At 39.2% G+C, this 62,099-nt stretch overlaps 1 protein-coding gene and 1 long non-coding RNA gene across 2 annotated transcripts in view; one reads left to right on the forward strand and one right to left on the reverse strand.

Annotated features, from left to right (window-relative positions):
- The window catches only part of LOC144665444 (uncharacterized), a 14,724-nt gene extending 5,493 nt beyond the window's left edge, over positions 1–9,231 (reverse strand). Inside the window, exons 1-2 of the long non-coding RNA XR_013572937.1 lie at positions 8,586–9,231; positions 8,156–8,281 (exon numbers count right to left, since the gene is read on the reverse strand). This is a non-coding gene — a long non-coding RNA (uncharacterized LOC144665444). The remainder of the gene's footprint in view (positions 1–8,155; positions 8,282–8,585) is intronic.
- A 21,731-nt stretch (positions 9,232–30,962) lies between these two features.
- Positions 30,963–37,611, forward strand: LOC144665303 (uncharacterized). Its single transcript, XM_078526526.1, has 6 exons — positions 30,963–31,295; positions 32,396–32,545; positions 34,179–34,301; positions 34,975–35,309; positions 36,646–36,790; positions 36,952–37,611. Exons 1-6 carry the CDS (start codon positions 30,986–30,988, stop codon positions 36,954–36,956), a joined length of 1,068 nt encoding a protein of 355 aa, XP_078382652.1. The 5' UTR covers positions 30,963–30,985; the 3' UTR covers positions 36,957–37,611.
- Positions 37,612–62,099: the final 24,488 nt, after the last annotated feature.

A 62,099-nucleotide genomic window follows, 5' to 3' on the forward strand; every position in this document is an offset into this window, starting at 1 on the left:
CTTTCAGCCATTTGGCCAAGGGTGCGAACGAGGCCGAAAATATTATTCTTCTCACACGAATGGCCTGTTCGCTCGTAGATCCAACGCGCCAAGCCAAAAAGTCCGGCGTGACAGGCCCAGGCTTCTCTCCGTTTGCGCGATCGGAGCCATAGGCGCTCATCCGGGGATTGGGACTGGCAAGAAATCTTAGCCCAGGAGCGGCACTGTTCCAGGGAACTGGCGAAACGGCGCGAATTACAAACCAGCTGAGATTCTTTTCCGGTGATATAGAAATAATAGCGGCGTAGAAACGAATCGCATTCAATGATGTTAGTGATTCCTTGAAATGAACCCAGGCGCCGAATAACGCGTTGAATGGAACGAACTGAGCCAAGTAACTGGTCGTAGAAAAGCTTTTGTTGAGGTGAGCAGGAGTTATTCACTGTAGGGACAGGTCCTAGGCTCCACGGTTGAAGGTGGACGTGAACGCTGACAAGTGTAGTATCGTCGTAAAAGACAAGTGCTTGAGGGTTACTTGCCAACATCAGGGAATCGGGAAAGAAGGTAAGACCTTTGCCGGAAGCGTCCAATCTTGAGCACGACACATGTGAAGTCGCTAAAACTACTGTAAAGAGGACAGCAGCTAGAAATTTCCGGAAGTGGAAGGCAGTACGATGGTGATGAGTTGGTGAGACGGCAATATAGTTGTCAAGGATAGGACTGGTGGGCGGCCTGGAAGCGGGCTGTATAGCGGGTGCCCTGGTATAGGAGATGGTGAAGGCGGCAATTGTTGGTAGGTCAATGGCATTAACGGAGTCAGATTGGTTCTCACCATCAACGAGATTTCTTGCGCGGGGGTGATCTTGATAATAGCGCGTGATGAGAGTTCTGTCAAGAATATTCTCTAGTGGTTCCCATGAAGTTTCCTTATAACCTCTCCACTTTATTTCAAATTGTGGTGTTCCTTTGTAAAGGCGTTGCCGAAGGATCTTGTCTGCGGTAAACACGTCAGGATCATTAAGCAAGTTCGGCCCTTCGTTATCAGGGTGTTGCGTTGCTGTTGGGGTGGGAAGGTCACTTGGCGGCGGTTGAGTACTATCAGAAGAACCACTATCCGGGAGAGCAGAAGTGGGGGACTCCTCAAAACTATCGCTGGGTAAATCTGTTTCTTGTAAGTAGGGCTCATCTATCTCGACTGGAGGCTGACGGATGGGGCGTGTGTCTGGGTCGAAGTAAGGTTTCATGCGAGCAACGTGTATTGTGGTTGAAATGCGGCTGTTGTCAGCGGCTCGAATGACGTAGTTTACGGGTGACGTACGAGCGACAAGGGTATAAGGACCATGCCAGCTGTGAAGAAGTTTCTTACATAGACCTTTCTTGTTTTTTGGGGAATAGATCCAAACCTTTTGACCAATGTCGAAGGAAACAGGTGTAGCGTTTCGGTCATAATATTGTTTCATCTTTTGTTGGGCTCGTTGAATATTCTCCTTGGCTAAACGGTGGGCTTCCTCGATATGCTGGACAATGCGCGCTCTATGATCAGCTATTGAGGCGGACACCTCGCGGGGCGGAAGTAAGCTGACATCCATGGGAAGGCGCGGTTGTCTCCCGTAGAGTAAGAAAAAGGGTGATTCGCCAGTGACTTCTGACGGAGAAACACGATAAGCAAACAGGGCAGCTGGAATGTGCGTATCCCAGTCCCGTTGATCTGCGGAGACGTACATAGACAAAGTATGAGCCAAGCTTTGGTTCATGCGCTCCGTCAATCCATTACATTGCGGATGAAAAGCGGTTGTATTTCCTTTTTCTGTGTTAACCAGGTGGCACACTTCTGCGATGAGCTTGGAGAGGAAATTAGTGCCTCTGTCTGACAGTAAGACACGAGGTGCACCATGACGGCCCAAGATTTCATTGACAAATAAGTCAGCAATGACTGGGGCGTCAATGCTAGGAACAGCAAATGCTTCTGGCCAGCGAGTAAGGAATTCAGTGAAGACGATAATGTAGCGATTATTACGCTTTGTCGCTGGGAAAGGGCCGAGCGCATCCACTGAGACCATGTGCCAGGGCCCCTCAACTGGAATTGGTAAGAGGGGTGCAGTAGGTCTATTCTTTGGAGATTTTTTCATAGCGCAAGACACACACGTAGTACACCAATGTTGGACATCAGCAAAGAGCCCTCGCCAATAGTACCTTTCTCGGAGCTTTTCATAGGTCTTATGGACACCGAGATGGCCACCTGTCGGGTCATCATGGGCTGACAGCAAGATTTCGTGGCGTAGTGCTGTAGGTACCACAAGTTGGGAGCGTGGAGTACTGAGTCTGCCTTTTCCAGGTGTCCAGATATGGCAGAGGATGCCGTCGTGATCAAGGTAGAAGTCATCTATGGTATGCAAGATAGCTCTTGCACTTTGCTCGTCAGAGGGTAACTTGTTAATCTCTAGGTAGTCAATGATATCTGCTAGGGTTGGGTCTCGCCGTTGCAGCTCGTATATTCGTTCAGTCTGAACTCCTGGCTTGTCAAAGGCGGCAATTTCGTGGTCATAAGGTCTTCTGGATAAAGCATCTGCGTTACCATTAGATTTCCCTGCACGGTGCTTGATTTCAAAGTCAAACTGTTGTAATAAGAGACTCCATCGTGCAAGGCGGCCAGTAGGGTCACGGATCTGCATAAGCCACTTCAGGGCGTTGTGGTCGGTATGGACTGTAAATTTTCTGCCGTACAGATAAGATTGGAAGTACTTGATGCCTTCAACGACAGATAGGGCTTCTCGTTCTGTGACGCTGTAATTCCTCTCGGCCTGGTTGAGACTGCGCCCTGCGTATGCAATGACTACTTCCTTCCCATTCTGTATCTGTCCCAGTACCATGCCAATCCCGTCATTACTTGCGTCCACATATAGTTCAAAGTTGAGAGTAAAATCAGGATAAGCAAGGATGGGAGCGTCTGTAAGGGCTGATTTTAGCGTCTCAAAAGCTTGTTGGCAATGCTCATCCCAGTTGAAAACAATGTTCTTTCTGGTGAGTTTGTTTAAAGGGTCAGCAATCCTGGCAAAGTTTCGAACAAACTTGCGGTAATAGTTGCACAGTCCTAAGAACGAGCGCACTTGCTTGATGTTGCGTGGGACTGGGAAATTTTTCACCACCTCTATCTTCTGTGGGTCAGGTTGGACGCCTTCTGCGGATACGACATGGCCAAGGAAATTTACTTGGCTGCATCCAAAATGACACTTGCTTGGCTTGAGCTTGATATTGGCATCCCGAAAACGCTGAAATGTTTGTTCTAAACGTTTCAAGTGCTCGTCAAAAGTGCGCGAAAAGACGATGACGTCATCAAGATATATTAGACAAGTTTCGTACGTCAAACCGCGAAGAATGCACTCCATAATCCTTTGAAAAAACGATGGTCCATTGACTAGACCGAACGGGAGAACTTCAAATTCATATAGACCCCTGTGCGTAATAAAGGCAGTCTTCTCTTTGGCTGCCTCGTCGAGACTGCATTGCCAGTACCCGGACATAAGGTCCATGGTCGAAAAATATCTAGCATTGGTTAGCGCGTCCAAGGTGGAGTCAATCCTTGGGAGAGGGAAGGAGTCTTTTTTTGTGATTTGATTCAAGCGGCGATAGTCGAGGCAGAAACGGTCCCCACCATCCTTTTTACTGACCAATACGATAGGGGCAGACCATGGGCTTGTAGATTCTCGGATAATACCTCTTTTCAGCATATCATTAATGTGTGTTTCCACCGTGGCCTTCTTGGATTCTGGGAGGCGATACGGTCGTAGTCGTATTGGGCAAGAATCGCCTGTATCGATTGTATACTTGATGATGTCGGTGCGTCCTAGCTCTTCAGGAGATAAAGCGAACACATCTCGATATTTATGTAGCAGGGCCAATAATGCTTGCTGTTGGTCGGCGGTGAGCGTAGATTGTGATAGGTCAATATGAGACTGCAGGTCAGTTGGTGGCTGAGGCTCGGTTACTGGTGTGCTTTCATGACAAGGAGCCGTGACCACGTCATCGAGAGTGGTAAAAGCTCCCAGCGTAGTTCCTTGATGGATGGTGACAGGTTTGGCTGTGGGGTTAAGTATGCGGAAGGGTACATCGCCTTCAGGTGTAGGATTAACCAGAGAAGTAGCCCCTTGGATACAATACTTGTGAACCAACTGAGGGCTTGGTTCAATCAGGCCTGTGAGGTCTTGAAAGGAGTACTGGTCCAATTGTGCTGGGACAATCGTTTCTGATAGAGGTGGGATAACGTACGTGGCCACAGCTTTGACAGTCTGAACTACTGGCTCATGAATAATAGGATCTTCGTCTGTGAGTTGCACAGTGCCATTGCGGAAGTCAATAACGGCGCCCTTCTCCTCCAAAAAGTCGCGGCCAAGAACAGCTTCGAAACCCAAATCTTCAATAACGTACATCCGACAATGATAACATCGGCCTTCAATTTCCAACGGGAGGGTAACTTGTCCAAGAATAGGCAGTCGTTCGCCACTGACCGTGTTAATCGCCGGCACAGAGCTTGTGCTTGTTTTCAGTGGTTGAGAACTCGGTATCTCGCGGAAGAATGCAGCATTTAGAACAGTTATCGAGGCGCCTGTATCAACAAGAAGTTTAACAGGGCAGCCAGCAATGTTCCCATAAAGAGAAAGATCGCGTGGTTTTATGGTGATGTCCTGTTCTTGGGTAGCGGAACATGCTGTAGGTAATGAAGAAAATTCTTCTGACAGGTCGTCATTCGGGGATGGATCAGCAGGAGTAGGGTTAGGCAGCTGAGGGTCGGAGATGGTGGCCTGTGCACGTATGGAAGTATTCTTTGTGTCCTGATCCTTAGTTGGGGTGTTCTCTATGTTCTTTTCAGGCCCGTCACTGTGAGGAGTGATTAAAAGATTGCAGTCCGACGAAGATGCTTCTGGCGGAGTAGTGCACTGGTCAGCGGTTTGGGTGTGGTAGCTAGTTGAATCTTGATGATGAAATTGCGCCACTACCACGTTGTCAGGTGGGTCAGCTTCAATAACAGCAATACGTGGGCGTGACTGTTGGGTGTGCTGTTGTCCTGTTGGCTGATTCCGCTGTTCATTCCGCGAAAAACAATTTTGTCTGACGTGACCGATTCGTCCGCAAATATCGCAAATGGGGCGTCCATCTCTTGTTCGGACACGCGGTTGTTCTTGGCGATTTAGTTTAGAGGCGTAAGTCCGCATAAACCCATCCATGCGTGATTGCATTCTTCTAATTTCCTCTAATGCACGGGACAAGTCGGAGGTTCGTTCGTGGGGTGCTCTGCCTCTATCATAGCGGTCAGCTGCCGTAGCCTTTTGAGATTCTAATTCTTTCACTGCAGCCTTAAGTTGACGAATTTCTTCGCGGAGGCGAACGTTTTCATCTTCTTTATTATTGTGGTAATAATTTTCCCTTGTGGAAGGCTGGTAAGCTGCAATAGTTGATTCTTGGATATGATTACCATTAATAAGTGTCATTACTTGCTTCATGTCACGCTCAAGGCAAGCAAGCTTCTCATCAACGGAGGGCTGGGGCGAGGAATGGAGGGCGGAAATCGAAGCTTCCTTAGGCTTATCCTTATTAGCCATACTGGAGACAATGGCGGTTAATTGTTGTTGTATTTGAGCAAGAGCGTCATTTCCTTTAGCATCTTGAAGTGATTGCTGAACTGTTTGGGTGAGGCGGGCCGCATTTTCTGCTTCTCTGAAGGTTCTTGGCTGGCGCATCAGCACTTCACGTTGAGTATCAGAGCGTAAACCTTGAGTGAAGAACCAAACTTTCTCTTCTTCTGACAAGTCAAGGCAGTCGAACTTGTTTTGAAGATCTTCGATATATTTATCCAATGGTTCGCTCGGTCCTTGCTTTCTTGCTTGTAACATCTGGCGCATACGCCAAACTCGATCTTTAGAAGAGAACCGGTCGCGAAGGGCGTTACTGAGGGCATCGAAATTTTCTTTTTCGCTCCTTGAGAGTGACCGAAAAAATGATTCGGCAGGTCCAGCCAAGTGTAAAGCTAGTTCAGCAAGCGCGGCATCACTAGTTGTTCGAAGGCGTCGGCGCTCCAAATGCAGGAGAAATTTTTCTAACCAACGTTCAAAATTCTCGCTTTCATAACCATGAAATAAAGGTAATTTAATCGTGTCCGATAGGCTTGTTGTGGTGTAGGTCCGGTCTATTTCTTGAGCCACGTCAGTGCATCGGCCCACCTGGTGTTGGAGATCCAGGATATTTTTTTGTAGATCTGCAAGGGAGACAGCATCCATACTTTCAGGTCTCAAATCGTAGTCGCTCTTAGAATAAAATTCGGCAGCTTCTGTGATTTTTTCTTCGTGATCGTCCCGAAACAACGTTTTCGGACGCTTAGACACGGGGATTAGCGGTGTGGTTTCGTCAAAATCTTCGGAGGCGATATCCTCGGGATGACTTGCGAGAGATTCGTCGGATAAACTCGTTTTTTCGGCTTGTAAACTTGTCGAAGGCAGTGGAGAATTATGGATAACGCTTAATGCGTGGAGTATCGACGGTGACTGCGGACGGACGGAAGCGTTTTCGTCGCTTGAACTTGCCTTTTCTTCCTGGAGGCAAAGTTGGCAGGGCTCTTGAATACCCTGAGTATTTTGGGCGAGTTCTTCTTGACACTGAGGGCAGTGTGCGGGGTCGGCGTCGAATATCTGATTTGCTGCGGATTCCTTCTGGGTCGATCCAGAAATTGCTCGGAATCTTGAACGTAAATTATAAGAGCCTTTCGGGCTAGTCTTTTTCATCCGGTCGGCGAAAAGTTAAAGATATATTTTTGTTATTTCGCTATCGAGATAGCGAGTTTTCAATGTTTTTCCTTTAACTGAATAAATAGAATGTACTACTTGGCAAACACAGACAGGCAAATGAGTTCGTGGACAAACACAGTAAAGTCAATATACTGCGTGGATAAATAAAGGCTTCTGGTGAACGAACACCTGCCGCGAATACAATGATGAAACGAGACGGAAAGCAAATACTCGGAAAAAAAAATTTTTTTCGAGGGAATTACCTTGAGAAATGAAAGTTCTTTCCCTTGAGGGTTGGCCTTCTGCTTTCGCTGTCGCTCCACGGACTGAAGAAACTGCCCGGATTTCTGCAACAATGTAACGATAGGTTTTTGGCTCTAAAGTGCACTGAATACACGGAAACGGATAACCAGCTGGGGCGCTGTTTAATGGACGGCTTGTACGGTTTGACGGGGGGAAAAGCTAGGTAGAGCACAGGCTCGCTGCACGGCACTCGTTACTCAATGCCAGAGGTACAGGGTCGTTAGCTTCTAGATCAGTCGGACAGCATTTCAGCGGCAGTAAGACACTCAAGGTTTAGGAACTTCTTCTATCTTCTTTATTGCATCTGGACTAAACAACTCTTGACAGCTGTAGGTAACTCAAATGTTGTACAGTACAAGGCTACTTATATACGCTTACAGTGTGGCAATTAACGACAGGTGAACTACAAGTTCAAGGCTAAATGAACAACTACATTGAGTTTATCAATGTCGATCTCTAGGAAGGAAATTGCTTAACACTTAAATCTTCCGTTCAAAATAAGTTTCAGGATATTGCTTAAGATAAAGGCAAATAATAGTGTTACTTGTAATATGCTAACCTTGCATTTTACAGAAGTCTGAATATAATTAGATTACTGACATAAAGCGAAATACAACGAGAAACTGCATTAAAGATCAATAAGAAGTTCATTTTCATCTTAGATTGTATAATTCTATTGATGATTCTCTATTTACAATGACCTTGCAAGACTTTCCTTATAGTACGTGCTTGATTTATATTCGAGTGCTCTGTTGTGCAAACAACAGAGCTTATTGCTAAGGTTTTGCTTAGTTTGCAATTCCTAGTAGATTGCGGATGAGCGGAACTGATTTACGATAAGATCACTAATAGATCGGAAATTCCCATAAGGAAGGTAAATAAGTTATAAAGAATCTTGCTTATGGTCAAGGCTAAATCAACAGATGACATCGTAAGGTTAAATATATTTACAATTACCATTTTCCGAGTTTCGATGTGTTTTCTAATATTTGAATCACAAGGGGCGAGTTTTCACCGTGACAATATATTTGGGAACGAAAGAGCTGTGTAATGAAGCTGAAGTTTATTTACTCTGACTAAATGAACAGTAATTTTACCTCCATCATGAATATCAATAAACTGCATACACTGAATCGATCTATTTCACTCGGAGTTAACGAAATTCCAGGTGCTTCGTGCAAACTGACATCACTTTCATTCTCATCTCAGCTGCTCTTCCAGCACTGTAAAACAAAATAATCATATCACAAGCATTTAAAAATCGTAAGCTTTATTTTCTTCGAGATGTGTTGAAGTAATATTCTTTGTGAATTCGTTACTCGAAGGTCCAACAATTATTTGTTTACATAATCAAATCCTCCTATTTGATCAGAAAAACCTGGTAAAACTGAATTTTAACGAATAGTATTTTTCAACATTGTTCATGCACAAGCAAATGCTTAGTGGCGAAAGCAAGTAAAATGTGCCGTAAATATAAGCTTACAGCTTTGCGTATAAATGACGGAAACACTGCAGTTTTGTACTCACCTTCACCAGTTGGCCGCAGTAGGTACACTCGTCTGCTCGTTTTATCTCCGTTCCCTTGTTCTCCGCTATTTCTTTGCCTGTTTTCTCGGCACCTCTCTTGCTATTTTAGTCGCTTTTCTTCGCTACTTTGCTACCAGGTTCGACAGGCGCTTTGCTATACTTTTTCGCCTGCTTTCTGTCCGGGTTTTCTGGATCTCTCGCGATCTCTTTCCCGTCGCAAATCGCTTAAACCCTGTTTCCTCGAAGTTAAGTTTACCCTGCTCTCGTTTGTAGTCATCGGCATAACAAGGAGCCAAAATAAATATGTTTGTCTCAAGTTCTAACTTTCAGACTAGCTGAATAGGATTTAAAAATACGTAGTAATTTTGAAAATTTCTTTGCCAAGAGACCTCACACTGCAAAATTATTTCGCGCCAGTACTGCGCGAGTTGTCAAGACCTTTCAAGATCCCGGATGTGCGCAACACCGTACGTACGCCGTACGCGCCCGCGAGGCATGCCGCTAGCCATGATGACCATGAAAACTCGGATGCATAGGTTTCCTATTTTATTTCATGTGTTTTTTTTTTTTTTTTTTTTTTTTTTTTCATGTGTTTTTTTTTTTTATGGGTATGGTGCTCCGCTCTGCGGCCCTTACGGGCCGCTAAGGAGCTCCGCTATAAACAAGCTAGTTCGAGATTAATAGCCAGAAGGGAAGAAGTCCTGAGAACGCTTCGTTCTGCAAGACTTGATGGTGCTACGACTTGTGCCAGATCTTAAATCGTAGTTATGTAAAATCTCCTCACGTCGAGGCAAAAGAAAATGAAGAGGGCTATTTACATCCTGAAGTTTATAGACATACTGCCGGAAAAGATATTGACGCCGTTCTCTCAATGAAGTGAAGACGAGCAGCCGTAATGCCTCCTTGTAATCGAGGGAAGCAATACTATGTACATCCTTAGCCTCGTGTGGATGTTTTTAGACAAAGGATTTTTTACGTGAACGTGAGGCTTAGGATGTATATGTATTGTAATTTAAATGCAGACGCCATTTATGCAAAGGGTCTATGACGGCCATGTCTTGCAGTTTTGTGTGATGTGAGGCGACTGTATCAACAGGCTAGGGGATGGTGTCTAAAATAGTACAAACATTATCGAGAAACGAAGCACACAAATAATACTGTATTAATAGTGCGGCGAACCAGCTATGAGTAGCGGCGTAGAAATGAGAGTACGGACATTTCAATCGGCAGTTAACTTTTCAAACAACTGGCGTTAGGAAGGCGACGTTTAATTTGTTGTACAAAAAATGTTTTTTCTTTTAAAGTGCTTAGATCGTATAATGTTTTTTGCGGTACGTCTCGGGAATAACCTTGCAAAGTGTGTTAAAAACCTTTCTCGCTCAACGGGTTTAAGCAAATTTTGCGGCTGATGAATTGGTTGTTTCCGAAACGCCCACCAAAAATATATCTAAGTTGGAAGCTCGTTCAATTTGAAGAAACAACTGTTTATGATACTGCAGCATAAAGTGCTACACATCTGTCATGTATTATTTATTATCTACAAAACGTTAAATTTGTTTCCATTGATTAAAAATGGTTACTTCTTTCACTAAGGCACCGCCCACACTAATCCGGATAAATTTGAAAACCCATATTTTTTTCTACGGTCTTGCCAACCGTTCACAATTACTTGGATAAATTTGCCGCCGAAAACGGAACTTTTCGGAAACGACCTTCCAAATAGGCATCTGAAAACGCATTTTATTCGTCTTTGATTAAAGTAGATGCGTTTTCAATTTTATCCGGACTAGTGTGGACGAAAAACAAAACATGATTTTATACGGCGTCTACCAATATTAATTAAAATTTAAACTGCTTCAAACTCCTTCAACTAAAGAATTAGAAGCGTTATCTATCTTGCAGTAAAGTAAAGGGAAACATTCGTGCCAGATTTCGGTCATGTGCGACAGCGCGACCATCGATCTAAATTATTTTGCGCCCTTAATAAATTATTTTGAAAACTAGAACCAAAATTACTCTGGCTTAATTCTGTTTACTGTCGCAAAAGGGCTTTTACAGAGGAGGTCTCTTTAATTACTAGGAAAACAAGTTATCCTAGGATAACTTCTGCTTTTGTGAAAATACATTTGGCTTCTGCATGGACGTTTTTTAATCCTATCTTTGCAGTATTCGCGCCCCTTTCATAAATGTATATTTATTATGTATTTATTTAAATAGTAACAGAAGCATATGCTTCTACGAGTACTCATTAATATGTACTGGCTAGATATTTACATTTAAATTTACACCTAGTGCAACACCCACTGAAGGAGGCAGAAGTTTCTGTCGAAACGTGTTTGTTGAGTTCAAAACTGCCGTTTTGTATCTGAAACTCGTTGTGACATTGAGTTGTTTATAAACTTCAGTGGTCTATATATCTTAATAAAAAAGTACTCAATCTGAAGTGAAATTCGTTAGCAATATGCACTCGTGATCATGAATTTGAGCTTAAGTTCAATTAAAAAATGGAATCTGAACATATAAATGCAAATGGTTTCTAAACTGCGCTGTTTAATTTTTAATGTTATCCAAATATTGTATTGCATAAATATTTAATTTATAACAAATGTAACGTTATGCTATACCAAATGAAAGTATTCGGTACATTTTATTATCAAGTGATTTATATCCGACATCAGTATAATAACGAGAAACGCAAGCGCATGCCAATTTTCCATCCTTAAACATCTGCAAAAATAACGGTTGTTTGCTGACTTTCACACCTTAATGCATGCCATTAATAAATGGGTATTACAATTACTGTATTGAGGTCATTAACGTCACCTGCCGCAGTGAATAAAAGTGTCGTTAATGATTTGTAAAGGTAAAATCACGAATCTTCGCCGGCCTTCTGACAAGAACGCAGCCCTGCGTCTTTTCTGTTTTAAACTTTTCATAACAATCAAACGTGAAAATTCTTGGAAGATGATATGCTTTCCAGCTAGCGATAGATGATTCTTTGAGGATTGCGCATACACAGGGTAATGTTTTTTTTTTATTTATTTACCTGAGTCCACGAGGGTATAATTAACGTCTTTGGCTAATCGAGCTAGAAAAACGACAATATAACACGAAGCGCTGAAATCTTCTTTAAAAACTCTAAGACCTTTTTATTCCGAAGGGAATAGGCTAATTGCAACATATTTAATCTTTATCTTTTGTTTTTAATTATAAATAATCATTTTGCCCAACGTTTAACGTCGAAAACAGCATACGAGGGACACCATAGCTTTTCTTCAAATCCTTACCAGTATAGATGGCTTAACAGCGAGGCCCGGTAAATGTAAATTTCGACAAAAGACACGGCGTTTCAATAGCGACAAAGAACAGATAAAATGAAGAGGAACAACATGACCTTTGTTGAAATAGCCAAAGCTAAGCGAAGGGAAGAATTAAATGTGACCTCTCACGCGAAAACGTTCCTTACGGAATCCGTGTGTTTGGCGAATAAATAAATAATAATAAATAAAGACTTTATTTAAAATGAGGGTAACACTAAATAGCAAAGCTAACAAACCTGTGGCCCTCCCTAAAAATTACACTAGAATATTATAAAAACACTATATACATTGAAGATTGAAAACGAATATGCATAATAGTAAACGATATATGAAGCTAAAAAGTTAAAACTATACAATAAAATGATGTAAAAGCTGCTGCTCCGAAAACACCCGATCTCTGAGAGATTCTTTAAAGGGCTTCGGCTGTTCGATTCGCCTTTTTGAGATAGGGAGAGCATTCCAAAGGCGGGTGGCAGAAACAGAAAAAGTGCGCCCGCCTTCTGTCTCCCTTCTGCGAAACAAGCGGCAAGCGACAAGATGAGAAACGGCTCGATGAGCCGTTCTACACGGATACCGAGAACGGCTACACGAAGGTAAATGTTTGTTACATGGATGAAGTTGAACGGCTACACGGATGTAATTTTTTTTTGGGATGGATGAAGTTAAACGGCTACACGGATGTAATTTTTTTTCGCATGGATGGAGTCGAACGGTTACACGGATGTAAATTTTCTTCACACGGATGAAGTCGAACGGCTGCACGGATGTAAATTTTCTTCACACGGATGATGTCGAACGGCCGCGCGGATGAAAAAAGTTTAAACGGCTTCATTCATAACAAAATAGCAAAACTCCTCTTTCGAACGGCTCCGAATAGCCGAAGGGTGGTTGTTTTGAAAATTAAAATTATCTAGGAAGCCAATGTTCGATGTTTGTAAATTACACTATAATGATCAAATATGACCAAATTTTAATTTTTTACCCGCCACTTTGTCACAAAGGTTACCATAGCAGCCATTGACGTTTTCTTTTGTTCTCAAACAAGGTTGATTTTCTCGAAATCTAGATTGACTCTTGGTATTCATGAAGGGTCAGCTCTGAATATTGAGTACCGAATTTCTTCGGGTATTTTCTTTAGAAGAATGGGAATCAATAAGCTTCCATAAGTTTCTGTTTTTACTCCAAGTGCCTCTAAACCGCGAATGTTTGCCTCGCAGGTGTCGTAAAATGTTCTGAGATTTTTGGTGTCAGCTGATGGCGCGTCGATCTTGGATAAGGACTCCATGTAACCGTTCGTCAAAATTTGTGGTTTGCCGAAGCGCTCCTTTAATAGCTCAATTGCTTTTTTTATAATTTTCTTCAGTCAGTGGCAGTCCAGAGATAGCGCCCGCCGCTTCTCCCTTAAGCATTCCATTTAAGTAGTTCATTTTTTCAATATCGCTTAGTCCGTGATTTTTATCAATAGCTGCGCTAAAGCTGTCCCAGAATGTGAGCCATTGAAGAGTGTCTCCTCCGAATGATTTTATGTTTATTTTAGGTAAATTGATATGCATTCGTGGGGCGGGTTCTTGTTTTAAACTACTATAATGGAATTGGCTCACCGGCGTGTCTTGTTTGGTCCTAAGGAGTCGTCCGATTCTGAATTGCCAGTATGATATGTCGTCTTGGAACGACAACGCCGTTTCTGTGTCTAGTTGTATGTCCTCTTCTGTCTCCAAGGACATCACGATTTTGGCATCCATGCGTGCTATTTCTTCGGCTCTTCGCGTGAGCCTGTCCACCAGCGCCTCCAATTCTGCTTGATCTGGTGTCTCCGAAGTTATTAGTTTTTTCCGCTCTTTTGAAATCTTGGGTGCAGTGTCCCCTGTATGCTCCTCGGACGGATCTTCATTTCTTTATTTCTTCTTCGCTCATTATATCTTGTCCGCGCTGGTCCCGGCACCAATGTTATAACTGTTAATGTTGTAACGACAAAATAAGACGAGTAAACGTAACGTCTTCTTTCTTTATTGTTGTTGTATTTAATTACATGTCGCGCGCATTGTGACGTAGTTAAATTACATAATTTATGACACTCGTTTCCCGTTTGACGCTTTGCCCGCCATCTTTAATATCACTCGCAGTTTTGTGCGATGGGAGGTGACTGTATCCATAGGCTAGCGGGATGGCGTCTAAAATAGTACAAACATTATCGAGAAACGAAGCACACCAATAATACAGTATTAATAGTGCGGCGAACCAGCTATGAGTACCGGCGTAGAAATGGGACTACGGACATTTTAATCGGCAGTTAACTTTTCAAACAACTGGCGTTAGGATGGCACGTTTAATTTGTTGTACCAAAAAAAGTTGTTTCTCTAAAAGTGCTTAGATCGTATAATGTTTTTTGCGGTACGTCTCGGGAATAAAATCGCAAAGTGTGTTAAAAACCTTTCTCGCTCAACGGGTTTAAGCAAATTTTGCGGCTGATGAAGTGGTTGTTTCCGAAACGCCCACCAAAAATATATCTAAGTTGGAAGCTCGTTCAATTTGAAGAAACAACTGTTTATGATACTGCAGCATAAAGTGCTACACATCTGTCATGTATTATTTATTATTTTTAAAACGTTAAATTTGTTTCCATTCATAACAAATGAATATCTCTTCCACTAAGGCCCCGTCCATACTAATCTGGATAAATTTGAAAACCCTTCTTTTCTTTCTCCGGTCTGGCCAACCGTTCATAATTACTCGGATAAATTTCCCGCCGAAAACGGAACTTTTCGGAAACGACCTTCCAAATAGGCATCTGAAAAAGGAATTTTATTCGCCTTTGAACAAAATAGATGCGTTTTCAATTTTATCCGGACTAGTGTGGACGAAAATCAAAAAATGATTTTATACAGCGTCTACCAATATTTAGTTAAATTTAAACTGCTTCAAACTCCTTCAACTAAAGAATTAGAAGCGTTATCTATCTTGCAGTAAAGTAAAGGGGAACATTCGTGCCGGATTTTGGTCATGTGCGACAGCGCGACCATCGATATAAATTATTTTGCGCCCTTACTAAAATATTTTGAAAACTAGAACCAAAATAACTCTGTCTTCTGTTTACTGTGGCAAAAAGGGCTTTTACAGAGGAAGTCTCTTAAATTACTAGAAAAACAATGACATCGTTTATATTTCCTACACGATATAAAACTTTAATAATACAAATTAGTATGGTGTATGGTTAACGCTTTGTCTTTCGGTAAAGGTCTCTGGATCTGTTTACGGGAAACGAACAAACTCAACTTTTCTAGGATAACTTCTGCTTTTGTGAAAATACATTTGGCTTCTGCATGGACGTTTTTTAATCCTATCTTTGCAGTATTCGCGCCCCTTTCATAAATGTATATTTACTATGTATTTATTTAAATTGTAACAGAAGCATATGCTTCTACGAGTACTCATTAACATGTACTGGCTAGATATTTGTATTTAAATTTACACCTAGTGCAACACCCACTGAAGGAGGCAGAAGTTTCTGTCGAAACGTGTTTGTTGAGTTCAAAACTGCCGTTTTGTATCTGAAACTCGTTGTGACATTGAGTTGTTTATAAACTTCAGTGGTCTATATATCTTAATAAAAAAGTACTCAATCTGAAGTGAAATTCGTTAGCAATATGCACTCGTGATCATGAATTTGAGCTTAAGTTCAATTAAAAAATGGAATCTGAACATATAAATGCAAATGGTTTCTAAACTGCGCTGTTTAATTTTTAATGTTATCCAAATATTGTATTGCATAAATATTTAATTTATAACAAATGTAACGTTATGCTATACCAAATGAAAGTATTCGGTACATTTTATTATCATTTGATTTATATCCGACATCAGTATAATAACGAGAAACGCAAGCGCATGCCAATTTTCCATCCTTAAACATCTTAAACAATTTTCCATCCTTAAATCATCTTCGCCGGCCTTCTGACAAGAACGCAGCCCTGCGTCTTTTCTGTTTTAAACTTTTCATAACAATCAAACGTGAAAATTCTTGGAAGATGATATGCTTTCCAGCTAGCGATAGATGATTCTTTGAGGATTGCACATACAGGGTAATGTTTTTTTTATTTATTTACCTGAGTCCATGAGGGTATAATTAACGTCTTTGGCTAATCGAGCTAGAAAAACGACAATATAACACGAAGCGCTGAAATCTTCTTTAAAAACTCTAAGGCCTTTTTATTCCGAAGGGAATAGGCTAATTGCAACATATTTAATCTTTATCTTTTGTTTTTAATAAATAAATTATTATTAATAATCATTTTGCCCAACGTTTAACGTCGAAAACAACATACGAGGGACACCATAGCTTTTCTTCAAATCCTTACCAGTATGGATGGCTTAACAGCGAGGCCCGGTAAGTGTAAATTTCGACAAAAGACACGGCGTTTCAATAGCGACAAAGAACAGATAAAATGAAGAGGAACAACATGACTTTTGTTGAAATAGCCAAAGCTAAGCGAAGGGAAGAATTAAATGTGACCTCTCACGCGAAAACGTTCCTTACGGAATCCGTGTGTTCGGCGAAACGCGCGGCGGGCAAGCGAACGGATGAGAAACGGCTCGATAAGCCGTTCTACACGGATACCGAGAACGGCTACACGGATGTAAATTTTTGTTACACGGATGAAGTGGAACGGCTACACGGATGTAATTTTTTTTCGCACGGATGAAGTCGAACGGCTACACGGATGTAAATTTTTGTTACACGGATGAAGTTAAACGGCTACACGGATGTAATTATTTTCGCATGGATGAAGTCGAACGGCTACACGGATGAAAATTTTCTTCACACGGATGATGTCGAACGGCCGCGCGGATGAAAAAAGTTTAAACGGCTTCATTCATAACAAAATAGCAAAACTACTCTTTCGCACGGCTCCGAATAGCCGAAGGGTGGTTGTGTTGAAAATTAAAATTGTTTAGGAAGCCAATGTTCGATGTTTGTCAAAATACACTATAATGATCAAATATGACCAAATTTTAATTTTTTACCCGCCACTTTGTCACAAATGTTACCATAGCAACCTTTGACGTTTTCTTTTGTTCTCAAACAAGCTTGATTTTCTCGAAATCTAGATTGACTCTTGGTATTTATTTTTTAATACGTTCAATACCTGTACACAAAATTTTAGTAAAATCTGTAAGAGCGTTTTAGTGTAAATCAAGAATGAAGTTTTTGGTATTTTCTTACAATTTCCTACAGTCGATATATTTTAACAAATTAAAGCAAAAATCTTTCGCTTTTAGTTATGGTCTTTGATGGTGTAAGTATTTATATTTCAGTGAGAGTAACTGTGCTCAAATAATACGAAACAATTTTAAAGCGCCTATTTTATATTAAAACGGTGTTTTTCTGAAAATTTCATTCATTCTTTCTCATTTACTTGAAAACGCTCTTACAGATTTTTCTAAAATTTCGTCAACAGTTAGTCAATCTACTAAACTCTAACATATCAAAAAATAAACACCAAGAGTCAATCTAGATTTCGAAAAAATCAAGCTTGTTTGAGAACAAAAGAAAACGTCAATGTTTTTTTTGGTAACCTTTGTGACTAAGTGACGGGTAAAAAATAAAATTTGGTCATATTTGATCATTATCATGGTATTTTGGCAAAAATCGAACATTGGCTTCCTAGATAATTTTAATTTTCAAAACAACCACCCTTCGCCTAAAAAAACTACATCGAGCCTCCTTAAAATGATTGCGAAATTTAATACGCGCGGAAAAAACATTGCGCGAAATTTAAGCAAGCGAAAATTAATACCGCATTATATGTCAAAACAATAGAATTTTTTAATGTTTGGCACTGTTAATATCTATCCTTGAAAAAAATCTTTCCGTCTTGTGCTCAACTAGCACCCTTCCTCTGATTACCGTTTTCTTCAGCTTGTAAATCGACCAAAACCTCTTTACTACAGTCACCAATTTTTCCGTTTGCATGCTTCTTGTAGTTACATTGAACCAGACCAGAGGGGGGGGGGGGGGGGGGTGACTCTATTGTTTCCAGTTGTTTATCCGTGACCGACTCATCACTGCCAGTATCACGTCACATGGCAACGCGCGAGCGAATCCCTCACGTTTGATGCCTTAACTGTCTGTGTGTATGATCTGTTTCTGTTTTTTGCGCCCGTAATCTTTTAATTTGTTTATTTTTTTTTAACTCTTGAGCGGGACAGAAGGCGGGACCGCCATTTTGCTTTCGGGTCAAGCAAAGTCCATCAAAAACATCCACCCTTTCACCCAAACATTTTTCTTAAATCCGCTTCATAACAGGAGGTTTTACTCCTTGATTATTAACGTTTAATCTCCGTGTCGTTCTGTGTCGCTTGAGTAAGCCAAACGTCCTGTCTTTCCGTTCGAGTGCAAAGGTATTATTTTTATCCAGAATATGTCAACAACTCCGATCGCTGCTTCGCGATCTCATGTAGAAATTATTTTTCCATATATTTTTATTCGCATTCATTGGCTTTTTATAATGTACTTCTGTTGGTATCTGTGCAGTTCTGTTGTTTTTTTGTGGCTTTTCTTGCCGTGTCGACTCTTAAATTTCATTGACTGCATACCTCCTTAAAAAATAAATAAATAAATAAAAAGAAAAGCTTACAACATGGGGTATTTCGAGTCGGGTACCCATCCAAGTGTTAACCCCGCCCGGCAAGCCTTAACTTTGGCGAGCTTGAATTGAGCAAGCGCTTTCATTGTGGTTTGAACGAGAAAAAACGTGTTGTGCGAAATAGACATGAGTTCAAATTCGTTGCCGCAAAAGTTTACACCATTCAGTGTTACAGTGTTGCAACTGAAGACAAGTAGTAAAAAAATTACCGATTAAAAAAGTTATTCTGTGTTTCTTTTCTATAATACCCAATGAAATTCGACCTGGCTGAAGTTAAGTGCTGTCGGGCGGGGTTAATACATGGATGGGTGACCCACTGAAAATTACCCGTGTAGCGCCTTTATCCTAGTGATTGCTCCGATTTTCACCTTTAAAAGGAAAGACCTGAAGATCCACAAATGCTGAAAGTCTGATACTTCACGTGCATCAAGAACCGTATATCCTGTGCCAAATCTCCTATTTCTGTTACAATAAAAATTAAATTCGCTGCCCAGTGACTCTCGAAAGCTCGACCTGTTTACAGATTTCATCGATCATTCAACCCTTTGCGAAGGCGTTTCAGTTGATTTAAAAAAATGAATATAACGTCTGATCCACCAAAAGATAACAGAAAAGTGACTTTTGCATTCGCTAACATCTCTGCATTATCGACTTGAGTAAATGAAGGAAGGTAAAGGAGGAAAATGCCACGTTCTTAACTCGTTTCCCGTTTGACGCTTTGCCCGCCATCTTTAATATCACTCATGCGAAGCGTGACGTCATACTGGCAGTGATGATTGAACCAACATTTTCCTTAGAGACACCTTCCCCCCTCTGAACCAGACCTTTGTATACTTCCAATAGTTTCTTAGTCTTTGACGACTGAGTCGTAAGACACTAACAAAATCGCGAAATTTAATACACTTTTGCTTTTATTTTTCCTGCAATCGCAAAAATTGTTACTCGCGACATTCGGCTCCCGAATTTTCGCGAAATTAAGTACGCGCGAAAATTAGTAAGAATAAGGTAATACTCCCCCGCATGTTTTTTCTTCCACTGCAAGCTACTTCCAGTTTTGTTGGTGGTTTTAGCTGACGCGAACAAAATTCTAAAATCTAAACTGTGAACCCTACAAAGCTGTTTTTTTCACATATTCTAGACATAAAAAGGTAAATCCGTTTGTAAATTTTGGCATTCATTCAGTGCTTCGTTACTTATATATACAATCTATAAGTGAGCTTTGCGTTGTGAAGGTCCGGAAACAAGTTGCCACTCAATGTGTTCAGCAATTAGTGCAACATTGTCAGTGGACGTGTTCGTGGATTTTTTTTAAGTGTGATAACTTCCCCTATAGACACTTTGCATACCTTATTATAGGAATATAACGAAGCATTTTAACAACGCGAACAAAATTTACGCGTAATAAAATTAACGCGAATTTAAGAAAAGTTCTGGTTAAATCCTTATAGTAAAAAAGTTAACATCAATAAAATTAACGTGAATTGTTGAAATTCTCTGTAATAACATGTATCGTTAATTTCCTATAATAAGGTAAATGGCGCCCAGATTTGAATAGTACAAACATTATCGAGAAACGAAGCACACCAATAATACAGTATTAATAGTGCGGTGAACCAGCTATGAGTACCGGCGTAGAAATGAGAGTACGGACATTTTAATCGGCAGTTAACTTTTCAAACAACTGGCGTTAGGATGGGGACGTTTAATTTGTTGTACCAAAAAAAAGTTCTTTCTTTAAAAGTGCTTAGATCGTATAATGTTTTTTGCGGTAAGTCTCGGGAATAAAATCGCAAAGTGTGTTAAAAACCTTTCTCGCTCAACGGGTTTAAGCAAATTTTGCGGCTGATGAAGTGGTTGTTTCCGAAACGTCCCTCAAAAAATATATCTAAGTTGGAATCTCGTTCAATTTGAAGAAACAACTGTTTATGACACTGCAGCATAAAGAGCTACGTACACAGCACTCATTTATTATTTATCATTTACAAATCGTTAAATTCGTTTCCATTGATAACAAATGAATATCTCTTCCACTAAGGCCCCGTCCAAACTAATCTGGATAAATTTGAGAACCCTTCTTTTTTTTCTCCGGTCTGGCCAACCGTTCATAATTACTCGGATGAATTTCCCGCCGAAAACGGAATTTTTCGGAAACGACCTTCCAAATAGGCATCTGGAAAAGGAATTTTATTCGCCTTTGAACAAAATAGATACGTTTTCAATTTTATCCGGACTAGTGTGAACGAAAATCAAAAAATGATTTTATACAGCGTCTACCAATATTTAGTTAAATTTAAACTGCTTCAAATTCCTTCAACTAAAGAATTAGAAGCGTTATCTATCTTGCAGTAAAGTAAAGGGGAACATTCGTGCCGGATTTTGGTTATGTGCGACAGCGCGACCATCGATATAAATTATTTTGCGCCCTTACTAAAATATTTTGAAAACTAGAACCAAAATAACTCTGTCTTCTGTTTACTGTGGCAAAAAGGGCTTTTACAGAGGAAGTCTCTTAAATTACTAGAAAAACAATGACATCGTTTATATTTCCTACACGATATAAAACTTTAATAATACAAATTAGTATGGTGTATGGTTAACGCTTTGTCTTTCGGTAAAGGTCTCTGGATCTGTTTACGGGAAACGAACAAACTCAACTTTTCTAGGATAACTTCTGCTTTTGTGAAAATACATTTGGCTTCTGAATGGACGTTTTTTAATCCTATCTTTGCTGTATTCGCAATATATTTATTATGTATTTAGTTAAATTGTACCAGAAGTATATGCTTCTACCAGTACTCATTAACATGTACTGGCTAGATATTTATATTTTAATTTACACCTCGTGTAACACCCACTTAAGGAGGCAGAAGTTTCTTTCGAAACGTGTTTGTTGAGTTCAAAACTGCCGTTTTGTATCTGAAACTCGTTGTGACATTGAGTTGTTTATAAACTTCAGTGGTCTATATATCTTAATAAAAAAGTACTCAATCTGAAGTGAAATTCGTTAGCAATATGCACTCGTGATCATGAATTTGAGCTTAAGTTCAATTAAAAAATGGAATCTGAACATATAAATGCAAATGGTTTCTAAACTGCGCTGTTTAATTTTTAATGTTATCCAAATATTGTATTGCATAAATATTTAATTTATAACAAATGTAACGTTATGCTATACCAAATGAAAGTATTCGGTACATTTTATTATCAAGTGATTTATATCCGACATCAGTATAATAACGAGAAACGTAAGCGCGTGCCAATTTTCCATCCTTAAACATCTGCAAAAATAACGGTTGTTTGCTGTCTTTCACACGTAAATGCATGCCATTAATATAAGTTATGTGTATCACAATTATTGAGGGAATTGACGTCACCTGCCGCAGTGAAAAAAAAAGTCGTTAATGATTTGTAAAGGTAAAATCACGAATCTTCGCCGGCCTTCTGACAAGAACGCAGCCCTGCGTCTTTTCTGTTTTAAACTTTTCATAACACTCAAACGTGAAAATTCTTGGAAGATGATATGCTTCTCAGCTAGCGATAGATGATTCTTTGAGGATTGCGCATACAGGGTAATCTTTTTTTTTTATTTATTTACCTGAGTCCATGAGGGTATAATTAACGTCTTTGGCTAATCGAGCTAGAAAAACGACAATATAACACGAAGCCCTGACATCTTCTTTAAAAACTCTAAGACCATTTTATCTCGAAGGAAATTGGCTAACTGCAACATATTTAATCTTTATTTTTTTGTTTTTAATTATTTATAATCATTTTGCCCAACGTTTAACGTCGACAACAGCATACGACAGCGACAACAGCGACAAAGAATTGATAAAATGAAGAGGAACGACATGACTTTTGTTGAAATAGCCAAAGCGAAGGGAAGAATTAAATAAGACAAATATGGCGGTCGGTCTCTTCAATGTTCAACGGCGGACTGATGTACCTTATTGTTAGTTACTTTCGATCGGCTCAATTTTCGCGATTTTGGCGATTGCAAAAATCTCTTGAATTTAAAGTCCCGCGTAAAAGGTTCTCGCGTAAATTAACGACGCGGAATTTATACCTTGCTTATAAAACGCTTTCATTTAGTTGATGTAAGTAAACGATGTGTTCTTTGTACTCGTCCTGTATTTAAGCTACCGTGATCATGCTTTCTAGTTCTTTCTAGATTTAAGTCTGGTGAAATTAGCTTCGTTGATTTTTGCGACATTAAGTTCCCGCGAACAGAAATAACAATAATGTAAGCAAAAGGAAACAACTTACATAGTACATTAAAACATGTAGTCTAGTTACCCCAGCAAGAGCATGAATATTGCTGCTCTAATCTGGCAACTAACTAAAGTACTATATCCTGATTGAGCATGGCAAAGTATAAACAATGAGACAAATGAGCCCAAACGTAGAGCCGAGCGAGATGCAACTCTAAATTAGAAAACTTTTCGATGAATGATTGAAGTAGCGGACAGCAGTTAAAAAATAATGCCAGGTTGAGGTCGAGAAATTGATGAAAAATAATATTAGAATTTTTGATTAGATGGGAGCTCATTTTGTCAGTGGAAAAACGTTTATCGATCAAGAGTTAAAACAGTTTTTTAATGAAATGCTAAAGAAACTGCTGCTCTTGTGTATTAAAGTAGGACATTTTGTTTTTAATTTATCTGTCAAAGATTTGAATTAATTTTTAAGGGCTCTTTCAAAACGCACGAGACACACCTGTCCTGTATACCTAGCTTTTAATTTGACGAAAAATTTAAAACACCGTTTTTTTTGAAATAAATGGGAAATTGTCACGGGTATCGTGATTGTTTTTCGTCGAAACTGTGCTTGAACCTTATTCAGACCGGGGGCCGGGGTGGGGCGCTTTTGAGGCCCGCGCTGACTTTGAACGGTTATAACTTTTTGAAGATTCAATAAAACGCTGCCAAACTTTGTGATTTTGTCTGAAATTTATCTGGAAATAATTTGGCAGGATATGATATTGTGTTAAGAACTTGACATCACCATGGCAATGGCATTTTGACAGGCATGTTTTCCCAAATTTGTAATTTTCGTTTTTCTATTAATGAAAATTAACTTAACTGCAATAATTTTTTTTACCGTTTTACGGTTTTCAAGCACAGTTTTATTGATTTTTTGTACTTTGCAGTAATTTTGGTTGTTTTTCGGGCGTTTTGGAAAAAAATTTGAAATCCAAGATGGCGGATCCACGCAACAACGACTTTTATGCCAAACAGCTTAAAAGCGCAAAAAATGACCGCAAGGTTTGAGCATTACGACGAGGACACAATTTCCAAATTATGAGAAGACAAAGAAAGTGAAACACAAAAAAGAACGATTTAGAAAGCGTATCTTCAAGAGAAAAAAATTCTGATATAGCCACAGCGGGAAACTTAGCACAGGTTTACTACCATAATTAACTCCCTAAATAAATCAAATGCATAGCTGATTTGAACCGGTTTGAACTCGTCAAAACATATCCATTGAAAATCATTCATTAGTTCAGTGTTATGTTGCAAAGCGTGAGCCCCACCGAGATGAAAAACATAAATACAGTTTCCCATTGAACATTTTAGGACAACTGCTGGCCCAGTGCGAATTCGCTGGTGTTGGAAACCTGTTACGGTAGGTAAATTTTGTATTCTGGCTACACCTTGTTGTTTTCGCTGAAGTCAAACGTTGGAAACAAAAGAGTCTCAAAATGAGCTCACTGAAATAGTATGAATCAACTTTTGTTAGCGCCTAACTTGGCACTTACAATAGGCGACCGTAAAGATTGTGCTGAACGACATCTGGCATCAAAATTCCAATCATCTGTCTGACGTGTTTGTGTTAAATTGGAATGCCGGCTTCGAAAGGGGAATTGCACGTTTTCATTTTGTAAGAAATAAGTTAGGATCAATCGTCTATCCAAACATAAGGAAAACAAAAACATAACTATCTAATCTGCCTTAGATCGAGGACCTAATTCCAGCCAGCACTTACATTAGAGTTGACAGTTTTGCTCAACATAGCGCTTTGTGTTCTAAAATGCTTGACAGCGACTGAGCGTATTCACAAGCCACATCCTATATGAGAACATTACGACGGCCTATTCTATGTAACGGTCGCTGCAAGTAAGGTGAGGAAAACAGAAAAATTCATTGTGGTTGACCTGCTTTAAACTTCAAAATAGATTTAAAAAAACGTCTTACATAAATTACCGCTTTTTAATGATTATGTCTATGTAGGAGATCTTGTTACAGGTGCAAGAAGTAAAAATACTCCACTTATTTTGCTAACTTATAACCCTCTGGCCAATAATACATGTCTTACATCTTTAGAAAGTGACACTGTAAGGTAATCAAGATTTTTTGCCAACACGCCATTTCTGCTGTCGAGATAGAATTCCTAGTTTGCAGAACTGACGTGGGAAAGGAGTCCAAAAATTCTGACCCGTCGTGATCACAATCAAGAAACTTTTGTCTGTCAATATTTTTATCGGTTTTAAATCGCATATCCTTCGAACTTTTTTGAATGTGGAATTCTTGTTGTTAGTAGTATGGGGCGTTACCCTGGTCCGCACTTAATATTCAAAATGGTGGCCGATCTCAACGAATATAAAAAAATAGTAAAAAACGAGCTTGAAAATTTAAAAAGGAAACGTGTCATAGGGAAATGTAGGGGGAAATGTAAGGGTAGAAAAAAAAAAGACGAATGCGAACAGGTGTAACAGGTTTGCGTAAGAGCTTTCAACTAGTATAAAATAATTTTAAAAAGAGTGTCCGATCTCACGTCATATAAAATATTATTTAAAAAAAGGCTGGGAATGTAAAGCGAAACGCCATACAGAAATGCAAGGTTGTCTACGGTTTATAAACTTCAGTGGTCTATATATCTTAATAAAGAAGTACTCAATCTGAAGTGAAATTCGTTAGCAATATGCACTCGTGATCATGAATTTGAGCTTAAGTTCAATTAAAAAATGGAATCTGAACATATAAATGCAAATGGTTTCTAAACTGCGCTGTTTAATTTTTAATGTTATCCAAATATTGTATTGCATAAATATCTAATTTATAACAAATGTAACGTTATGCTATACCAAATGAAAGTATTCGGTACATTTTATTATCAAGTGATTTATATCCGACATCAGTATAATAACGAGAAACGCAAGAGCGTGCCAATTTTCCATCCTTAAACATCTGCAAAAATAACGGTTGTTTGCTGTCTTTCACACGTAAATGCATGCCATTAATATAAATTATGTGTATCACAATTATTGAGGGAATTGACGTCACCTGCCGCAGTGAAAAAAAAAGTCGTTAATGATTTGTAAAGGTAAAATCACGAATCTTCGCCGGCCTTCTGACAAGAACGCAGCCCTGCGTCTTTTCTGTTTTAAACTTTTCATAACAATCAAACGTGAAAATTCTCGGAAGATGATATGCTTCTCAGCTAGCGATAGATGATTCTTTGAGGATTGCGCATACAGGGTAATCTTTTTTTTTTATTTATTTACCTGAGTCCATGAGGGTATAATTAACGTCTTTGGCTAATCGAGCTAGAAAAACGACAATATAACACGAAGCCCTGACATCTTCTTTAAAAACTCTAAGACCATTTTATCCCGAAGGGAATAGGCTAACTGCAACATATTTAATCTTTATTTTTTTGTTTTTAATTATTTATAATCATTTTGCCCAACGTTTAACGTCGACAACAGCATACGACAGCGACAACAGCGACAAAGAATTGATAAAATGAAGAGGAACGACATGACTTTTGTTGAAATAGCCAAAGCGAAGGGAAGAATTAAATAAGACAAATATGGCGGTCGGTCTCTTCAATGTTCAACGGCGAACTGATGTACCTTATTGTTAGTTACTTTCGATCGGCTCAATTTTCGCGATTTTGGCGATTGCAAAAATCTCTTGAATTTAAAGTCCCGCGAAAAAGGTTCTCGCGTAAATTAAGGACGCGGAATTTATACCTTGCTTATAAAACGCTTTAATTTAGTTGATGTAAGTAAACGATGTGTTCTTTGTACTCGTCCTGTATTTAAGCTACCGTGATCATGCTTTCTAGATCTTTCTAGATTTAAGTCTGGCGGAATTAGCTTCGTTGATTTTTGCGACATTAAGTTCCCGCGAACAGAAATAACAATAATGTAAGCAAAAGGAAACAACTTACATAGTACATTAAAACATGTAGTCTAGTTACCCCAGCAAGAGCATGAATATTGCTGCTCTAATCTGGCAACTAACTAAAGTACTATATCCTGATTGAGCATGGCAAAGTATAAACAATGAGACAAATGAGCCCAAACGTAGAGCCGAGCGAGATACAACTCTAAATTAGAAAACTTTTCGATGAATGCTTGAAGTAGCGGACAGCAGTTAAAAAATAATGCCAGGTTGAGGTCGAGAAATTGATGAAAAATAATAATAGAATTTTTGATTAGATGGGAGCTAATTTTGTCAGTGGAAAAACGTTTATCGATCAAGAGTTAAAACAGTTTTTTAATGAAATGCTAAAGAAACTGCTGCACTTGTGTACTAAAGTAGGACACGTTGTTTTTAATTTATCTGTCAAAGAATTGAATTAATTTTTAAGGGCTCTTTCAAAACGCGCGAGACACACCTGTCCTGTATACCTAGCTTTTAATTTGACGAAAAATTTAAAACACCGTTTTTTTTTAAATAAAAGGGAAATTGTCACGGGTATCGTGATTGTTTTCTGTCGAAACTGTGCTTGAACCTTATTCAGACCGGGGGCCGGGGTGGGGCGCTTTTGAGGCCCGCGCTGACTTTGAACGGTTATAACTTTTTGAAGATTCAATAAAACGCTGCCAAACTTTGTGATTTTGTCTGAAATTTATCTGGAAATAATTTGGCAGGATACGATATTGTGTTAAGAACTTGACATCACCATGGCAATGGCATTTTGACAGGCATGTTTTCCCAAATTTGTAATTTTCGTTTTTCTATTAATGAAAATTAACTTAACTGCAATAATTTTTTTTACCGTTTTACGGTTTTCAAGCACAGTTTTATTGATTTTTTGTACTTTGCAGTAATTTTGGTTGTTTTTCGGGCGTTTTGGAAAAAAAGTTGAAATCCAAGATGGCGGATCCACGCAACAACGACTTTTATGCCAAACAGCTTAAAAGCGCAAAAAATGACCGCAAGGTTTGAGCATTACGACGAGGACACAATTTCCAAATTATGAGAAGACAAGGAAAGTGAAACACAAAAAAGAACGATTTAGAAAGCGTATCTTCAAGAGAAAAAAATTCTGATATAGCCACAGCGGGAGACTTTGCACAGGTTTACCACCATAATTAACTCCCTAAATAAATCAAATGCATAGCTGATTTGAACCGGTTTGAACTCGTCAAAACAATCCATTGAAAATCATTCATTAGTTCAGTGTTATGTTGCAAAGCGTGAGCCCCACCGAGATGAAAAACATAAATACATTTTTCCATTGAACATTTTAGGACAACTGCTGGCCCAGTGCGAATTCGCTGGTGTTGGAAACCTGTTAAGGTAGGTAAATTTTGTATTCTGGCTACACCTTGTTGTTTTCGCTGAAGTCAAACGTTGGAAACAAAAGAGTCTCAAAACGAGCTCACTGAAATAGTATGAATCAACTTTTGTTAGCGCCTAACTTTGCACTTACAATAGGCGACCGTAAAGATTGTGCTGAACGAAATCTGGCATCAAAATTCCAATCATCTGTCTGACGTGTTTGTGTTATATTTGAATGCCGGCTTCGAAAGGGGAATTGCACGTTTTCATTTTGTAAGAAATAAGTTAGGATCAATCGTCTATCCAAACATAAGGAAAACAAAAACATAACTGTCTAATCTGCCTTAGATCGAGGACCTAATTCCAGCCAGCACTTACATTAGAGTTGACAGTTTTGCTCAACGTAGCGCTTTGTGTTCTAAAATGCTTGACAGCGACTGAGCGTATTCACAAGCCACATCCTATACAGTAAAAACCCGCGTGTAAGAACCTACTTTTTTCAGAGTTTGGCAAAACAAGTTCTTGTATTATGGGGTACTTATTGGCAGTTGAGGCTCAGTAGGTTCTTAATTAGGTTCTTAATTTCTACAGAGTAGACATTGTTGTTGATTATCATAAAAAAGTATAAAATCTGGTCTGTTCTTCGATCATTATAAATATTTATTAATGTACCCATGTTGCCAAAAGTCCAACAACCTTAATTTATCAATGATACAGTACTGCAGTATCTTTTTGGTTTTTGGTAAAAAAAATTATATATAAATTAAATAGTTAAACCCCAAATATAAGAACATGTTAAAATTTGTTTGGCTAAACAGGTTCTTATATTTTGGGGTATTAAAAAAGCAAATTTCTGCCAGAAGGTTCTTAAATCCCTAGGTTCTTACATGCGGGTTTTTACTGTATTAGAACATTACGACGGCCTATTCTATGTAACGGTAAGGTGAGGAAAACAGAAAATTTCACTGTGGTTGACCTGCTTCAAACTTCAAAATAGATTTAAAAAACGTCTTACATAAATTACCGCTTTTTAATGATTTATGTCTATGTAGGAGATCTTGTTACAGGTGCAAGAAGTAAAAATACTCCACGTATTTTGCTAACTTATAACCCTCTGGCCAATAATACATGTCTTACATCTTTAGAAAGTGACACTGTAAGGTAGTCAAGATTTTTTGCCAACACGCCATTTCTGCTGTCGAGATATAATTCCTAGTTTGCAGAACTGACGTGGGAAAGGAGTCCAAAAATTCTGACCCGTCGTGATCACAATCAAGAAACTTTTGTCTGTCAATATTTTTATCGGTTTTGAATCGTATATCCTTCGAACTTTTTTGAATGTGGAATTCTTGTCGTTTCTCACGTCGTTCGTTGGACGAAATTTCGAAAGCGACACACTCATTCCTTTGTCATAATATGTTTTTGATCATTGATGACAATTACTAAAACGCTATTGACTATTGACGCTATGGTCTCCCAGGGGTTTGGTAGCAAAGGAAACACGGTGACTTATTTGATTGGTACAAGGGGTATATTTTGTTTGTTTTTAAGGGAAAAATAGCTAACTTCACGTTCAGGTTTTTTTTCTGACATTTTAAGCGAAAAAGAAACAAGGAATAAAGGAATAAAACTAGTAATAATCAGAGATTAGGGGAGTGCGTTCGACCTATAGGTAAAACTGATAGACCCAAAGTTAGCAGGCAGTGGCAAAAAAACTTACATGGTCGGCCTACTTGTAGTATGCCTTAGGTCAAAGTTAGTTACTATGCATATACCTCACTAAATGCGAGGAGGATAAGTGTGAGAAAGATTGTGTGACGAGCCAAAAAACATAGAATGAATGAAATATTATTTACACAAAAATAATTATTGTTATCGTTTGGCACTAAACGAGATTTAAACTTCCACAAACTTCTGGAAATAGTTTTACTTCGATTTAAAATTCCACAGACATAATTCACACAGTAATCCACTTCACGCATATTACATTCACACAACGATTTCCTCGTCAAAACGTCTAGTGTTTCTAGGAATAACGATATATCACAAATTCAAAGAAGCGATAAAACAATTTCGATCCGTATTATACCCACTCTCGATGCATTTAATTCTAACAATTTGTAGTTTTGTGCAACATATAATTGCAGGAAAATACGCTGGTTTCCCAACGAACGAACTCCGTACGAAACTACGCATCGACTTACTCGATTTCCACTCTTTTTATGACGTTCGGTGGCTGAAGAGAACTCTGCTACCTTAGATGATAATCTTTTAATGTTCTCCATGACATTTTTGGCAAAATTACAATTTTGGCAACACGTTTTTAACCCTTTTTTTTCAAGCAAAATAATGTTCCTAAGCTCCGTTTGGGACGCCATCTTGTTTTGCATGAAATCGAGGCTATCTGTGGCTACCAGTTTCCCGGCCGAGATTTGCCCCTGCAAAAATCAATCGGGGCGGCCAATCTGGTGTCCATACATTTGCGCGCGCATTACGGCTCGTACACAGGCATACCAACTCAAAAGACACAGGACGCAAAAACAAAATTAGGCTTGCGCTCTCCTTCGTCGAACGCAACAATGCTTGATCCCTAGCTACTCTCGTGAAATGTAGTGCACAAACGTAATTCTCGCCAAAACTCGAAAATCATCTACTCCCAAGACAAAAGTCAAAACAGTCAGATCACTAAAAAGCTAAGCTGTGTACGTCGCATATGCGTTGAAACTTCAATAATTATTACCCCCTTGTTTACTATCTTGTAATTTTGTTTGCCAAGTCTTCCACATTTTCACATTTCCGAACCACATGTATGTGACCACATGTGGTACTGAAATAATGTAATAGAGTTTTTCATTTTTTCTTAAATTCTCATATTATCCTTTCTCTTCCACATTACACGTTGCGTAATCAGGAGGAGCAATATGTTCCCTGTACCTTTTGCACTTTGCTTGATATTTCGGATGTATTTACTTGTGACCGCTGGTCGGAAATGCAAACCTGCCGTGGCGTCGGTGAATGGCCAAGCTCTCAAAGATCACAAGTTTAAGACATCAGTGGTGAGAACTCCGTTCGATTGCCAAGTTCTCTGTGAAAGCGAAATCACGTGCCAAAGCTACAACTACGTCATAGCGGGCAAAATCTGTGAGCTGAATAACAGAACTAAGGAAGCAAGGCCTGAAAGTTTTGTGGCGGATGAAGACAGGTTCTATGTGAAAAACTGGCCCAATAGAGGTAAGAGGCAAACGACTGCAAATACTTAAGTCTAAAACAATATCAAAATGACGTCAGAGACTTTGCCTTCAATTTCATGCTCTTGCGTTTGGAAACTGAATAAAACTAAACGGTTTACAGTTCTTTACGAAAAAATCTTTTTTACAAAGTCGACAGTGGAAGACAGTTCGCTAAACATGAAAGTTCTGTACCATTTTTTTATGGTGTTTATTCCGATGGTTTAGCGAGACAAAGCCATTTTTGACAGCCCACAGGGGGCCCAGGCTCACGATTTGACAACTCGGTCAAAATGGCGGCGCCAAAATTATAAGGATTTGTATGAAACTTTATGCGAAAAAAATTATCAAACGAAAATATAATAAACCGCTGGTAAAGTTCTCAATTCACAACATATGTTGTCTATGTGTCGTTTCTTGACTGTTTAAAAGTATTTAAACCCTATTTAACCGATATTTTTTAATTTTAGTTTACTCTTACCTAAATAAATGCAAGGGTGAACACTTCCGACGCTCGATAAGCAACACTGTTCGACAAAATTAAGCCAAAAAATTGCTTTTAATTTAATCCACTCACTCCAAAACTTCGCATGGGCGTAGTTCGAAGACCATTCTTTTACTACAGCAAATTTGTGATTCGCCTGCCTCTCTCCGCGATTTAAAAATACGGAAAAAAATAACCATGGTCTGCAAACTTTTAGCTTTCTCCAAAACCTTGAACCAGAGAGAGTGGACGCATTTTAAATTAGCCTTGCCTTTCACGTGCAGCCTCACGCTATGATTGGACGATAGTTGTCAGGGCGACGATACTTTTTTCCCGTAGGGGCGGTAGGCAAACGAGACCGTTGAGGGTGCTCTGCATTACACATCATTTTATACACTGGCCCAAGCTCCCACAGGGTGATTTTGCCTCACATTCAAATCTAGACTCACAGGTGTACCGTGACGGAATTTTTCAAAAGCCTGCATATTACGGTGCGGTACTACTATTATTAAGGTAAATGGAGAAATTTTCATGAAACTATATATAATTATATTTTTTGCATAATCTTAGCTAGGATACTTGTTAATGATTCAGTAAACTACGTTTTCTTTGGTTTCTAGTCCCCCTTGGTTCTATTCCTGAGTTGCCCTCTCAATCGTGCACCGAAATCAAGGCAAGTGAAGGCGAAAAAGCAATCAGCGGCAAATACTGGCTTGATTCTATCATACCTGGCAAAGTTGTCCTTGCTCATTGTGACATGCAGACAGAAGGTAAGCTACGGTTTGCAACTAAGAAATGCAATGTGAACCACTGAAAATCCGGTGTCCCACGCCCCCTTTCCCTCTCCCCTCAAACAAGCAGCACATGGCTTTGCTTGACCTACAAAAGAAAAAAAATCATATTTTTAAAAACAATGCAATATTAGATGTATCCATCTGTCATGTTAGCCAGAATTGCGGCAGTTTTAATGGGGCTACGTCACGGGGATTTCGGTTTTGGTGTAAAATGTTCTTAAATAAGTATTATCCAACTAAACTCATAAAAAATAAAATTTGTTAAAATCCATGACAAAGCCTCTTTTAGAAGATATGTTTCAACTCTTAAATTTCCAGCCACCCGGACATAAATTTCATTTTTATCTAGAACTATTAACCCTGAGGCCCGAGGTGATTTTGAACGCTTATGACTTTTTCCAAGATTTAACCAAACGCTGGCAAACTTTGTGAGATTATCTAAAATTTATCTAGGAATAATTTTTATACCTAATCGTACCTTTTTGGTACGCTTCGGTAGCATATCAGGCGAGTTTGGTCGAGCCATGGTTCGTATTTTGGCGAGACGCAGTCGAGCCAAAATACCCATGGCGAGACCAAACGAGCCTGATATGCAGCCGAAGCGTACCAAAAAGGTACGATTAGGTATTTACCGTACCCAAATTCAGCCAAAAATCCAGTTATTTTTATCGCTCTTTTGAAGCCATGCTTGCAAGGTACGTACTGCAAATTGTGTTGACTTGGTCTTCAACAATTTTACTAAGCTCCTCTTCTGCCTCTTTTTCCACTCGTTTGTTTAGAGTTTCAATCTCTAAATTTTCAAAATCAAAATTAAGCGAAAAAATTGGAAATTCCGACTCCATTTTTTCAGTCTAAATGTCTCAATACTCGTCGTCAGCAAACATCGCGCAATTGGCGAGCGCGCTTAATTTTAGTTTTGGCGGGAAAGTTTTTCTCTTTTTACGACCGCTAAACACCGCTAAATTTAAATTACGAGGTTCTGTTTTATTGGTAAAAACCCTCATTTCAATTCATCTTACAGTAACACTACTTTACTTCAAAGTGACCGTGATATGGGGGCATATCAGGTCAGTGACTTGATATCGTAGGATATCAGGACAGTAGATCGCGCTTCTGATTGGCTACTTGCGAATTTGGGTACGGTAAGGTAGGATAGGATGCTGTGTCAGAAACTTGACATGGTAACGGCGTTTTGACAGACATGTTTTCCCAAATTTGAAATTTCCATGTTTCTATCAATGAAAGTTATTTTTAATGTAATTATTCTCACCTTTTTACGTTTTTTAAGCACAGTTTTATTGATTTTGTTTACTTGGAAGTAATTTTGGGTGGTTTTCTGGCGTTTTGAAAAAAAAAAAATGAAAATTAATCCAAGATGGCAGCTGTTTTGACATCAGGATGTTATTGTCACGTCATATGAGGTCATTATCCCACGTGACACATTATACATCCTATAAGTTTCATCGTGATTGCTTAAATGTTCTGGAAGTTACACAGGGGGGCTTCTGAACGCCCCCCACCCCCTCCCCTCACCGGTCCCAGACAGAAGGTCCAAAAAAACCCAGTCTGAATAGGGTTAATTAAACTAATGTTTTCATTCTCTTCCCAGACATCGACGAATGTAGTGTTAATGTTCGGTTTTGTGACATCAATGCCAGCTGTATAAATACTCATGGGTCTTACAAGTGTTTGTGCCATGCTGGGTTCACTGGAGACGGTCAAATATGCACAGGTAAATATGAGTTATATTCGCTTTTTTAACAGAGAAATGGGTCATCGATTGGGAGAGAGACGAGGTTTGCCTTTCTATTTTTTTTTTCTCGACCCTTAAAAGCGTTTAGCTTTAGATCTCATTTATACAGCTTTTATTTTAATACTGCACGAGATGCATGGTGGATTTATGGTCGTCGTATGTTTATCGATGCCATTGGTTAATTGTACACCAGACAACCAGACCACCAGACAACATAACGGTAGACAGACCAACTACTTAATAGGAATTAAGACTGACAGGCATAAAGACTAACAGACCGACTGGGCAAACGAATGACATTGGATTGAACACAAGTATACAGACCGATAGATCATCATAATATTTTCAGATCGATTGATTCATTGACCGACATATGGAAAGGTAAACAGACAGACTGACATACATATAGGCAGACGGACAGACAGACAGACAGACAGACAGCAGACAGACAGACAGACAGACAGACAGAAAGAAAAATTTATAAAAAACGAAAAACAAACAATAATGCATGCTTGAAAAGTTGCGTGGAAATCGCACCAAAATTTGACCTTCTCGCGTTTTTTGATTGCAAAAATTTGATCTCGCAAAAAAGGAAGTCACTTATATCATAGCAGAAGTTACAAAAATTGCATGCTTTCTCTGACTATTTCAGCGGTAAACTGCTCTGAATATCCTGTTGGTATTTCGTCCCCTGATATAATTCCTGACAATCAGATGACAACTTCGTCCTACCACACCACTAATTATAGTAGTTACCAAGCCTACAACGGTCGACTGCATGATACCAGAGGTGATGGATGGTGTTCGGCAATTCGTGACAGCAATAATGACTGGCTACAAGTCGATTTTGCTAAAAAAATCCAGGTTTGCTCTGTTGCTACTCAGGGAGACGTCAATGGTAATGAATGGGTTATAGACTTCAAACTGTCTTACTCTTCTGATGGAAACACTTGGACTATTTACAAAGATGGAAACGGCGCAGATCAGGTAATGCATGGGTGTTTTATAAGTTAAGTGCGAGGACTGTATTGGGTTTGTAGGCGGGCCAAGATCGAGCGGATCAAGGTCGTACAGAAAGGACCGAGGGTCGGTTTTTTTATACGAATAACGTGAAGGGTAGTGGGAAACAAAACTCATTTTCCCAAAATGAAGCTCACTGAAAAACAACTCGCTGTGTATTTTCTTAACTACAGCCATTTGCAAGGAACAGCTAGGTTACATCATCATCATCATCATCATCATCATCATCATCATCATCATCATCATCATCATCAACATCATCATCATCATCGTCGTCATCATCATCATCATCATCATCATCATCATCATATCCTTTATTTAAACACGTTAAGGGTTTTAAGCACAATTATTGCGTGGTATTGATTTGTTTTTGAGCAGACAAAGTAAAAAACACCAGTGAACAGCAGGGATCCTAACTGAGATTGTTATTGTTTCATTATAACGCTCACTTCATAATAAATTCTACTTGTTTGCATTGGAATTGTCCGTGATCTCCTAACCAAAGAAGATTTATTGCAAATGACTTAAAGGATAATAAACACAATAGCTGTTATTTAACTTCGAAAGACAATATGTACAGCTATTTGCCCCAGGGGATGTGACTACCATATGAAAGGGACGGGTATGCTGATCGTTCTTCTGTGGGTGTAAATAAGGGATTTCGGTCGCAGTTAGGTTGTTCAAGACAGAATGCCAATATTTAATTTAAGCCGTCGGGGTCTCGTTTCATGTTCCACACGAAGAAACAATATGAGAGTGACAAATGATCATCGCAATGAATTTCCAATTTAAGCAAATTGGAATAAAGAAGACTGAAAAAAATTCAGGGCTTCAACGGGATTCGAACCCGTGACCTCCACGATACCGGTGCGACGCTCTACCAACTGTGCTATTGAAGTTCATATATGAATCATTTCATATACATTGCATCAGTTCACTCCTCTTACGGGAAAATATGAACTTACAATTGACCTTGCTGCCAATGTGTGGCTTCAATAGCTCAGTTGGTAGAGCGTAGCACCGGTATCGCGAAGGTCACGGGTTCGAATCCCGTTGAAGCCCTGAATTTTTTTTTCAGGTTTCTTTATTCTAATTGCTTAAATTGGAAATTCACTGCGATGATCATTTATCTCGTTTAATACTATATTGAACGCCTCAAATTGCAATGGGTGAAAATTTGATCTTAGTAGTTAACTGTTGGCAAACACCTTTTTTTCTGGTTTTCTATCAAGACGTGTACATCAGTAGATAGGACGAATTAAGAGCACGTCCGCAAGTTTATACAATTGTTGTGTACTTCAAGGTATTTCACAGGGAAGGTGACAGTAATACCATCGACCAACACAAGTTAGCAGTTATCGTTCCCGCAAGATACCTCCGCTTTCATCCAACCAATAGGCATGAGTGGAACTGCCTAAGAGTGGAGGTGTACAGCGATAAGCCAACGGGTAAGAATTATTTGTTTACAGTTAGGATTTCTTTCTATATTTTTTAATTCAAGTAGAGAATTCCTACGAGTCAAACACTTTTTTAAATATTATTAATTCGCCAAAACATACGATCAAAATGATGTCAGGTACTGAAAATGTTTCTCTTTTAATTTCTGTAGAATGAAATGACTTCAAAGCATGCGCAGTTTTTAAAGTAAAATCACCTATGGCACTGTTGATGCTGCTAACACCTATTGTAATCAATCACTTGTTCCTGAGGCGCCTAAGGCATCTACGGCGCTGCTGGAAATCAATGGCCTACTTCTTTATTTCTTAAAACCACTGTGCAACTATCGCTACTGGCTGGGTATATGCCACTCATGTTTCATTCAGTGTCGTGGAACAAGTTTCTCTCACCTGGTTGGCAAACTGCTTTACGTGACCATCCTAACGTTCGAGTGAGAAACAGTGGTTGTAACTTTGCTTACTACACAAGTAGAACATCGGCTGTTCGATTCCTGCTACCTCGCTTATTCGGGTTGAGATAAAAAAGTATATTAGACTTTTCCTTAACGTTTTAGCAGGGTGGCTAAAAAAGCAAACAAAAAAAAAACACCGAATCATCGAAACATTTCGATGCATCTTTGAACAAGAGTGAAAAATAAATTCGTGTTCATAACGAGTGCTTCTGTAATTTTGAAATTTAGGAGAATCGTTTTTCTATGTAGCCAAGGCTTCTTCGATTTTTTTAGATCACAATACTAGCAGAAGAAGTCCGGACCATGGTGGAAATTGATCTCCAAATTAATAAATATATTTAATTCGTATTGGAATAATTTAAAGAACTTAGAAGATCCTTTTGATCGCTGTCTGTCGGCAGACCCCAGAAAATTTCCATTTTTACAAATGAAAGCATAAAATAGAATAACTAAAATTGGCAAAAAATTCCCCAGAATAGAAATAACTAAACGAGCTCAGGAGTAGATACACAAAAACTAAATTGTCTTGGTTAGGTTGTACACGACTAAGAAAGAAGACAAAAGTAAATTTAGACAAAAAATACTAATTAAGTAAAATGTACCTAAGTATGTATAAATAGTCATATAGATAAAAAGTAGAAAAAAAGAAACAGGGAGAAAGAAAGAAAGAAAGAAAGAAAGAAAGAGAGAAAGAAAGAAAGAAAGAAAGAAAGAAAGAAAGAGAAAGAAAGAGAGAAAGATAAGGTAAGAACTATAATTGTCAGCTTCTTACAGGGCTTTTCGGTAACTATTTACAAAAATTAAAACTACTAAACTCTAATATTTACAAACAAAATTGAATTTGTCCTAGATAGGGATAGCCTGCGAATCCAGTCGTATTTCCGGCTGTCGTTTCTCTCCGCCGAAAACTTACTTTTCGGCGAAGAGAAACAACTGCCGCTTACTTTTAGGGGAAGAGAAACGACTGCCGGAAATATGTCTGCGTTCGCAGGCTAGGAAAGAGAACGCCGAACCACATAAAAAAAAACAGCTTGGCTTGACGTGACTTCCTCTCAAAATAATATTAATATCTTAAATTTAAGAAGTTTACTTGCACTTTAACACTTGTGTGGTATGCAAATTTTATACAAATAATAGGCCGAATATCACTAAAAGTTATATTAGCAACAATGTAAATTTTTTCCTCAGAAAATAAGAACCCGTTAAGAACCTAAGTAGCTTATAGGTGAGTTAACTAACATTTATGTAAAAACTGTTTAGACTAATGTGTTAAAACTGGGTTCTTATTCGAGGGGTTTAAACTGTATCTAAAAAAAACGTGTGAATAATGTTTTAGAAAATGTTATCTTGTATGCACTATAATAAATATCGCTCGCTTGATGCTGTGTTCACATGCTTTCAAGAAACTACAGATATTCTTTTGCACTAATTTTCGTTTTTTGACACTAACGAAATCTATAAATAAAAACGTCCCTTTGTTGTTGTTGACCATGTAATCTTTACTAGAATAAAAGTGTTTAAAGGAGAAGTTCACTCCAGAATGGCCATTTATTTTCTTTACGCCAATAAAAAGTTTATACAAAAATATGTTATTCACCAAAATTTTAGCCCCAACGTGCGCATAATCGATAAAATCTTATCCAAAACTCGACAACTGGACGCTGCCATCTTGGAGCTGGTAATGTATGCGTAACGTGAAAGAGCTCAGCTTGAAGTTTGGCGGGAAAATTTAAATACTCGAAACTCCTTGTTACTTCGTAGTGGCTTTTGTTTGACAAAATGCCTCTTTGTGCAGATCCTTTTTCCTTAAACAGAGCTCCAAGAAATACAAAAAACAAGGAGTCTCGACTATTACCCCGGAGACCCACCCCCACGACGGGGGGGGGGGAGACCCCGGAGCGGGGAGCGAAACGAGGAAGCCCCAGCCAAAGATGAAAGGGTGACGAATGACGGTGACGTAGAGCGCACTGACGCACTGAAGAAGTCAAAGGAAGAGAGCAGAGGGAGAGAGCAGGAAAGTGAAAAATGACGAGGACCGCGGACGACCGCACACAGGACACAGAAAGGATGAGAACAGCACGAAAGGAGAGGGGCCAGCACGGGGGGGGGGGGGCACCACCCCCCCCCCCGTACGTCCGAGGGTTAAAATTTTCCCGTCAAACTTCAGGCTGAGCTCTTTGACGTCACGCATACATTACTAGCTCCAAGATGGCGGCGTTTAGTTGTCGAGTTTTGGGAAAGATTTCGTAGGGTTGTAGCGCACGTTGGAGGCTGAAATTTTGGTGAATAACATATCTTTGTTTAAACTTTTTATTTGCATAAAGAAAATAAATGGCCATTCTGGAGTGAACTTCTCCTTTAATTACAACCTGTAGAAAACTGTGAACGACCTGCGTGGTTTTGTAAGTAATTAATGTTTCAGAACTAGGATTAACGTTAGCCAATGGTTCCAAGGAGAGTTTGCTAATGTTTTCAAAAAATAGCCTCCCTAGTTACTATACAAATTTTAATTTATATTCTTTGGTAGCATTCTTGGACTAAAGTCTGCTGTTGGAGCAAGTTATGTTTTTACGTCTTTGGATTTTCCAAATACTGCAATAGTTTCCGGCCTTTTCGCAGCAAGCGTGTTCCCCCAGAGTATTGGAGTTTCCCTCAGGTTTTTAAAACTGCCTTCCCAGGCCAAGAACCTATTATCACAAAAGAAAGCGTCTATCTATCTTAACCTCCCCGTCTTTCATGCAAAAAGAAACTTGATTATCTCTAATGAATAATTGATAACCTTAATTTAGAAGTATTCATGACTTTTTCCAAACATCATTAGCAACCGACGGTTGATGCATTAAAACCACGTCCTTGAGGCGATCACACAGTAGGGCACCGTATGAAGATCTCTTCCAGGAATGAAAGTTATTTCTTTCCAATTGCTGTATTTGCCATTTGGGCTTGTTCTGTGGGGAGCTTAGCTTCACTGCACATCGTTTGCGGACTTATGCAAGGAGGAAACTGCGTGTAAGTTGGCAAATTGTTAAAAGCTACCAAATCTTTTAAGGGATTATTTATACCGAATAATAATAAGATCAAGTCTATGGCATACTGAATTTCGTACAAGGCTTTAAAATACAATTTGCTTGATCTGTACACAACGTGTTCTATACTGCTTCCATGTTCGCAATCCCAAATTAGTGCAGTTCTATAATCTGAACATGTGGTTGAACTTTGTTTGTGTTTTCCGATTAAGATACACTCACTGTAAAGTTTTCGGTTTCAAAACAAAAATGGCGCAAAAAAATGTGCTGTTTATAAATTTCAATGTAACCTGTGCGATGCAGGATATGTTGGTTACACTCGCGGCCACCTCCACGAACGCGTTAATGGACACAAACAAAAATCGTCGTCAATTTGTAAACATTACCTTAGCGAACATAACTCGAATGTACCACCTTGTCTTTCAGAACAATTTCACGTGCTTACCAAATGTACTAACAAATTTGATTGCCTAATCAAGGAGATGCTTTTTATAAGAAAACTCAAACCATCCCTAAACGTGCAAACGGACTCGATTCGCGCAAAGGTGTTCACTTGAAGAATTTGTGATCCTTTGTTATTATGTTAATTCGTAGAGACTATGGAAACTGATATCGCATTCAATTTATTCACTTTGCCTTGAGAATGGTGTCACGATGACGCCGAAACATTGGCTATTAACGTTCATAAATATCTAATTGCATTAAAAAAAACCTTAAGGGCATGGAAGGACATCGAGCTTTATCTCGAAGAGGCGATTTTAACCGTCAGCGAGGTTTTTCTCCAGTTGAAGTGTTTGCTTGATGTACAGCAAACTTTAGAACTCAGATATGTCGTCCTCAAACACCTGAATTTTAGACGAAACAGAAGGATGTCTTTCACTTGTTTTTAACCGCCAATCCTTCGTAGAGTTTGAAATTAGTCAACGACAAAACTAAAGGAATAAAACAACGTCATTAAGCGGTATTCATTCTTACCCGTTTGGAAATTGACGTATATATAAAAAAGGTAATCGCTTAACTAAGCAACTAAAGAAAAACTCTTAGCAACATATCAAGGCTCCTAAAACAAAAAGGTACATAAGGCTAAGTCAGTATATATATCTGTCCTGATTTAAGAAAACAAGGCCCCAGGAACTGCCTGGGGCCAGCAACTCTCTTAGCCCTCCCCTCCCTTCCCCCTGTGGATTTCAGAGAGCCCAGGGGCACTGCTGGGAAGCCTTCCCATGCCCGGTCACAGCTGAGCTCTAAGAGGTCTCAAGGCTTCTGAGCCAGTGGGTGAATATTCTGCCGCTATTCACCGAGATTTCAAAGAATAATTGTTTTAGTATATACACACTCAGTAATCTCAACAACAAGCGATCTCAAAGTTTTCAGAAGGAAACCATTTAAAGTCGATTTAATTGACCTCTCAATTCATGCGTGGAAAACGTACATATAAGCGGCACTAACCGACATGCGCGAGACAGTTTACAGAATCTTTAAACATGGCAAATCTAGTTAATCTTCGATAACATCCTCGTCACAATCTAGCAAAATGGTCCTTTAACACCACTCAAACCTGCAATGTGATCAAAAACCTGCTTGCAAAACATTTTGACCGTTGAATCAAAGCTTTTGAAGTTCACTTGAATTGAAAATTGAAAGAGCAGTTGGCGAAGGATCCACCTGAAAGTTTGGATTATATTAAGCTTACTGAATGTCTGCAGAACTGTGGTGAAAACTGGATGTTTTCTTGCACAAAGACTTTTTCCTGAATATTTGTGGAGGATCTTGGTTGAATAACACTTGATGTTGCTGCCGATAAATCTGCGGTATTCATTTCTGCCGATGCCGGACGAAGAGCGACTTCACGGTAAGCAATTGTTTATCGTTTTACCTTATTATAGGAATATAACGAGACATTTTAACAACGCGAACAAAATTTACCCGTAATAAAATTAACGCGAATTTAGGAAAAGTTCTGGTCAAATGCTTATAGTAAAAAAGTTAACATACATAATATTAACGCGAATTTTTGAAATTCGCGTTAATAACATGTATCGTTAATTTCCTATAATAAGGTAGTACTCGAGTTGTGTGGACATTGTGCTGCAAATTGCGAAATATGTAGTCTTCTCTTACTTTGAAAACCATCAGGCCAAATTTCTTAGCCTTTTTTTGTCTTTTCTGGTTCAGCATCTTCTTGTATTCTTAATATTTGCGATTCAGAAACGCCGGCGAAACGCGAGTTTACGCCGGCCATTTTGTTTCAGTTTGGATCAAGCATTATTCACTCCGTAGGGAGTGAATAATGCTCATTAGCCCGAGATAGCGAACCAATCAGATTGCTTGAAACACCAAGATCACTGAGTGTGTATATACTAAATATATATATAGACTGCTAGCTGCCATCAAATATACCTCAGAAAACAAAACTAATGTTCGATCAAAATTAAGGCGAACCCATGCAATCGTTGAGAATTACTGTTGTTGTTGTTGCTGTTGTTGTTGTTGTTGCAGGCCTTTGCAGACGTCTAATCTTTTCAGCACCGGTCGTTGGTTATGCTCTGGAAGGTCACGTGATTAAAAATATTTCTTTGCATAATAGTACAAATGCGTCCAGTAATTGTAAACATCAATGCACCATGGAGAATACTTGTGTTTCGTTCAACATCGGTCCGGCAATTAACAACAAAGTTACATGCCAGCTAAGTGGTTCTGACAGCCTGCAATATCCTTGGGATCTTAAACCGCGGGAAGGCTTTATATATAGAGGCACCGTGGTGAGGAATTTAAATTACCTTATTATAGGAAATTAACGTTTCATGAAATTACACGAATTTTTAAAAAAATGCGTTAATTTAAGTCGCGTTAATTTTTGATAACGTTAATTTCCACGCCGTTAATTTAATGGAGCGTTAATTTCCATGACCTTAATTTCAATTATTTTGGCCCCAATTTCTCGATACTGCTCAGGTGTTCTTGACTCTAGGAAATGGCATAATTTCATCAGGGTAGACATCTGTCAGTATCACTGAAACTATGAAGAACGCTGGAGGTGGATTATACGCATAGTGTTGAGACAAATTTGTTCCTGTTGTCTCAATTATTTTTTTTTTCTTTGTGTTAATCGCGTTAATTTTCTTGATTTTGAAATGTAACCCCCTCTTTCGCGTTAATTTCCTTTATTGGGAAGTATTTAAGGCGCGTTAATTTCAAATACCTTAATTAACAAAAGCGTTTATTTCCTATAATAAGGTAGTCAAGGAGATTTTGATTTTGAGTTTTTTGGTAAACTAAGGTGTTACGACTGTTACATACAGTCGAGTAACTATTAAGCGGCTACCTTAAGGGAAATGGGTTCGTCAGACAAAAATATAAAAAAATAATGATAACAATAATAATTAAATGAAAGTAAGTACGAGGCGAGATAGAATCATCACTTTACTGCTGGAAATAAGAAGATCACTACTAAACTTTGTGGCAGCAGAACCACGTAGAGAATGTAAGAGCGTAAGTTTGAATGTATTCACAGTCGTCACATCCTATTTAGGACACTTACCTGCCATAAGCTTAATATTGAAAGGAAGGCCAAACTACATGTAAAAAATATCCCGATGGTCAGTTAATGGAGGTAAAAACAATAGACAGATAGATCTTTATCGTCGTGACCGCTTAGTGTAGGTGGCCGATTTAATTTACAATATGATACTGACAATAATTTCTGGACCTAGATAGCTGGTCGCTTGATAAGGGCCCGGCGGCCGCTAAAAAACGTTCGACTAAATAAGAGCAAGAACAAAAAATTAAACAAAACTGCCATTCTTCTTTTCAGAACGCTTGTATCAGTAGTCAATGCCTTAACAATGGCACTTGTTTGAATGGATTTACAGACACGAAATACCACTGTTTGTGTCAAGCTGGTTTTACTGGCAACATTGCGAAAAAGGTATGGTTAAGGAAGGTGTCTTAGGTTCTCGTTATATTGCATTTGGCCATTTCCGAGTTGCGCAGAAAAGTGCTGCAAGGTTGGATGTAACCAATCGATACAATGATACCGCAGATAAACGATCACGGCAAGAGTAGTCATTTTACTACGTTTGGTGCTTGTATTAAATGTTATTTTAAAATTAGAAATTGATCAACTGTTTGGTGTCGGGATCAACTGTCTGGTTGTGTTTCCTATTTTTCTTTAATTTTTTTTTTAATATTATTTTATATTTAAACCTCTTAAATCTCATTCAAATTCAGATAGAACCCCACCTTAAGTTTTGTTTTTGTGCGAAAACAACAGAAGTCAAATGCTGCGTGATATAACCAAGCAGAGATTTGAATTCTTCCTCTATTCTCCTCTCCTTAGCATCTTACCCACCCCCCCTCCCCCCCCCGATACGGAGGAGGGAGAAGGGCACGAAGAGGGCAAAGCACCAGGGGTAATATGAAGGAACGTGTCAGTGACTACAACACTATAACATATGCTTCTTTGGTCACTGAGCACAATTTAGTTTGGCTCTTATTATTGTTATATGTCTGCACACAGGAGGCGGCGAGGCGGCCCCACTGACCACTGCCCAGAGCGAGCGGGGAGGCCACAGGCGGGGTCGTGGGCGAGCCCACCTGACCAGCGAGCCCCCCACACATCAATCCATTATTATTTATTCCTTATTTTAACTAATGTATTTTCTGCAAATAGCGTTTAATAGGGTAAGATTTTTGTAAATAGTGTGAAATAATAAGAATCTAAAAAAAATCCTTTGTTTTCTGTTGTTTTAAGTTTACCTTTATTTCAATATAGTGTGCTCTTTTCCGAGTGAAGAGCGTAACAACTGTGGATATGGCGGCATCAATCAGTCAACATGTGAAACCATAGGGTGTTGCTGGGATTCCAGTATTAGAGACGTTCCTTGGTGCTTTTTTGGAAAATTGAGAGGTTGGTAAATTCCTGATAAGCGTCGATCAATTAGTACAGCGCCAGCTCTGTTGTTACCATATTACATTCAGAGGTCTCTAGTGCGCGCATGCGCCCTTTTACTGTGTTGTTTTTTAACGCGTTTTTCTCGGTCGGTCTTCAATTAACGTTCGTTAAGACGCCGTTATTAGTAGGCTTTTAAGTCTTTATATAAGTTGCTTGTTTTTCAGTTCTCCTCATGACCTGTTTTCTTTTCTATTCTTTTCTTTTTTTGCAGTTTCCTAAGTTCTGACCTAAAGAAGAAGGATATGAACAAGGAAACAATATTTGTATTTGCCATTTATCACTCACGGTCACCACGGGATTAAAAATACATTACTGGGAATTTATTAAAAAAAAGGAAAAAAAAAACTTTTGGTGATTTGTTCCTTTTCGTTGTATGTTAATTCATTTCACTCAGGGTGTCGACAATAAACACATGAAGTTCAGTCAGTTACTTTGTTCACTTGTTAAATTCAGTTTGACGGTAAAGTTGCGGGCCTATTCTCAATGCATACATAATGAGCGCATCACGGAATTTGATTTAAACCTTTCAAAACACAGCGTGCGTTCTTGCTTCGGGGCGTGCATGATGCTTTGCGGCCTCTTGCCTTAAATTCATGGTCATTTTTACCGGCGTTCTGGTGGAGAAAGATTTTGTCGCTGTTTACAGTACCGTCAACCGGCACCAGCCTTTTCCTTTATGGCTTGTCTTGCCGCTTCGTCTTTTCCAGGCGTTAGCACAGAAGTTATACCACTGTCTGTAAGGAATTCTTAATATAGTGCAATGTTTAATTCAGTTCACCAGGTCTTTCGTTTTTAATGCACGTGTTTAGCGTTTTTTTTTATCTCTATTCTAGTCCTTGTGTTATGTTCAGTTTGTTTCGTCTATTAGGTTTTCCTTGCCCGCGCAATTTATTTGTTCTGTTATTTATATGTTTGTTTCGCTGGCGCTTTATAGGTCAGGTATACTTGTTATGTTGTTTCGCGAATCATGGCAGTTTCCGCATTGGAAGCAAGGATGTACCGCTCTACAGCGAGGAAAGACGCCTCTTTTAGCGAGGAATAGTTGCTTTTATATTGATTTACCAATGCTGGGAGTTTCCGCTTCATACGTTATTAATAAGAGACACCGCTTTACAGCGATGGATTTTGTTGTTACCTTGTTATGTGAACGCATTAGTACCGTGTAGGAGGAGACCGCGGGGTGACGTAGTGGAGGGAGATGCCGAAGCGATGAGTGTATGTTGACGAGGGAGGAAGAGATGCGTTAGGATTATTTTGTTGTTTCCTTGTTATTTGAACGCATTAAGTTTCTGCTTTGTAGCGAAGAGATGCCGCTTTACTGGGATGAATTTTGTTGTTACCTTGTTATGAGAACGCAATACGTTTTCGCTTTGTGGAAAGGAGATACAGCTTTACAGTGAGGAGTTTTGTTGTTACATGATTGTTATGTGAGCACAATACGTTTCCGCTCTGTAGTAAAGAGATACCGCTTTACAGCGAGGATTTTGTCGTTGCATTGTAAATACTGTCATGTGAACGCAGAAAGTTTCCGCTTTTTCAGCGAGGAGACACCTCTTGTAGTTATAGAAGGGAATAGTTTCTCACTCACAGTTACATTGTTTTGTCAATGCTGAGAGTTTCCACGTTGTAGCAAGGAGATACCGTTCACAGTGAGGAGGAATAATTGTTGTTATATCAGTTTGTCTGGGCGGCCTGGGGTTGTTGTTGTTTAATTTTCGAATGTTGGTAGTTTCCGCTTTCAAGGCGAGTAATTTTTTACTATTTTGGAATTTTTTTGTTTTGCAATGCTGTTAGTTTCCGCTTTCAAAGCGAGTAAATTTGTTCTTGTATTTTTTTTAACTCTTGTTTTGAAAATGTCGGAAGCTTCCGCGCTGAACGCTGCGTTAGTGAGTCGTTTGTTATTTGTTCCGCGGTTACTAGTTTTTGCTTTTGGAGTTGGATCACGCAATTTTATAGCGTGTCATTTCTGGTTTTACGTCGAAGGCGTGGACCTTGTTGCAAATGTGGTCGCTGGGACATTTATACCTGTAGGATCTCCCAGACATCTTTTCAGTATAAAAGGACCTAGAACTCTTATAGTTGTTTGGGACACGTACGGTGATCTGCATGTCGCAAAGTTTACATATTGGCATGCATAATTAATCGTGTTATATTTTTCAACTACCGCCTAGCCGGAGCGAGGCGTGGAAACGAGAATTAGGTGTTAGTAAAAATTTAAATAAGGACGCTATCAGTTACAACTTAACGGTCGCTATTACGAGCAATGGACGCTATCAGTAGCAACGGACGCTTATCACTAGAAGCTACTAGAAGTTCGAACTAAAGGGATTTTATAGAACCAGAAAACACAAATTGTAAGTACGTTTGTTTCGAATTCACGTTTATAAGAAAGCTTGTACAAACAGTGACTTGTGTATTTCGAATATTGTAATTGCAGTTGACTATGACTTCGATTCACAACTATGGATCAAGTGTAGTGCAAATAAAATTCAGAGTTATTTAAATCCCTGGTGTATCTTCAATAAAAGTACCGCTACAGACGAGAGCGCGAAACATACGGTTTCAAGCCTTTTGCTGAGCGTGTACTTTCTTTGCTGTTAAAAATTAGCGTTTATTCTGTATATTGTTTTACATATTTTATTCCTTTCAATCTTGTCTCCTTTTTTCCCTTTCTCATCGTTGACCCTGGGGGCCTTCTCAGTGTCGTTTATTCTGGACCTGGTTCGGATTCTGGGGTCAACGAGGGATTGGGTTTCCTTTCATTTTTTGGCCCGTCGTTTTATCTTTCGTTTAATTTCTTGATTGCATGAGCGATACCGCTGTTCAGTGGGTAGCCTCATGAGTTTTAGTGCTTTTGGGTGAAAGCTGAGTGGTATCCCGTACAGTTTTTCCAATTACGTTGAACCGTCAATGTATTTATTTTGTCATTATAAGAGATTTTTATTTTTGTAAATGGGTAATTCACGGCTTAAATTGGATCTCCGTCGGATTTGCCAAAGTATGTTTTGCTGGGCCTTTTCCAGACTGCCTCTTAAGGCTCCATCCATTAGGAACGCACTTCGATAATGAATGGGAAATGTAATTTTGCATGCGTTTAGTTGGGAGGCAAACACTTTTCTTTACCGCAACCTCGGTCTTGTCGTTTCGCTCACCATAACTTGTCGGGGGTGCCCCTGTCGCAATATATCGATTATATTACCATCATGTCTTAGCTCTTTCTACTCCGAAACGTTCCTTAAAACTATTGCACTGTTGGTTTCAGGGTCGATGTTGAGACCAATAATCGAACCATCAAGGCTTCCTCAGATAATTCTGGTATCGCGGATTTGTCTGTTCACGAGCTTTTCAGAAAGTGTTTCCATCATTTTAATTTTGCGCTTAATGTTCATATCTGTCTTTCTCATAGCAGTGTGGCGAACAAACCATCTTGGGCGTGTTCTACCGCGCCTGCACCCTGTCCAAGGAGGCCTCGGATTTCGTAGGGTGCAGTTTTGGCCTTCACTCATTTGACCTTGTCTTGTTAGACAGCAACTGTCGAAGATATAATTATGTCCAGTTGCGTCTTGACACTTAGGTTATGTTTGTCCGCGTTTGGTTTTAGACTGGCCACTCTTGGAGAATTTTTGGATAAAAATTTCCGTGGAGTCTTGATTCTGGTAGCCTGGGAGTTGCGCCCAAGATATTTTTGGTGGGCTTTAACTCATCTGTCACAGACGATCGGCTCTTGCTGTGCAAGGAAGGTAACGGAACCGGGTTGCTTTTTTCTTTTCGCTCTGCCCTCATTTCGGCTGCGCGCGATCCCCAACGTGGATTCAAGAATGAAACCTTAGATAAAGTATATTTATTGAAATATTTTATATTTACTGCTTTGCTTATTTTCCGTGTGGCGTTTGATACGGGGAGTTATATATTTGTGCTTCTTTTAACGATATCTAAGAAACTTGCAGTTCGTAGTTCCTCACGAAGATTGTTCCACGCTAAATGCTCCGTTGCTGTGCTTTAGATTGTTAGTTATCTTGGGTCTTATGTGCTTCTGCTGTGTTCTCTGTGTTCTGTAGGTTTCTCCGTTTTTTGGTCTCTTGCTGACATGCGATCCTAGACCCGCCTATCGTTGCGCCGATTAGCCGATTGATGCAGATGCTAATTTTTTGTCAGGCGTGTAAAGTGGCAGCAACGCCTCTTGTACCCGCTGTGCCTCAAGGACGGGGTTCTGTTGATCAGAGGGTGATAAAAGAACGCTTCCAAAACTTGAGGTCTTTTTTGGATGCAAGCCCTGTTAACGTCAGTGGTCGGCTCTAAAGCGTTTGTTATCCGTGTTACTTGCGTCAGTCCCCCCCCCCCCCCAAGACAACATCGTTTTTTACGTTAGGTGATGTTATTAATTCCTGATTTATAGCCGCTACAGATCAGAGCGGACAGTGCTTCATGTTACCGCGTTCTCCAGAGTGATGAGCCACACGATAACATATGCTTCTTTGCTCACTGAGCACATTTTATTTTGGCTGTTATTATTGATATATTTTTCTTATTTTATCTGATGTATTTTCTTTTATAGTGTGTAATAGTGTATGATTTTGTAAATAGGGTGAGATAATAAATTCTGAAATTTAAAAATCTGAAATCTGAAGGGCCTTCGCCGTTTGGCAGTGGATTTTATGGACTCCTTGCTTACCAAGCTTAAGTCCTTCTTCAATGGGTCAGCTTGGTCGCCTCAATCGTACCAATCCTTTTGCCCATCTACCAATCGGGGGTATTTCAAGTTTTTTTCAAGAAGTGCAAGCAGATCTTGCTGTCATTCCGTGACAAGCAGTGCGATTGTCCTTAAAGTTTTAATAATTATTTTCTTACTTACAAGGAAAGATTTTGAAAAATCAATCTCTTTCTACAAGTAATTATTGCTGGTTCTCACTGTCACGCAACCAAAAAATAAATTCGAAACCATTCAACTGCAGAAGCTATGAATTTCAAATATTATAGACGATAAATAGATAAACAATTTCTCCAAGTTTTAGGTCTGTGCGGTGTACCGTTCGCGAGTTATTTGCCGAATCTTTCCACGCAAATTTAAAAAGCTTAGTATGGAAGATGCCATAACCGTGTCCTTCCGAGGGATACAAATATGGCCACCGTGATGTCAGAGAAACCATCTGGAACTCAATTCTATTTACAACAGCGGCAATCTTTGGCTCATAAGCTAGCACAGTTTCACATAAACACCACTTATTTTATCTGAAATGTTCAATCTGCTAAAAATGGAAAGGAAAGGCCTTTTTTTTAAATAAAACAGCTTTGTCACGACACTCAGCTTGATGTCACATACGACGGAGAACTCAAATAATCAAAATGCTTTGTTTATAAAACGAATGACACTATTGATCTAGAAATTCGCAAAAAGATATATTTTTAGTTCATCTTACGTCTAATGACAACGAAAATTTAGTAGGCCTAGTGAATTTTGATTTCAGAATTTTATGACGTAATAGATATGTTTTAGTTCTATGCTACGATTTTTGTCGTGCACTTTTTTGCGGGTCTTACAGCTTCCGATTAATGTCGTCTATGAAACTATGAAATTGTCAAGCTTGCCTCTTACGATTTACCCTTACTAAAGCTTACAACAATGTGCCTCGTACGCACGCCCAAATCCCCTTTTGCAAGTCCGCAATGTGCCCGCTTAAGACCTAAATACAGTTCTCAATTCCAGGCTCTTTGCGGCTCAGCTGTTAATTTTTGACTATGTGGATATCTCGTGGAGCCTGGACTCCCTGAAAAGCAGTACGGCATCCCTGAAAAACAGTACCTTTTTATTTCTTTTGTTTTAATTTGAATAGGTAGGTAGTTAGTTTAGTTCGGGTCATTTTTCTTGTACTTTACTTTATATCATAATATTTTAGTTCTTATATTAATTAATAGAATTTTTGCTGAGAGGAACTACCGTGTATAAATTAAAGTAATCCATTCTATTCTATCTGTTCTATGGACTATTAGGAAAATATTGCCTGATTTTGGGTTTTAACTTAGTAAAACTACTGTAGCTCGTGTTCTTACTATGAATGATGTCACCAGTACCGTATTAAACGAATAAACGAATAAACGCCGCATTTTAGAGAAAAGTATAAATAGATGCCGCCCTCGAATAAACGCCGCATCATAATAGACTCAATAAGCAAATCCAGTAATTTTCAAGCTTGATTAAGCCTAAAATAATTATTTTTTCTTGATTGTAATGTAAATGACTTTTGAGACAAGCGCAACAACATATGTTCCTGTTTTTTAAGGTTCAATTGTTCAGTTATCATGCTATTATTTGCAAGAAATGAATTGAATTTTAAATATACGCCGTCCTCGTATAAACGCCGCGCTCGAATAAAGGCTGCACTCGAATCACGAAAAATTTAATAAACGCCGAGGCGTTTATTCGAATAAATACGGTATTTGTACAATTATAGTCGTATGGTATCTTCCACCTATTGTTGTATGAAATTTAGTAAATTACTGACAACTGGTTTATAGGTTCACTGGTTTATTATAATCGTATGGTATCTACTTTCTATTGTTGTATGATATTTAGTAAATTACTGACAACTGGTTTACAGGTTAACTGGTTTATTATAGTCGTATGGTATCTACTTTCTATTGTTGTATGATATTTAGTAAATTACTGACAACTGGTTTCTTCCAAATTTAGGTCATACTGCCTACGAACCTTCGAGAACCTTCGTTTAAAGAATTAAGGCACGTCAAGTGAGCATGCTGCGATTTATTCGGCCGGTCAACGGATAAGGTCCTGTCAAAATTGCCTATTTACCAGGGAAACCATTGGATTGGCGGACATGTCCAGTCATTTGCGTTTTAACGTAAACATTCTAGGAAAAGAAAGAATATAAAACTAACCAGAGCAGTGGTTTAGGTGTAATTTTCCACAATGTCATCGAGTCTCGACCGCAGATCAGCATGTCTTAAGTGCCCTCGTGAAGAACAATTAGCGCCGTGCCGAAAACGGCCCGAGTATCATTTGTTGCGGACAAGCGCCAGAAGCTAACACATTTTTTTAGGGTTAGCTTAAAACCGTAGCAAGGTGCCAAAACTAAGAGAAGACGTCAGCGATTTCGAAGAGCTGCGTTTTCGCCGTCCATACTGTACCTAGTCGATGTTCTCGAACTCCTCAAGCTCCGTTTTCGGTGACCGAGAACGCCCTTTTAGTGTAGACGGTTGGCCTAACCAGATATAAAAAAGAGACGCATTTTTAAATTTATCTGGATGAATGTAAGACGGCGGGAACACAATACATTTATTTATATTCTAAAATCGAAATGAATTGCTTAGGTACAGTGAATATTCTATGCACCCAAGTTCTGGCACGCCAACTTTTCATATCCATATTAATTTTCTAACGATAAAAAGTTGGTAATTATTCTTTAGGTACGTATCTTTATTTCCTTCTTCACCAAACTGTGCAGTAGTCATGCTCCATTTTCATCCATGGCTACCTCAGGTTTCTAAGTCGAGATACTGCTGCAAATTCGTTTTCAGTGTAGCTGTGGCGACTAAGATTCACAGCAAAAGGTTGTTTTAAAATCGTTGAAAGTTCCACGGCAAAGAAGTGTCTTTCTTGCTATAAAACGGCTTTCGGAGCATGCCTAACTGCGACATCAACAGCTTGTTAAAATTCCCGGAACCATTAACGCCGGGTTTTTCTTGGAATTAGCAGAAGCATAGCCCTAGGCACAATACCAAGCAAAAGCGCATAAGAAGATTGGATACAATCATTTTTATCTTGCCGTTCTCGTAAGGAATTAGTATAAGCAGAATCAAGCAGAAGCCCAAGGAGCTGAGAGCGCTCGTCGCCCACCAGTTTGAACCGGGCTTAAAACTTCGTCCCAACGTTATGTGTGGGATGAGTTTGTTGTTGGTTCACATCCTTGCACTGAGAAATTTTTCTCCGTGTTTTCCGGTTTTCCTCATTTCACGAAAGCCGACACTTCTAAATTTCAATAAGACATGGAAACAGTGGATAAAGAGCCGATGTGGATAAGCCATTGGAAAGTGCTTTTTGATAAGAAATGATATTTCGGATTGCCAACTATAAAGTAGACACCGATGGGTGCCTTTTCAAACAATATCATAGTCCTTTACGCCATAAAATCCGCCATGTTAAAAATGGAGCAAACGTGTTAAAGAAGACAGAGTTTGTGTGGGAATTTCAAGGATTTCGATGTGAAATATCATTCATAAAAAAATGTATAAAAGCTATAAACGCGATTATAGGTTTCCCACCAACGCCACATTCCTTAAAATTTTATCAGTTAATTCATTCATCTTAAACCTTAAATTTACAATTCGTAAATAAGGGAAGTGGTCATAACAAGTGTACTCGACCCACCTTGTGTAGGGGTAGTGGGGTCATGCAAGATACCACCAGTCTGATTAGCCAAATGGACAAAATTTATTGGCTTTAAAATTTGAGTTAAGACTTTCATATTAGGTGTGCACGAAGCTTGCATTGCTGGAGAAATGGCACAAGAATGTTTGAATCTTTTTCTCAGTTTATACCTGATAGAGAAGGGGCTATACAAACAAGACACCATCTTTTAAGGTGGGAGAGGTAGGTTACATGAAGAGACCACCTGTCTGTTTGCAGAGTGGTGGGTCCTGTCTGAGTACAATAGTTTTGACCATTTCCCTAAGGATGAAATGCAATTGTCTGATAGCAGTTTGACGTCGAAATTCCCGAAATTCGCAAAGAAACTCTGTATTTTGCTAGATATAGATTTCCTAATTTTCAAAACTGTCGGAGTTCAAAGCTATAATCCTGGTTTAACTTTTTAAAAAATAATAATTATTCAACTACACCTATTTCCTAGACAGAACACTGCAAACCAAATAAGTGATTAGTATTGCGTTTGAATATAAAACTTCCTATCAGGTTCGCAAGCGCATTTGTCGAGTAAATCATTGCTAATGATGAAAAGGACGGAGTGGTTTTCACCACAAAGAATCTGAAAACTTTAGTTCAAGTTTGGATCGAATATATAAAAATAGTGTTGCACGAAGAAGGAAGTCATTCAAAAGTTGGGTTCCTCTTATTTACATAACAAAATATCCATTAGAGCCATTAATTGAGGATGTGCATAAATGAAGACGCCACCTGTAAGAAAATGGCCAATAGTTTACTTAATTTTATTTTCATCAAGACAGTCCTAGGAAATGTGAACAATATTAAAAAAAAAACATTTTAAAAGCCTCTTTTCAAAAAATTTTTAAATAGGGCCTTAACTTTTTTAAGGTTTATGGATTTATTTGCAAGTCACTGCTCTAAGCGTTTTGCATTCGAAAAGGTGCATTAAAATTAATAACCGCTATAGCTCTAAATAAATGAAAAAGTTAACTATTACATGTATAAAAAACTTATTAACTGATCCTTTTCATCATAAACTTTTTAAAAGCTAAAAATCGTTGAATAACGCGCACAGAGATCTAATTAACATAATTAGCTTGGAACTTCCGTCTAAATTTTGCGGGTTGTTTATTTTCACAAGGACATTAATTTAAATTAATTTAATTTAAGTCGGTTATGTTGAACTGCCGACAACACTGGGCAGATTTACCAGAGATTTACTTTTTCAAACGACATCATCACTAATGTTGCGCAATGGAAAAATATAAATCGATTTTAGATTATTTATTTTATGCTCCATGATTTCTGTTCTTTACAGGCAAATTATCGTTCTTTGCCTTTTTTAAACAAATTAATAATGCATGCTAAGGTCTGTTAATGGAAAACACACTGACATTATAAGCTATTCACCAAATGACACGAAGACCCTCTTAATGGTCGGGGTATCTTCTTGCAAAACGCCTAATGGAAAACGCTATATCCAATTCCAGCATAATATGTCAGATTGGTGAAGCGAAGAAACCTGCTACAAGAACAAGTGTCAGTAACATTTTGACGGCACTTTCACTTGAAAGTTGCACTGGTCTGTTCTTGGATAGAGAAAGCTGAATTCTTCCCTAGAAGAAAGAAGTCTTTGTTACATTCATATCTGAAGATAAATTGATTAAGAGTTGGTAAGTGAGGCTTTCCGTTTTTTTGTCGTTGTTTTTGCGATTCAGTTTTGTTATTCGCAATGACCAAACGCATGATCCGAGTAAATTTCGAAACCAAAGGAAGGAATTGGAAATTTTACCAGATTTTTAAACAGCCAAAATTTATATTTCTGTCGCATGAAACCTAAAACAAGTTAACAAGCATTTCGGCTGCCGATGGCGCGGATGAAAACGGATTGCAATTTGAAAACGTTTGCAAATTGTTTCCGCACGTCTTTAAAAAATCAATATTTATGGCTGTAGCTTGATTTCTTTTCAGAAATTAAGGTTACATCTTCCTTTAGATGTTAAAAGATATTGCTTTTAATGGGTTAGGTTGCCTTCCACTAATTTCAGGACAGTTAAGGCCAAAAGTCTGCGGAATCTGTGTGACATAGTCCCTTTAAAAACTAACAATCAGTCTTGGTTTCAAAACTCAAACGTATTTCTGTATAAAAATAATTTAGGAACTAAAACATTGCCGTGTGTTATATAAAAATGAAAACCAAGAACTAAAATCCATTAAAAGATAGGAATACAAAGAGATGTGCCAATCTGTGCATTCGTAGTTCAGTTCGTCTTCTTGAAATAATGGATATGTCATTAAAAATACCATATATTTTTGGTCGACTTAATATCTGTCTAGCAATATGTTCGTATTAAACAAACGAAGTTTAATTTGGTTCCTGTGGTTGCTGACATCGTCAGCGGCGATTTGGTTTGGTTTTCAATTCAGAAATCGCATCCTCTTACATCACCCATGAATATTACAGAAAAGTCTGCATGGGTCGAGGTATCATGTACTGAAGGAACGTATCCAAGTTACCGTTGTATAAATCGCCTTAAATATATTTTTTTCTATTCCCTGGATGGAACGCATGGAGGCGATATTACCTGGCATGCCATGCGTTTCTCGAAAGTCCCGAAAACGTTTAGGGAATTATTTACCTCGAAAACTTTTCGCGGCGCTTATTTTGTTGCCATAAAATTGCATCTGCTAAGAACGTTTAAAAAATGAAACTCCTTATCTAAAAGGGACGACATTACACGGTGGTAGAGAAAAAGTCGTATGGCAGAATTCAGTGGTTTAATTGAGAAATTTCAAAACAAACTCGGGAACGCCAAGAACTCTCACTTTGCGAAGAGAACTCAGCGCGGTTTAATAAGGTACTTGAAAGTCGATATTTTCTGCTTGAAATTGTTTTCAAAATTTATTCAATATGGTTACATCAAGTTCGCCAAGGTACTAAGTGACAATGATAGAGAAGAATACAGCAAAAATTTACTTTATGTTACCAAACTTCAAGGCTCAAACCAAGATTACGAAAGGTTATTAGCGCGTGCTTCGTAATCACAAGCTGGGATTATAAACACAGTTCAACACAAAAACTCTTTGAACACTGATATCAAGCCGCTTTTAAACTAAGTAGCCCATAGAGGTCAACAGTGTTAAAAACAAACGTTTCTTGAATTGTGCAAATCACTAATTTGCAGACAATTCATCGAAAAAAAGGCTGCGTAAATGACACACCCAACTCAGTGCAGCAGTGTCAATTGCAAACACTGAAACAACTACAGGCCGAAAAAATTAAGCTCGTGCTGCTGCCTGGGTCGCAAATCCCGAAAAGATCCTTGAAATATCGAGAAAAAATTGAGTTTTCGGGCCCGATGAGTTTTTGGAGACTTTTGTGAAACGCGCGCCCGATTTTGTTCTGGTAAAAACTGAAGTACAATGTTTTCCAAAATTTTGCATGTCAAAAAGGAACTCCTGACAACAAGGAGATGACTAATGTTTTATGCGGCTTTTACATGAAATGATAATTTTTACATTTTGAAATATTGTATTCGGTTGGAAGATTTTTTGTTTAAAAAACTAAGTTAAAGCAGGATTCGTTCTTGTCCGGAAATAATATAATTTGTTTCGTTAAAAAATGATAATTTTAATAGCTCGTCTAAAAAACCTCGAAAAACGGAATAATTTTGCATAGTGCTAAAATATTAATGGTGGCAAGAACAAACTTTAGCTCGAGTAAACTAAAAGCTGTCTTATAAACGAAAGCATGCAGGTTAATGAGTAAATATGTACCTCCATTTTAAAATTAAAAATAAACATAATGAGTTAAATGATGGGCAAACATTGGAGACCTAGCACACTTTGTGGTTGTCAAGTAAGGCTTGAAATAAGAATTGAAGTTTACTAGAGATAACCGATCACGTTTTTTCAGGAAAAGAGGTTTCCACACGACTGAATATTTCCAGCTATTGTAAAACAAATTGTGCTGCTCCATGAATGAGTTACAGATAAAACATAAGTTCACTGAAATTTACGAAATTTAGAGACCACTCTGGCGGATGAAGTATTCTAGTAGAGTTCAGAAAGGTTGTTCATATATTAAAAACTAATTGCACTGAACATCAATTTTAAATTTGGCTAAAACATTTGACACTCCTTTAGTGTCGCTGCACTGCGTTACGGTCATGCGCACTAGGAGTCTGTCGAGTCGGTAGTATCAAGGATTACTGTATTTTACTGTTAGAGAAAAAATGACAAGTATTCACAATCAATGACTCCATAACTGGCGACGAGGATAGCTCAAGCGAATTCCACTACAACAACACGTCACTTAATCGTCACCTTGGATCGAAAGCACTGGATAAAAAATGGCAAAACATGTTTAGTTCTCAACACCACGTACGTTGGCCGCCATGTGAGTAAGGCGGGAAACCAAAGTTGAACACTAATATATAGTCGTCAAAATATTACATCGAAAGATTATAGAAAAATTATCTCAAAAGATTAAACGGCACGATCACACAGTTGCCGAAGCGAAATGGCGAATTTCTTACATCTGTTTCCTTCATTTTCCGTCCACGAAGACAACGCTTCAGTCGGCCCACGTTGGAAAAAACGGCTGAAACGTTTCGAAATGTACCTCGCCGCTCATGATGTGAAAGGTGCAATACGTAACGCAAGAGAGCGCTGCTACTATACTCCGCTGGTGAAGAAGTCAGCGATATTTTGAAACACTTCCAGATTGAGGAGAAGAGAAGGACTATGCGAAAGCAGTGATTGCTTTGAATGCTTATTTTCAGCCAAAAGTAAACAAGACCTACGAAATTTATATGTTCAGAGATGCTTCTCAGAATTCCAGCGAAACGTTAGATTTTTACTGCACACGGCTGAGGCGTCTTGCTCAAACATGCGAGTTTGACAACGAAGACGAAGAAATCAAGTCACACGTAGTTGTGTCCTGTTTATCTGTCTGACAAGCAAGTTAAAGGCATCGAGGAACAGGGAAAGTTGGCCAAAGTAGCAGAAGTCCCAACAGTAAAAGTCGAAAAACATGAAGTATTACAGGTGTGGAGAAAATTACCCTCACAAAGGACGACCATATCCAGCACTGAATGAAACTTGTAAATATTGTCGCAAGAAAGGCCAATTCACCAAAGTATGCCGAGGCAGATTAAATTTCAAGAAAGTCAATACAGTGGATGAGAAAGATGGCGATGAATCCACCGATGACGAGTACACTAACCGCATCACTCTCCATTCCGTGCGTGACAGGATACAAACGTTTACTGCAATTACCATTGGGGGCAAGGGAGTGAAATGTCTTATTGACTCAGGAGCGGGAGTAAATGTCATCGACACATGTTCTTTTATTCAGCTGGAAAACATTCACATTGCACCTACCTCGAAGAGAATTTATGGGTAGAGATCTTCGGAGCCCTTACCAGTCGTTGGCAAGTTTCAAACTGAAATCAAGTCGGGAGTAACGGGCAAATCGACGGTCACGCAATTCTGCGCTGTTGATGGATGTGATGGAAATTTGATAGGTTATGAGATGGCAACTGATCTCGGGCTGCTACACATAATTAACAGTGTGTCGACACCCGTAGTCGATAACATCATCGAGGATTACAAAAGATTGCCTTGAGGGGCCGGGAAAGATGAAAGGTTAAACTGCCAAATTACATGTTAATGACAGCGCAAAACCACTGGCCCAGAAGTACCGCAGACTACCATTTCACAGCCGTGATCAAGTCCAGGCTGAGCTAAAGAATCTAGAGGAACTTGACATCATAGAAAGAGCTGAAGGTTTAACTCCCTGGGTCTCTCCGATAGTTGTGGCCCCAAAGAAGACAGGAATACGTATATGCTTTGATATGAGAGTGGCCAATCAGGCTATAGAACGTGAGCGACATCGTTGATCGTTGATCTGAATGGAGCCACTGTTTTCAGCAAGATAGACTTAAACCAGGGATATCACCAACTTGAGCTGGACGAAGACTCCCGAAGCATTACTACTTTTGCCACGCACATTGGCTTGTTTCGTTACAAGCGACTGAGTTTTGGAATTAACTCAGCAGCTGAATTCTTTCAGAAATCCGTAGAGGAAGTGCTGCAAGGAATGACGGTGTAAGAAACATTTCTGACGACATAATATTGTTTGGCAAGAACCAATCCGATCATGATGATGCTTTACAAGCTGTTCTTCAGAGAATGAGAGAATACAGTCTAACTTCAAACCCTGCCAAGTGTCTGTTCAACCAATCATCCATTTACTTCTAGGGTCATCACTTCTCTGCAGATGGCAATTCAGTGTAGATGATAAGAAGGTTGCATCCCTCATTAATGCCAGTCCCCCCAAAGAATGCAACTGAGGCACGCAGCTTCCTCGGTTTGGCACAATACCTCGCACGTTTCATAAAAGACTTTGCGTCAATCTCTGCCTCAAGGCAGGCATCAAAATGCTAAGTGGGTGTGGGGACCAGAACAACAACACACATTCGACTGCCTCAAAGCCAGCACGTCAACTCCAGAAATCATGAAATACTAGCTAATACTTCAACCCCTAACTCAAAACGGAGCTGATTGTTGATGCCAGCCCAGTTGGCCTGGGAGCAATCCTCACGCAGTTTGAATTGAGCACTTTCACCTATAACTCTATGGGTCAGCCTTCCAAGTTACCACAGACCACAAGCCATTAGAAGCAATCATCAACAACCCCACTTGCAAAGCAACTGCGCGAGTTAAGAGGCTACAGCTACGCCTACAGCCATACAAAACCAAAGTTGTTTACAAGCCAGGAGCAGACAATCCAGGAGCAGACAATCCAGCTGATTACATGAGTCGCCATCCGGATCCCAAACAATCGCAGGCCTCCAACCATCTATCAAGGGTTGACGCATACATTAACTTTGTAACCAATAATGCTGTGCCCCATGCCGTTACACTTCAAGAAGTAAAACATGCGACAGCAGATGATGAAACATTGCAGAGTTTAGCAAGAGTGATAGCAACTCAAAAGTGGCACAAAAGCAGGAGTTGTCAGTATCAAATGGCGTAATTCTGAGAGGGACCCGCATAATAGTTCCCGAGAAGCTACAAGATCGAATGATTATGCCTGCTCACAGTGGACACCAAGGAATTGTCAAGACCAAGCGTCTTCTGCGAGATTCAGTCTGGTTTCCAGGAATAGACAGAATGGTCGAGGAAGCGGCGAAAGTGTGCCTACCGTGCCAAGCTGCGAACCATGATCCAAAGCAAGTATGCGAACCTCTGCAAATGTCCCCCTACCACAAGGCCCATGGCAAGAGCTTTCCTTAGATTTATGTGGCCCCTTTCCAAGTGGGGATTACTTGCTCGTCGTGACTGACGACTTCAGTCGGTATCCAAAAGTTGAAATCTTGAGGTCAACATCAGCAAAGGCAGTGATTCCTCACCTTGACAGTATCTTTGCCAGGCAAGGGATCCCCGAGGTAGTAAGAACAGACAATGGTCCAGCATTCAATAGGGAAAGTGTTCAGATGTTTGCCACTCAACTTTGTTTCACACATCGCAGAATAACTTCTGAATGGCCCAGAGCAAATGGAGAGGTGGAGAGGTTGACGAAGACACTGGCAATTAGGACAGCCGTCGTTCAAGGCAAGAACTGGAAACAAGAGTTGTTCACCTTCCTTTGAAAGTACAGAGCCACCCCTTATAGCACCACAGGGAAGTCTTCTTCGGAGTTGCTGAATGGACGAAAACTCAAGTCCACATTACCTCTGGTGCAGTTTGATCAGGCATCCCCAGAGATCAGACAAGCTGATGCTAAGAGAAAGGAGAAGATAAAAGAGTACGCAGATAAACACAACCATGCCAAAAACACAGACCTCAGTGTTGGCGACAAAGTATTGATAAAGCAAACAAAACAGAACAAGATGTCTACACCATTCAAGCCTGAAACATTTGAGATTACAGACAAGAAAGAAAGCATGATTACAGCCCAAAATGCAAAACACACCGTGACAAGAAATGCGTCATTCTTTAAAAAGCTGCCTTCAAAAATACCTGTACATCCCATTCCAAGTGACGAGGAAGAACAGTCTGCTCCCTTCGTTGATACAGCAGAAGCAGTTGAACCAATTAAAACAGTCAAACCACCTACAGTTACACCAGTTCAATTGCCCGCACTTCGCAGATCAGCAAGAGCAAGACGAGTGCCTGATCATTTCAAAGACTACGTTACTTGAACATCGTTTCGATCAATGGCTTAATGAAAAGGAATATTGTTGTGTGAACATTATCTGAACTTTCAAAGACTGTGTTACTTGAACATTGCTTGCATCAATTGCTCAAAGGAAATAACTTATAATAGCATTACCAGGACTGACAAATTTAGGAAGTAACATGTTGAGTTTCGTTATTAAGCTTTACCTAGCTCGTTATTTAGAGGAAAGGAGAGATGTAGTGTCGCTGCATTGCGTTACGGTCATGCGCACTAGGAGTCGGT

The sequence above is a fragment of the Oculina patagonica genome, chromosome 9 (genome assembly GCF_052425735.1).
Source record: "Oculina patagonica isolate OP01 chromosome 9, crgOcupat, whole genome shotgun sequence".
Taxonomy (NCBI): Eukaryota; Metazoa; Cnidaria; class Anthozoa; order Scleractinia; family Oculinidae; genus Oculina; species Oculina patagonica.

Excerpts from the sequence above, each read along its gene's own strand:
- LOC144665303 (XM_078526526.1), top strand. The coding sequence starts at position 30,986 with ATGTTCCCTGTACCTTTTGCACTTTGCTTGATATTTCGGATGTATTTA. Across the intron at positions 34,302-34,974 it reads AGACGGTCAAATATGCACAG|CGGTAAACTGCTCTGAATAT; the intron begins GTAAATATGAGT and ends TGACTATTTCAG. Across the intron at positions 35,310-36,645 it reads ATGGAAACGGCGCAGATCAG|GTATTTCACAGGGAAGGTGA; the intron begins GTAATGCATGGG and ends GTGTACTTCAAG.